This window comes from Ambystoma mexicanum, chromosome 10 (assembly GCF_040938575.1).
Source record: "Ambystoma mexicanum isolate Mex_15411 chromosome 10, UKY_AmexF1_1, whole genome shotgun sequence".
Taxonomy (NCBI): Eukaryota; Metazoa; Chordata; class Amphibia; order Caudata; family Ambystomatidae; genus Ambystoma; species Ambystoma mexicanum.
Genome location: NC_090932.1, coordinates 1030089727 through 1030161815, shown reverse-complemented (window position 1 = coordinate 1030161815; position 72089 = coordinate 1030089727).

Here is a 72089-nt window from a genome sequence, read left to right as displayed (position 1 = left end):
AATAAGCCTTCCTCTGAAGGGAGCAAGTTAAAGCAACACACAAATATACTTCAAAATACACACTCTTAGTTTTCTAAATCAGCAAATACCCATTTGGGATGGCCCACAGACACTACATACACCCTCAGGTGACTTCAATAGTTAGGGTGCTGGGTACATTCATGTATCACTGTTGCATTTAGAACATTATTGAGAGGAGTATCAAAGAAAAGAGGTTTCAGATTAAGACAAGTGTCCACACAATTATTCTTAATCAGGTAAGTACTTAAAAAAAAAGCAAAGTCAATTAACTCTTTCCTTGAAGGAAGGCAAAACACATAAGCAGAGGAGAGAAGAGTCATTCAGGGAGCCAGGCCAGCCAATGTTAAGTTAGCAAAAGTCAAGGTGAACTGAAGCACTTCTTGCAGGTAAGTAAAAGTCTTGCACAATGTTTTAGAAATCTTTGTAGAAAAAGTAGAATCAAATGTAGGGTCACAAGCTGTTAGGCCTGTGGGTAGTAGAAGATGTAAGTAACTCTACAGGAGCAACCAAGACAAGTCTCAACTGAGAACAAGCAAGGTGGCACAACAAGAGGTAAGTTCTCTTAGACTGAACAGCGCCTTTAGGTTGAAGAAAAGTGCAGAAGATGGTTTCTGTTCCTGTGCAGCTCTGCAGATCCTGGTGTTCCTGTGCCTCAGTCGTGGGGACAAGAGGGAGGACTTCTGGGGACTCCTGCACTGCAATGGGACGGTCACCGACCGCAACCGGCAATCTTCAAACAAGTGGCACTTCGGTGTTTGAGCTCCTGGCGTCTTCTGCAAAGAGCAACACTGCGCTTCCTGGTTGTTGAGATGGGCTTTCCTTGCATCTGGGGTCCAGCACTCTGTTGAGGTGGCTCAGGCTCCATCAGTCCTGCTTCCTGGGAGTCCTGAGGATCTTCCTGGAGCTCTTGAATAGCTTAAAAGCAACACACACAATCTGGTGTTCCACTCCCTGGCTATTCGTTCCAGCAGCGACTGCAATGGAAATTCAACCAGCTTCGAGAGGATGTCCAGGTTGCTAACTTTGGAGTTGATTGGTCCCACCAACTCAAGGGGAGAAGTCGTCCTTTCAGGGGCTCTCTAGTCGTAATGAATTCTGAGCTTCAGCACAGCAGCAGGACTTCACCGGGCAAACCAACGGTCCAGGGGATGAAGCAGGCGTCTCTTCCAAGTTCTTCTTCGGATTTGTTTGTCCAGTGGTCGACTCTGCCTTCCAATCCAAAAAGTCTCGCCTTTTATGCAAGTTTCTCCCATTCATTCCAGCCTAGCTGTCAGTCACCCAGCAGGGTGGCTGTCCTTGTTGGACAGCTAGCCGGCCAATCACCTAAGAGTGCATTCCTGTTTCCTAGGAGACTAAACACAGGGAGTTTCAGGCACCTCCCTCGCTTCCTGCCCGAGCCAGATACCCTGGAGCCAGAGGCGGGCTTCACACGTGAATCCTGCCAAGGGCAAAATGAACAAAGGGACCAAACCTGGTTTGGCACTCAGAGTAAATCTCAAGAAAGACCTTTCCACAAAGAAATGGCAAAAAAAGAAGACTGGGGCCATTTTGACAGAAATGGCACCCTGGGGTGCTTTACTGCAGCTGCAAATGCAGCGCGTGGTAAAAGCACACCACGGTAGTTAAAAGTAAACCACTGTCACCAACCATTCATCGAGGGAAGGGTAACAAACATTTTACATTAGAAGCTAGGCAAAGGGGATACTAAGTAACCAGTCCAGTACCCTACTGTAAGATAGTTCGTGCTGGGTCTAGAAAGTTAAAAGTGTAAGTAAAGTCAATTTCACTTCACTGCTTTTGGAAACAGTAGTTTATCCAAGAGAAGGTATTTAAAACTTTGGGAAATCTGAAAGACTTCCCTGTGCCACTGCACTGAAGGTGCTGTGTGACACAATGTAAAAGATGATGCCTATGGAATTTGTCACACTCCACAACAAAAAGAAGAACAAGTTACTTCTTACCTTGTAATGTTCTTTCGACGGGATGTTCCTCCGACGTATTCCTCATCTTAGATATCTCCTTCCAGCTCTGCTGGCCTCGGAAAATTTTTCTCTAGAGGGCGCTGCGCGTCGACGTCCTCCGAGTCGATGTCCCTCGACAGCCGCCGTATCGACGTCAACGTCATCCTGCCTATAAAGGCCGCGCGCAGCGTCAGTTGCTCAGTTCCGTTTTGTAGCCCACAATAATTCTTTCTGGACTAGACTAATCACCCTGAAGGAGCGTAAGCTGCAACAACAAGGGAAGTAGAACTGCGGGGATGGGTGGGAGGGTCGATGAGGAATACGTCGGAGGAACATCCCGTCGAAAGAACGTTACAACGTAAGAAGTAACTTATTCTTCGAAGGGATTGTGTCCTCCGACGTATTCCTCATCTTAGATAGGCTCCCATAGCAGTATTCTATTATCGGAGGAGGGAGTACTGACTCTGACTTCATGCTGTCTTCTATTGATGAATAGAATGCAGTACAGCCCTTCCAAACCTAGTCTCTTGACTGGAGGAGGAATCCAAGTTGTAAAATCGTGTAAAGGTATGGACAGACGACCATGTAGCGGCCGCACAGATGTCTTTAACCGGCACACCTCTTTTGAGGGCCGATGAAGCTGCAATACCTCTGGTCGAATGAGCCCTAAGGTTTTGAGGGGGCTCTTTCCCTGCCAGTTTATAACACTCCAGAATGGCTAGAATGATCCATCTGGAAATGGTCTGCTTAGTTATTGGTAACCCCAGCTTGTGACCTGTGTAACCTACAAACAGCTGGTCTGCCTGTCTTATCCTGGCTAGTCTATTGATGTAAAAACTTAAAGCCCTTCTAGGGTCTAGCCTGTGTAACCTCTCTTCCTCTTTCCCCGGATGAGGAGGAGGATAGAAAGATGGTAGGGTAATCTTCTGAGTGATATGGAATTCCGAAACCACCTTTGGGAGGAAATTACTTGCAGGACAACTTTGTCTTTGTGAAATATTGTGTGAGGGGGTTTACAAGAAAGAGCTTGTAATTCGCTCACCCTTCTAGCAGATGTAAGTGCTATTAATAAAACAGTTTTAAGGGTAAGGAATCTTAACGAGCAAGAATGGAGTGGTTCGAAAGGTGTGCCCATCAGGAAAGTTAGTACTAAGTTTAAATCCCATAGGGGAACTTGGAATGGTCTTGGGGGATAAACATTGTTTAACCCCTTTAGAAACTGTATTACCAAGGGTAATTTGAAATAGGATGGTTCCTCCGCAGTGCGCTTAAAGATGGATAGCGCTGCGAGATAGCCCTTAATGGTGCCAACTTGAAGGCCTGAATTCGCCAAATATAGAAGGAAGGACAAAACCATTGGTGTACCACATGAAAAAGGGTCGATATTCTGTTCTCTACACCAGCTGCAAAATCTGTTCCAACGGCAGCGGTATAAAGACTTTGTTGCTGGCCTCCTTGCCGAAAGCAACACCTCCATAACATCATCAGGGAGGTCACAATCCTTGTACCTCAACCTTTCAGAAGCCAAGCGTGAAGGTTGAGGGTTTTGATGTCTGGATGGAGAACCTGACCTCCCTTCTGTGAGAGTAGGTTCTCTCTGAGTGGAAGTCGAATTGGAGGGCAGATGGACAAGTCTAGAAGGTCCGGGTACCACGTTCTCCTGGCCCAATCCGGGGCAATTAGGATCATGGTTCTCCGGAATCTTCTCAACCTCCTGATCATTTGAGGAATGACAGGGACCGGTGGGAACGCGTACAGAAGCTGAAACTCCCAGTCCACTATGAACGCGTCTCCCAGAGCTCCTCTCGGGGGAAATTCCCTTGAGCAGAACAGATCGCATTTCCTGTTGGCGCTGGTGGCGAACAGATCCACCTGAGGGGTTCCCCAAAGGGCGAAGATCTCTTGAAGGACTTCCTGAGCTAGTTCCCACTCGTGGGAGACTGTGCTCTGCCTGCTCAGAGCGTCCGCTGTCAAGTTCTTCTCTCCGTCTAGGTGAACTGCCGATAGAGAGATTCCTTCTTGGATTGCCCAAAACCAGAGCTGCATTGCCTCTCTGCACAGGGGTAGTGATCCTACGCCTCCTCTTTTGTTGAGGTAATGCATGGCCACTGTGTTGTCCGTCATTATCAGGACGTTTTTCCCTTGTACAGCTGGCAGGAAAGCCTTCAGCGCAAGTCTGATGGCTCTCAGCTCTAACAGGTTGATATGTAGTCTGGACTCCGATGGAGACCAACGACCGCTGATGGTGAAGTCGTTGGCGTGGGCTCCCCACCCCGTGAGTGAGGCATCCGTGACTACTGTTATCTCCGGCCAGGGTTGCCAAAAATGTTCTCCTTTCAGAATGTTCTCCTGACAGGCCCACCACTGAAGGTCTCGAGCTACTCTGTCGGGAACCTGAAGAAGATCTGTCATTCTCCCTGAGAATTGTGACCACTGAGTCCTCAGTGCCCACTGGAGGGATCACATTCTCAGGCGAGCCTCTGGCACTAGGAAAATGCAGGATGCCATGAGGCCTAGCAACCTCAAAAAGTCGAAGGCTGGGAGACGTTGGGCATGTTGAAACTTGGTAACCATCTGTAGAATATCTTGAGCCCTCACCTCTGGTGGCGAGGCTTTTCCCAGGGAAGTGTCCAGGATCGCTCCTATGAACTGGAGTCTCTGCGATGGTATCATTTGTGACTTCTTTAAATTGAGGGAGAAGCCCAGTCTGTGAAGGGAGTGGCACACATGATTTAGTTGGATCTGAGGTTGTTCCGAAGAAACAGCCCTGATCAACCAATCGTCCAGGTAGGGGTAGACGTGAATCCCTTCCCTCCTTAGACTTGCTGGCACTACCGACATTAACTTGGTGAAGACCCTCGGGGCGGAGGTCAGCCCAAATGGCAGCACTCGAAATTGATAGTGAGAGTTGCCAATTGCGAACCTCAGGTATTTCCTGTGTTTGAGATGGATAGGCACATAGAAATAAGCATCCTGAAGGTCCAGAGATACCAACCAGTCCTGGAACTGAAGGGCCTGGAGGATCTGAGAAAGAGTGACCATCTTGAATTTGTCTTATCCAAGGAATTTGTTCAATTCTCGCATGTCCAAGATGGGTCTCAGTCCTCCGTCTTTCTTTGGAATGAGAAAGTAAGGGGAGTACCAGCCCTTGTTCCTCTCCGCTACAGGTACCGGTTCTATGGCACCTTTCTCTAGCAGGTCCAAAATGTCCTGCAAGAGGAGCGGATCTGGAGCTTTCTGAGAGCTGATCCCCGGTGGATGACTCTGAGGTATACTTAGGAAAGGCAGGCAGTAACCTTGGGCAACTGTTTCCAATGCCCAAGCATCTTACGTGATAGCCTGCCATACCGTCAGATGTTGAGTCAACCTGCCTCCTACAGGTGTCCTGTGAGGGAAGTCCTCAGAGTGGTTTTGGGGCGGCTGATGCAGATGCCGATGGTAAAGAGGCACCTGTGTTGCTGCGGCTTTTGAATATCTACCCTGTCCACCTCGGGTAGTTCTTCTTTGTCCCCTTTGAGCCGGTCGTCCTCTACCTCTTCCGAATGCGGACTAGAAGCGAATGGATTTGCCCCTCGCAGAGGTTCCTGTGAGACGAAAAGGAGTTTGACGGATTGCAGCTTCTAGGGATTTTGCTGCTGCTTTTGAGGTTTGCAGTTTTTCTAAACTGTCATCCGCCTTTTTCCCGAACAAAGAAGTCAACCAAGCGAATCTCCTGGTTGATGTACTTGCCGCCATTGCTCTGCTGATACTGTCAGCCGAATCAATGCCCGTCTGGAGGGATTCACACATAGCGTCTTTACCGTCCTGTATAATATTCAGGAACGCATCCCTTTCTTCTCCCTCCGGGATGCAGTCAGCCGCTGTAGAAGCACACTCCCAAAGTGTATGGCTGAACCTAGCAAGGGTGCAAGTAGCATTAACAGATTTTAACGCCATGCTACATGCTGAAAAGACTTTCTTTGCCATAGCATCATATTTTTTATCGTCCCTGTCCTGTGGGACGGTAGGATAAGCCGTCTTGACATCGGTAGAGGATGCTGCCTGTACCACCAGACTTTCTGGGGATGGGTGTTTAGACAAAAACTCCGGGTCTGTAGAGGATACTCTGTACTTAGTAGACAGTTTTTTATTTACTGCTGGTACGACATCTGGGGTTTCCCAGTTTGTCATGACCTTCCTCTGAAGAGCTTTATGAAAAGGCACCACAGGATCCTCCTGTGGGGCTTTGTCAAGAATATCCGTGAGGTCATCTTGTTGGAAAGATTGTGAAGGTGCAGAACACCCCATGAACTCTGTGATCCTGGCCATTAAGGCTCTATAGGGGGTTTCAGCATGCTCCCCCGGGTCTGGCCTAGCAAACTCCACCTCAGGGGAAGTGTCTAACCCACTTGCCTCATGTAAGGAATCATGAAGATCCTTTAACCTGCGTTCTTCAGAGGAAAATTCCTCTCTAATTGGGGTTACAGGTCCCTGCAACTCAAATGTGTCTTCCTGTTCAGACAATTCACCCTCTTCCAAAATTGAGTACATAGTTCTCAATTGTTCTGAACTCATAAAGGGAGTAAATCCCATTTCCAGGGCAGAGGGTGCCGAGCTTGTCATTATTGGCCTCGAAAACGTCGATGTCGTCGACGCCGACGTCGAAGGCTTCGAGCGTGGCGTCGAAAACAAAAGCGGAGGCTTCGATGACCTCGACAGAATTGGGATTCTACTCGACAATCTCGAAGCCATCGCCATCGAGGACCTGGGGATAGTCACTGGGTGTGTCGTGACCGTGACTTTTCTTGGCGTCGACGCCGGTGTCGAAGCTGGCGTTGAGTCGACAGACCCGTGTGTCGAAGGTTCCTTCGACAACGGCGTCGAAGACACTGACCTCGGCGTCGACGGAACCCTCGTCGACGGTGTCGACGGAACCTTCGAGGAAGGTTTGGAGGTCATTGTCCTACTCGAGGGTTCGAGACGCGCTCGAGAGGTTTCCTTTGCCGAGTACTGTGACTCGCAGCGTTTTTGACCTTTGGGTCTTACGACCAGAGCATCGCTCTCGGCAGTCTTCGAGGGGGTCGAGGCCGCTTTCTCGAAGACGCTCATCATATTTTTGCGGAATTCCTCCCATTCAGCCCGGGAACTATGTTTCGTGGGGCAAGGGATTCTTTTTGGCGAAACAGAGGAAGAGGAAGACGGAGAAGGGGATCTCCGACATCTCCTCTTCGAGTGTTTCGATCTCGAGGAGTGATGGGACCCACTCCGAGACCTGGAGCGCGAATGGTGACGAGGAGACGAATGTCTCGACTTCGTCGACGAAGAAGAAGCTTTAAAAGTGTTACCTTTCTCCAGCTTCCCCCTACGCTCCTTCAGGGCTTTAGCTGTCATGGACATACAGTCCTCGCACTCCGAACAATGATGTTCAGCTCCCAAACACCACAGACAAACTCTGTGAGGGTCAGTCAGCGACATCTTTTTCCCACAATCTCTGCATTTTTTGAAGCCGGATCGAGGAGTTGTCGGTTCCGACGAGGAAGCCATCGAGTACGGATCGAATAACTTGAGGAAAATAGGATTAATCTGACAAGAACTGAGCAACGGTATTCCGAGGCACTGAGTAAGCGCGGAAAAACGGAACTGAGCAACGGACGCTGCGCGCAGCCTTTATAGGCAGGATGACGTCGACATCGATACGGCGGCTGTCGAGTGACATCGACTCGGAGGACGTCGACGCGCAGCGTCCTCTAGAGAAAAATTTTCCGAGGCCAGCAGAGCTGGAAGGAGATATCTAAGATGAGGAATACATCGGAGGACACAATCCCTTCGAAACACAGCGTTCAAAATCTCATTAAAATCCATGGGAGAATGGGAAAAAGGGTCTCACTCTCTCCAGTTTAAAAATTCAAGTCCTCAAAATCCAGCAAAGTTGCTGGGGGTCTCTAAAGTAGAGAGGAATTAGCACATTTCTGATAATTCTCCCTAACACTTGTCCCCCCGAGACTAAGGGACAAGAGGATTTAATCCACCCTTGGATGAATCTCCTTACTCCAGTCGGTCATACTTTCTGGAGAGACCATCAGCATTTTGGTGATTACACCCTGACCTGTGTTCTATGGTAAAATCAAACCCCTGTATGCTGACTGACCATCTTAACAATTTAGGATTCTCCCCCTTCATCTGCATTAACCATCTCAAGGGTTGGTGGTCTGTTTGAATTACAAAAGTACATCCATACAAGTATGGTCTAAACTTCTTCAAAGACCACACAATGGCGAAACATCCACGTTCTATGGTTGCCCACCTTGTTTCAGGGTCCTTCAGTTTTCTACTGATGAAGCAGATTGGGTGTTCCCTGCCTTTCTCATCCAGCTGACTCAGAACTGCAGCTATACCTATATGGGAAGCATCAGTTTGTATGTGATATTTGATATGATACAATATTTAATTTATATCGCGCTTATACACAGGTGTTTCAGAGCGCGACCAAGCAAAGGGAGAGGAACAAGAGTAAACAAAAATACAATCTTACTAGGCCCAGTGACATTAAGAACGGGCAAGTGCATGGAAAAGGGGGGAAGTGCGTGGAAGCAGAGACATGGAAAGTGCGGAACAGAGGAGAGAATAGAATAAATAATATGTGAGTGCGGGGCTGTATGGGTACAGCTACAGATCCCAGTGCTGGAGGTAGCCCGGAGGCAGTGCAGGAGGGAAGCAGGGTGAGCAGGCACCTGGGCCCGAAGGACAGAGGGTGGCCAGGTGCACGGTGCCGAGAGAGAGAAACAGATCAGCAGGGGAGAGGAGGGGCAAAGGCAGATTCAAAGAGGAAGGTCTTGAGGTGCTTCCGGAACCAGAGATGGTTCTCCTCAAGTTTTAGGGTGGACGGGAGGCCGTTCCAAAGGGAGGCCCCAGCTGTAGACAGAGATCTGCCTCCGGCTCGTTTGTTTGAAAAACGACTGACCCTGAGGGAATTAGAAGTAGAGGAGTGAAGGGCTCGAGAAGGGAGGTATTTACAGAGAGATAGTTGAAGGTATTTCAGACCCAGGCCCCAGAAAGCCTTGTGGAAAATGCAGAGGGTTTTGAATTTAATCCTTGCATCCACTGGGAGCCAATTAAGGGATTTCAGAGCTGGAGAGATAGAATCCCAGGGCTTGAGGCTGAGGACAAGTCTTGCAATCCTGTTCTGGATTATTTGTAAAGGGCGAAGAGTGGAGGCAGGTAGATTTAGAAAGAGGCTGTTACAATAGTCCGACCTAGAGATAACCAGAGCTTGGGAGACAGTGAGCTTCTGGGAGAAGGAGAGGAAAGGCAGTATACCTCTAAGGAGGTGCAGTAAGGATTTAGACTTTTTGGAGACGTCAGAGATGTGTGCAGCGAGGGAAAGTGTGGAGTCAAAGATGACCCCAAGGTTCTTAGCCTCGCAGATAGGGGTAGGGGGAGGGCCAAGGCAGGCCAGCCAGAGAGTGAGGGGAAAGGATGGTGAAGGTGTCCCAATGAGGAGGATCTCAGTTTTGTTGGCATTTAAACAAAGATTGTTTGCAGCACAACAGTTATGAATGGCAGATAGGCAATCAGAGATGAGTAAAGGCGAGGAGGTGGCTGAAGGAAGCCTGAAAATGGGTTGGGCGTTGTCAGCATAGCACTGGAAGTTTGAGCAGAAAATGGAAATGCAGTAGGGGAGAGTTGCCAGGTATTGGTTGAAAAGCCAGGGCGAGAGGTTTGACCCCGGGGGAAAATCACAGGTAGAGAGGGAGATAGCAGATAAGAAGGACCCAAGTGTTACCTGGGAGGGTCGATCAGAAAGGAAAGAGGTGAGCCAGGCTGGAGCCTGATCGGTGATACCCAGGTTATCACAGAGACGATTGAACAGGATAGTATGGTTGACCGTGTTGAAAGCAGAAGAGAGATCGAGAAGGAGGAGGACGGAAGAAATGTTAGAGTCCAGGTTAGAGAGCAGGTCTTCACTGATGTTCAGGAGAGCAGTTTCAGTGCTTCTGGCAGCTCTGAAGTCAGACTGATGATCATGGAGAGAGCCAACAGAGCCAGAAAGAAGGTTAAGCTGGGAGATGGCCAGTATTTATAGGAGCTTCCCCAGAAAGGGAGTAATGGAAATCGGGCGGTAGTTAGCTGGACAAGAGGGATCAGCTGTGGGTTTCTTGAGGAGAGGATGCACAAGGAAGTGCTTCAGGGGGGAAGGGACAGATCCAGAGGCAAAAGAATGGTTGCAGAAATCAACAAGGGCCGGAGCAAGGGTATCGATGTGGTCCTTAATGGTTTTAGAGGAACAGGGGTGGACCTGTTTTGATGAGAGGTTTTTATAGATCGGGCTTGTCTAGCAACCTCATCCGGGGAGAAAAGAGGAAAGGAGGAGAAAAGGGCAGGGGGGGTGGCTTAAGGAGGGTCAGCAAGCCGTGAGGGAGAGAGGAGAGGATGGGGGGCAGAGGAGAGGGTGGACACGATGTCCTGGATTTTGGAATTGAAGTGAGAGGCAAGGGCATTGCAAAGAGCCTGGGAGGCGAGAGAGGCGGTGGAGACTGCAGCAGGGTTGGCCAGCTACTTGCAAATTTTATAGAGTTTGGCCGAGTTGTTAGATGCCACAGAGACGCGGGCTTGATTGTGGGCTGTCTTCTTGGAGCGGACAGCAAGACAGTATTGACTTTGGAGAAGGCGGCAGGCCAGTTTGTCAGAGGATGAGTAAGAAGCCCTTCATTTCCTCTCAGTCACTCTACAATTGCATTTAAGTGTAGCTAGGCCACAGTCGTACCAGAAATTACACTTGGCTTTGGACTTCAAATGGATCCTCATGACAGGGGCAAGAACATCAAGAGTAGAAGAGACAGAGAAGTACAGCAGGGACAGGTCTGTGCCAGGGTGTGACTCAGCCTAGCGTGGGGGAGGAGGGAAGAAGGTGGCAGCGAAAGCCTCGGATGACACAAGCTTCATGGGTCGGATGTTTGAGAAGGTGGGTGGTAATCTTGGCGAAGGCTTGGCTTGGGGGGAGGAGATGGACGGATGGGAGGAGAGGAGGCAGTGTTCACTCCAGGATAGAGGAGTGGTGAGGGGAGTAGAGAGGGGGAGGCCAGAGGAGATCAGGAGATCCAGTGTGTGACCAGCGGAGTGAGTCGGGCCAAAGGGGAGGATAGAGAGGGAGAGCAAGTTGCAGAGGTCGCGAAAGAGCGCAGATGAGGAACAGGGAGAATCCAGATGGATGTTGAGATCTCCAAGAAGGAGGAGTTGAGTGGGTGAGGCCAGGAGGGAGAAGAGGTCTGCCCACTCGGAAAGAAAAGAAGTAATTTTGCCAGGGGGCCGGTAGAGAGTTGCAATGGTGAGAGAGTGTCCAGGAGAGATAGAGAGCCTGCAGACAAGGCATTCAAAAGAGGAGTTAGTCTGAGTGGGGATGATAGAGGCAGGAATCCACTCGGGGAAGATCAGGGCTACTCCCCCTCCCGGCCGGTTGGATCTGGGGGCGGAGAGGATCTTGTAGCCATCGGGGAGGAGTGTGTCAAAGCTTGTGACAGAGCTGGCTGTAAACCAAGTCTCAGTAAAACAGAGGAAATCAAGGTCAAGTTCTTTTAGAAGGTGACAGATGTCAGAGGAGTGTTTGACAGCAGAGCGAGAGTTCAGAGTGGCAAGATGTAGCAGGTTGCCAGCCTTAAAAACCTTCCGGGGAGGGGTACAAATTAGGGGCACGCCCTGCGGAGGTGAGGAGGGAGTTTGAGATGAGGCAGAGGGAGAGGAGGGCAAGGTAGCCAAGGGAGAAGTGTAGGGGACAGCTGGAAATGAAAGGAAGTTGATGAGGCGGGGGAACCGTCTGTCAAAAAGGAGGAGATTAGCCTGAGGGCCTTGCACCATGACAGTCCCATTCAGATAGACATTAATGATGACTCTGGAAGAGACAAAGAAAGCCATGAGGACTTCCCAGCGGGTGGCACCATCAATGGGAGAGAAGGAGACAGGGCAAAGCACAGAGATCATATGAGAAAACCATAGATCAGGTGAAGGAACGAAACAGAGAATGCCAGTGAGGGTTTGTCTGGCAGAGGCACTAGAATAGGTATCAGCGATGGGGAGACGTGTGTTGGAAGCCAAGATCTGGCTTCCAACCCTTAATAGAGAAACAGTTGGAGTAGATAGGAGACACAGATCACGCCATGAGTAAGTAAAGAGAGGGTGGCAGTAATAGGAATATGCAAGAAAAGCGTTAAAGAAAAGTCACTGGTCTAGCAGGTTACAATTGAGTAAACAAAAGGTAATGTGCAAAACACCCCAAATTTGACTTTCAATAACACACCCAAATTTGACTATCGATAACACACCCGGATTTCAGTTATAAAATACACCCGATTTTGACTTTCAATAACACACCCGAATTTGACTATCAATAACACACCCAAATTTGGCTTTCAATAAAACAAGCAAATTTGACTTTCAATGGCTATGCTAAAGCTACATAGGTGAAAGAAAAGAGGTATGGGGTAGAGGTAGGTGCTAGGATGTGGGCATAAGAGAGAAAACAGGGAGGCCAGTTAGAGCAAGCAGAGGGAGGAGTGAAGATCAATGAGGGAAGAAAGGGTAGACAGAAGGAAGGAAACTATCCCATGGAAAGGGGCGTGGCTGAGGGGCCATGCAGTAGGACACATCTTCCTGGAGCTCCTGCCGATCTGAAATGATCCTGGACAGATACTGATGTTGCAAAGTGCCTTTAGGCACATAAACTTGGTGGCAGATTGCATAATGTGACTGTGAAGATCAACAAGCTGGCAGAGATTTGGAGATAGCGTAAGGAAGCACAAAGGCTGCTGACAGTTGGAGGTCTGGCGTTCGACCAACAAAGGATGATGGTGGACTCTGCCAGACAAAGGGCTGAACAGTGACTGGGTAGGCAACTTGTCATGGAGGGTCGGCTGCGACTAGTCACTGGCAAGACATACGATCCGACCGTAACCCTGTGAAAAGTGCTACTTTTGCTGCAGCGGTGCAGACACTGCTGTAGAAAGGGAGCAGCGAGGGCTGAAGCCCCACTGAGAAGAGAGGCGCCGGAGGGTGGATGGCAGTGCAGGCACCACAGAGACACGTCCCTCAGCACCCACCACAAACAGAAGATACAGTGCTGCTGGTGCAGTGATTATGAAGTCGCATAGAAGTGGGTCGAGGAAGTAGTGGCCATAAATACACCAGGCCATCATAAGCCGACACAGATCCATAAAGCGCGGTCTCAGCAGGCGAGGACAGAAGCCTGCGAACACTGCGGAACGCAGACAGCATTAATGCCTGATACGGTATATGAGCCTGCGGGAGACAAGTGAACAAAGTGCATGCCCTAGCCGATGTGTATCCCCAACACCAGGTGCGCCGTGGGATTAGGCAATGCAAGAACCTGGTGCAGCTTTCATGGACCGGTTATCAGACATTATAACAAAGAATCGCCAACCATAACATACAGTATAGAGAGGCAGGCGAGCCCGTATCTTAGAATAATCTCTCTGCCGTGAGGATGCAGCTCACTCTGGAGAGGATGCTATATGCCAACGGGCGGATGGATGTACACCCATAACCCATGGCCTGATCACATCTAGCCCTCAGGTATACCAACGCTGGGTAACAGAGGAGTAGAAACACTACGCACACACCAGAGCGTGCCTAATAGTCTGCAAGGCACTCAAGGGATTTCGACAGGCGCAGGAGCCAACGTGCACACTTCTGGCACGCTGGGGGAAGGTCTCACCCTGGCGTATGACAAATGGTGCTACTGGTATTCTGAGAGGCAGTCACTAGCCTGCAGGTGCCAAGGTAGCCTCGCAAGAGAGAAGTGAAGTAAGGAAGGACGAGGGTCGGCTGTGTATCGGAAAACCGCAACAGGACAAAGTCGCGAAATAGGACAACTTAGGAGGAAGTAGCCCAGCGTGAATCACACAGTAATGGCAGCAGAAGCTGGGCTGCTCCGACCAGCCGGATCACGGGGTACCTGGGCATGGTGGAACCCATCTCATGCTGCTGAGGCGGCTCCGACATTTGAGCGTGTGTGGTCCCTAAAAGTGCTGCATGGGGAAGCTAGCATATGATACAGGAGTGCGGCTCTCATCAACAGAGCAGCACGCAGGACTACATTGTACATTGCTCCATAATAGGGGGCTTAGAAACCTCTAAAACTCGAACTGTATCTGGGTGCCTGTGACTGCAACCTCACGTGAGCGAAAGTAGGTTGGTACGCCTAGACGCTTGAGGCAGACCGCGAGAGGCGCTGCCTCAGCAGACACATGCACGGAAGCCAGCGACTGTAGGCACATAAAGTCAGCAAAGCCAAGGGACGCACAGTTAATGAAGTGGTGAGACACCGGAACATAAGCCGGCAGCCTCGGAGTGATCAGATACAGCAATGAGCTGGGACGAGCACGACAACGACACGGAGGAGGAGGAAGCTGCGCGTTATAGAACTTATGTGGTGCCCGGGATACAATAGCTTGCCTGAAGTGCAGGACGCTTCCAAAGGTATCTGGAGCTGACGACGGAAAAATCAGCTCAAAATGGAGGAGGCAGCAGGTTAACCCCTGCGGGGTCATGCCGCTAGGACCTGGGACCATCCTCTGGGGGTCAAAAGGCGAGGGGCGGAAAGGCGCCAAAGGCCTAATGGCCCAAAAGCCCGCGAAGGGCGGAACAAAAGAAAAGGGCGGGGCCATCAGGATTTAAGCAGGCGGGACCGGGGTGCCAGGCATCTCGCTCCTGCACTGGGACCCGGTCGCCGCCTCGCTCGCAGATGGAAGGAATTTCGTTCGTGTTGCCGTGGTTGGTGAGGAAGTGTTGCTGCGGTCGGTTGCAGAGGGAGAAAGGTTCCAGTGATGTCGGTTTCCAGCGAAGGAGGATCGCCGTGGCAGTGAGGAAGGAGCTTCAGGACCGCCGTGGCATTAATGAAGGAGTGTGGGGTAAGGAGCAGGGCAAATAGAGAGCAGGGTGGCACTCCGCCGAAAGTGGGATGCTGCTGCGGGTATGGCAGGATCAGGATGAAGTGAGGGCGGGTGCAGGAGCTAATAACGTTAACGTTATTAAAGTTAAAAGTCGGGGCTGGAGCACAGGAGTGCGCCTTGTGTTACACTAAGGAGCTCGTGGCGCAAATGGTAGCACGTCCGACTCCAGTGCAGAGGGTTGCGTGTTCAAATCACGTCGGGCTCATATTTGCTTCAGGGCCGAGTGCGTGATGAAAACAGGGGAATGTGCAAGGACGTGGCAATAGCAGAGTCTAAGGACAGAGTCAGGTACGCGCCTCACCGAGCAAAGTAGAGGGTGGAGGGTACATTGGGGTAGAACCCATGGCCCACGCTGAATACGGTAATGTAAGGAAAGGAGGCAGACCGTACGCGGCTACGAGTTAAGTCTTGTGTTGAGTCTTGAAATGACTCTGCTTACTGGGGAGTGTGCGCGAGTAAGCGAGTAAGACAATGACAAACGTGGTTCATTTGGCATTTGACGGCTGGCCCGGGGGGCGGCCGGGTTTCCGAAGTGGTGAGTGAGGACCATGAGTCAGGCATTACCATTACCATCAGGCATAACGTGGGGTACAGCATTAAACATTGGGAGTGGGGTTTTAGTTGACCTGAGCAGTAAGACCAGCGCAGCCTTCACCCCTCTGGGACCGGAAAACAAGTAGCAATGTTCGTGGTTCATAGGGTAGATAGCAGAGCGGTTGGTAATAAGAAGCTACCTAGATGCCAGAAGGTGGGTCAAGGATGGCTGACGGGAAGCGAGGACAATTCAGATGGGGGGGTCGGGAACAGCACCCCATCAGCTTGGTATCAGCTGCCGGGAGGCAGGCTGCTGGGTCTATGGCGGGAGAGCTTTGGCCGGCTGAAGGAATGGAACGGTCCCATCCGCAGATGAGGAAGAAGGGGGAAGCGGGCCGGACTTGACAAGGGAATGGGGAACCTCCCATTTAAAGTATCGGGGGACTATATCGTGAGCCAAGCGCAAGCAACCCGTTAAGGAGTAAGGCTCTGGGGAATTGGGCCAACATAAGGAATATGGAAGGGTAGATCCTCCTTTAAAGTAAAGAAAGGGATAAGAGTGAGAGAAGGGGCAATGGAGGCAAAGTGGTTTTGGGAAAGCAAGCAGAAAGAATTCAGCTCAAGCTCACCCGCCAGGAATGGCGCTCTCCCAACAGGGTGACTCTTGCAAGGGCAGGCGGAGCAAGGTTAAATTGGTGAGGGAGCCTTTTGCTGAACAAAAATAGTCAGGAACCTACTACGGGTGCAGTATGAGGAGCAAGTTGGAAAGGTGGCAGGGGCAGGAGGGTCCCGGAGCAGGCTCACCATGGTTAAGGCAGAGCAGGACGGAAAGGTGGCAGGGGCAGGGAAGTGTCCCTAAGCAGGCCAGCCCAGGCTATGGTGAAGAAAGGTGACAGGGGCAGAAGTGTCCCAGAGCAGGCTCATCCTGGGTAAGGCGGAGCGGAATGGAAGGGGGCAGGGGCAGGAGTGTCCCAGAGCAGGCCCACCCTGGGTAAGGTGGAGCAAGATGGAAAGGTGGTAGGGGCAGAAGTGTCCCAGAGCTGGCCCACCCTGGTTAAGGTGGAGCAAGATGGAAAGGTGGAGGGGCAGAAGTGTCCCAGAGCAGGCCCGCCCTGGGTAAGGCGGTACAAGGTGGAAAGGTGGCAGGGGCAGGAGTGTCCCAGAGCAGGCCCACCCTGGGTAAGGTGGAGCAAGATGGAAAGGTGGTAGGGGCAGAAGTGTCCCAGAGCTGGCCTACCCTGGTTAAGGTGGAGCAAGATGGAAAGGTGGTAGGGGCAGAAGTATCCCAGAGCAGGCCCGCCCGGGGTAAGGCGGTACAAGGTGGAAAGGTGGCAGGGGCAGAGGTGTCCCAGAACTGGCCCACCCCGGTTAAGGGGGAGCAAGATGGAAAGGTGGTAGGCGCAGAGGTGTCCCCGACCAGGCATGGCCGGAAGGCATCAAAAAGTTGGGGAGATGGTCTTCAGGATGTTACAAACGATATATCAGGCCCGCAAAATATAGTTAACCATGCCGTTCCCTCCTTTTTGTCAGTTCACAGCAGCACGAAGAAGGAGGGAACGTACCGTGTAGGTAGTAGGGGCGCTCATGCATCTCAAAGGCTAATGCGAGCTGGACTCAACGGCAGGAGGCGCTGACGGCCGGCAAGTTCAAGAGTGAGTGGCACGGGGTGCCAGGGATGAAGTTGGCTCAGCTAGAGGGGCAGCTAGGAAGATTGCTGAGTAGGCGGCAGAAGCCTGAGGGTTGGTAATACACTTGGGAGGGAACGACCTGACCAGCCTGGGGAGGGGTGTCCGGCCAAGGGACATTGCAAGCTCATTGCAGGAAATAGCAGCACAGTGGGGCGAGACTGAAATCGGGTGATCGGAAGATATTCCCCCGGCGCAAGGGGAGGGGGCAGAGAGCCATACAGCAGTTGAGAAGGCAAGGAGGAAGCTGAACAGGGCCGTTGCAAAATTCTGCAAGGGCAGGGGTTTCTGTCAGAATAGGCATGGCTTGATTAATGGGGAAACACCCGAGTACTTCCTATCGGACGGAGGAAAAACTTGTCCACGAACGAAACGGAGCTCTTTTTCGGGGACATCTCTACCGAACTACTGGAAGGGGAGAAGGAGACAGGAGGAAGGGGAGCCACAGTGGGCGAGAACCCACTCAGTGGCGTGGCGGTGTTTGGGCAACCAAGCACAAAGGATAGACTCCGGACGAGCCAGAAGGAAACGGAATGGGTCTTCGCTCTTCCGGACCAGCGCCTCTTGGGCCTAAACGGCGGGGGCGTCTGGTAGGGACAAATAAGGCTCAGCTTCCCCCAAAAAACAAACGGCGCTCTCCCCGCCCACGGACACCTGCATGGGCAGGATTGGAACAGGTACAATGGGTCGGGGGAGTTGGGGGCCTACTATACCAAGGATAGGGGGAAGCAAAGGAAATCCGGCAAGCAAGCGCCACACGGACAGAATGAAGTTCACAAATGTGTACAAATAATTCTGTTGTCATGGAAATAAAACTGCGGCCAAGTTTGCCATTTGAAATTCTGTGTCATGCCAATTTGTGGGGATAAGGAGTAATGCATTGGGGTGCATGCGCAAAGAATAATTGGCAGTAAAGGCAAATGGACGGCTGCAGGGGTTATGGAGCTGACGACGGAAAAATCAGCTCAAAATGGAGGAGGCAGCAGGTTAACCCTTGCGGGGTCATGCCGCTAGGACCTGGGACCATCCTCTGGGGGTCAAAAGGCGAGGGGCGGAAAGGCGCCAAAGGCCTAATGGCCCAAAAGCCCGCGAAGGGCGGAACAAAAGAAAAGGGCGGGGCCATCAGGATTTAAGCAGGCGGGACCGGGGTGCCAGGCATCTCGCTCCTGCACTGGGACCCGGACGCCGCCTCGCTCGCAGATGGAAGGAATTTCGTTCACCACCCACCCACCCACGAAATACAAGCAAAGAGCAGGAGACCTGGGGGTTGCTGTCGCAGGACACCCAGGCCAGGATATGACAAGTTGGCGGTGTTTGGGCAACCAAGCACAAAGGATAGACTCCGGACGAGCCAGAAGGAAACGGAATGGGTCTTCGCTCTTCCGGACCAGCGCCTCTTGGGCCTAAACGGCGGGGGCGTCTGGTAGGGACAAATAAGGCTCAGCTTCCCCCAAAAAACAAACGGCGCTCTCCCCGCCCACGGACACCTGCATGGGCAGGATTGGAACAGGTACAATGGGTCGGGGGAGTTGGGGGCCTACTATACCAAGGATAGGGGGAAGCAAAGGAAATCCGGCAAGCAAGCGCCACACGGACAGAATGAAGTTCACAAATGTGTACAAATAATTCTGTTGTCATGGAAATAAAACTGCGGCCAAGTTTGCCATTTGAAATTCTGTGTCATGCCAATTTGTGGGGATAAGGAGTAATGCATTGGGGTGCATGCGCAAAGAATAATTGGCAGTAAAGGCAAATGGACGGCTGCAGGGGTTAATGGTGCGGGCGTGGCCACGGAGTAGGACGTGGTTCCAATGAGCTCCTGGTGATCCTCCTATGATCCTGCGAAATAAAGATGCTCCGAGTCAGCTGTGAAATATATAGCTGCAATCACAGAAGCATGAAGGTATGAAGCACATCACGGACAGAACTTCGGTGTGAATAGCAATACAGGATGTGAATCGTGAGCTGGAGAAGATTGCGGAATCTAAGCTGCAGGGACAAACAAGATGGCGGCTGGTGTGAGACAAAGGAATTAGCCGCGAGGCAGATATTCCGAAAGAAGACTGAATTGTGAAAACATAAACACAATTGGTGGCCGCAGCGCCCCCATCAGACTCAGCGAATAGCATCAACTGCGCTTAGCGGGGAGATCCCCATTGGACACCCCCACCTCCTTAGGTCAGAATAATAGCACATTGAAATGAATACACAGACAACTCTTTTAAAGTTCTTTGGAAAACACAAGGTCACAGTTTATTTGGAGCAAGACAACTTGGGACGGTCCCAGCCACATCACAAAAAACAGTCAGATACGGGTGAACCATGTCACCTCTTTAGCCACTGGCCAAACAGTCAGATACGGGTGAACCATGTCACCTTTTTAGCCACTGGCCAAACTGACAAAAAACTGCTGGTTATTCCAGCTACACTGGTACTACCAGCAGGACACTCAGGGGCACTGACCAGGAGATTGTTGGCCTAAAGGCCTAAGTAAGGGAGTCAGTGCCCGTCGAGGGATCGGCTCGAGCCCGGCCAATCCCGAGCCGCTGCAGCTGCAGCGTGAAGTCCCTCATTGGCTAGGACCGCCCCGATACTCCGCCTGTAACAAGAGAAGAGAATTAGGAACAACTCAAACAACACACTAAACTTATCATATCACTAATTAACTCTGTTCACCTTATCACTCCTATGGATGATGCGAAAGCCTCACCCTGATCCTACTCTACTACCGGTCTGCACGTATTAACTCCCAGTTACTACCAGTAGGACACTGTCCCATATATACCACTGGCACAAGCTGACAATGCTTCTGGTTACCACCAGGAGAACACTGATTACTACCAGTAGGACACTGTCCCATATATGCCCTGGCACAAGCTGACAGCGCTTTTGGTTACACTCCATCTTACCGACCTTCAACTTGTTTGCCCCAACACTTTACTATCAGGCGTGGGTGGGTGGGGATTAACACCAGGCGGGAGCTGCAGGCCAAAGACTGATGGCCTGCCGCTCCCGCCCTTATAAGTGTCCTCGGGGAGATCTGACCGGAAGCCAGGTCCCCGGGGACACCTCTTCCGCCTCGCTGAGGTGGGAGGAAGAGGAGAGGCATGCCCAGCAACCGGAAGGGGGTGGCCAGAGGGGACAGCCCGCTATGTAGGCTGTCCCTCTAGCGCCCCCTGCGGGGGCCGGTCAGCCTCTTAGCGGGGAGATCCCCATTGGACACCCCCACCTCCTTAGGTCAGAAAAATAGCACATTGAAATGAATACACAGACAACTCTTTTAAAGTTCTTTGGAAAACACAAGGTCACAGTTTATTTGGAGCAAGACAACTTGGGACGGTCCCAGCCACATCACAAAAAACAGTCAGATACGGGTGAACCATGTCACCTCTTTAGCCACTGGCCAAACAGTCAGATACGGGTGAACCATGTCACCTTTTTAGCCACTGGCCAAACTGACAAAAAACTGCTGGTTATTCCAGCTACACTGGTACTACCAGCAGGACACCCAGGGGCACTGACCAGGAGATTGTTGGCCTAAAGGCCTAAGTAAGGGAGTCAGTGCCCGTCGAGGGATCGGCTCGAGCCCGGCCAATCCCGAGCCGCTGCAGCTGCAGCGTGAAGTCCCTCATTGGCTAGGACCGCCCCGATACTCTGCCACGCTTTGATGGTGGCTCCCGCTGCCATCAATGCCCCCAAACCTTAGGACCTTACTTCTCCTTAAAACTTTCCTAAACATCCACATTGTTACCATACTCACCATTGGTTTACTGCAACCAGCCCTCCTTAGCTCACCCAGGCGGCTACTACCAGGAGAACACTGGTTACTACCAGTAGGACACTGTCCCATGTATGCCACTGGCACAAGCTGACAACACTTCTGGGTACTACCCGGGAACACTGGTTACTACTAGCAGGACACTGTCCCATATATACCACTGGCATAAGCTGACAACGCTTTTCATTACACTCCAAACTCTTACCGACCTTTGACTTGTCTGCCCCAAGACTTACTTATCAGGCGTGGGTGGGTGGGGATTCACACCAGGTAACTCGTGCGCCACTATGCGCAATGTCACCTGTATTTGTGTGGGCAAACGTCCGCGACCTAACTTGGCCGGATTGTTGCCCCCTTCCCCTGGAGTCACCAGTAAATAGCAGGCAGCAAGGAATGCCCCCTCATTCCAGGAGTGCCGGCCACACACACTTTTTCCCACCTGTCACAAATGAGTGGCCGATCAACCACCCCGCGTCATCTGCGGGGGAAAAACATACCACACCATACGTTTTTTGATCCCCCAGGATCCAACCGCCCAACTACCCAGCCCCGGCCCTTGAGTGCTCACGGTATCTAGTATTCTTATGAGAATGCACTGTGCTGGGGGCGGACATACAGTTGATAACTGCCCGACTCCCCCCTCCCCACTTTCATGACCGCCACGGGAGACGTGCCCTGCTGAAAGGCTGTGATAGCTGCCTTATCCTAAAACTATGCGTGGACCATCCTTCACCCTGGATGCCTGAGGCCCTCAAAGCCATAGTCAGCACTTTGCGGAACTGAAATACAGAAACGGGGGAAGTGTCGGCTTCAGTTAGCAGGGGGCCAGCACTCGTAGCTCTCAACTATATAAAGATCTAAAAAAGGTGTACCGGGCAACATTCCGCAAGGGGGGCCTCATGTAAGCTATGTTATAACCTTTTCCTTGCTGGTCCGCTTTGTTTTTCCTTAACCATCTACTGACCCCTTCACCTGAGTTTTGTGGAACAGGGATACATCACCCAAAGCAATGGCCCTCCCAGATGTGTCTTTCTTGGGTGCAGAAACTAGCTCACTAATCCTAAAGGCCCCAAACAAGGCCCATGCGAACGCCAACCTGAATAGAGCCGTTTCGTATTCGCCGAAGCATATGCTAGGTGATATGGCCAACAACCTCGCCAATAACCCAAAGTCAATTGGTTTGCACACGTCCTCACCTTGGCTCCGACCTTGGCTCCGAACGGGCCCAGCCTTAATGCCGAGCGCACCAAAAACCCCTTCGTGGGATCACCCCTCACCTCCCGCTTGGAGTGGAAGGCAACCGCCGCCAGGTGCGACGCAGCCCAACTCTTTGACAATCCTTCTGAGTGCGCCCAAACCACAAAAGTGCGTACCTGTTCCTCCGCGGTCTGTTTTTCGCACTGTAGATAAGAAATCACGCTCTTGAACTTACCATAACCCTGCTGGTAACTGCATCTTAATCCGGGCGTGAGTGAGCGCTCACTCAACTCTGCGAGTGCCCTGTCCACACCACCAACTGCCACCATTCCTTTTTGAACTGTGCTCCCTTGAGCTTGCCCTCCGGGTGGGCATTCCGGAACTTGTACCACTGAAAGCGAGAAAGAGCGTCAGCAGCAACATTTGCAGTGCCCGGCACATGTCGAGCCCTAAATTCAATGTTATGATATAAACATACTTCCACTATTTTTCTGAGCAAGCTCAACATTGCCGGGCAAGAAGCAGACTGTCAGTTCATGGCTTGGACTACCGCATTGTTGTCGGACCAAAAACGAACCCTCTTGTTGGCCAGAATCCTAGGCCACAACAACAATGCGACTACAATGGGGAACATCTCTAGGACCATTATGTTTTTTGTTCTGCCCTTCTTGTGCCATTGCTGCGGCCACTTCTGAGCACACCTCTCAGGCCCTAAGATCACCCCTAAACCTTCGCTTCCTGCAGCATCTGAAAAACATCTGTAGCTCAACGCTGGTTTCCCACGGGGTTCGCCATAACTGAACCCCATTGAAGCTATCTAAGAATCTGCACCACATCTTCAAGTCCTCTTTGAGGGCAGCGCTTAATCTAATGTGGTGCTGCTTCTGAGCCACACCGGCTGTTGCCCTGGCTGGCCTTCGTGCAAAGACCCTTCCTGCCGGGCTGACTTTGGATGGTTTTGGTGAGCCATAAAGTGGTGTGCCCAATGTGGAGTGGGCCCTCGTAGCGGATGGCCGTCACATCCTTTCGTATCCCTCCTTCAAGATCAACCGTTGCGCAGAAAAGTGGTGCAAATTGTTGATGATTACACCTAACCGCATTCTTACCGCACCTCATAAAAACCTTGAGCTACAACTTTGGCAGAAAAAGAAAGTTAGCTGAATGCGCCTGAAGCTAGGGCCATATGGGCCACTTGCGGCACCGCCAGCGGGACATACCACTTCCCCAAGGTTGCTGTGCACCTGTGGTGCAGGAACTATGCGAACCTCCACAGCTAACCCGCATAGCACATTCACCTACTGACCACCTGGCATGTTGTGGCCACTGGGTCCCTGTCAGGAGATAAAGCCTGCCAGCGCACCGGGCTGTATGATTCAAAGCCATGTAGGAATTACCACTGCTTCGCAGTGACCAAAAAACCCTTTTCCAATCCCAATTTGTTCGGCAAAGTAGTGTCAAATACAGTATGCAACTCCCTTTATGAGCCCCTAACACCATCTTTGTTTAATCCCACCAGCCGACCAGTAAGGCGACCAGCCTGCCTGAACTACATTGTTCAGCCATAATACCTGGCAGCGGCCCGCCAGCCAAAGTGAAATCGTAAACCCGTTGAATTTACCAAGACCAAAGGGACGCGAACCTAAATGGTGTCCTAGGCGACAGGCTGCTGACTGGTCCCTTTTCTCCTAACAAAACAATCGCTTCATGAACATACCTTAAAACAAATCAACAGTGACTGCCGCGAAAGGTTGTGAACCTCGGTGCTGCACCAAATGGTCCCGAAAATCTGTGCCGCACCATTAACCACTGTGGCTGCAACCCTCAAAATAGATTAATTTTAGCATTTATACAGCGCTACAAACCCTCCGGTATCCGAGCGCTGCTTATTATTGTCGTGTGTGGTGCTCCTTTATCAACCTCGGAAGGATAAAAAGGATGATTTAGTCCCTGCCGGGATCCCTTGTCTTTTAGCCTTGAAGCCTGAAACCGTATTATCCGACAAAAGGTTCATAATCTTTGACCTTAAACTTATGCTTTATGGCGGCAGCTCTGAGATCAATCCGTTCGACCTTACATTAAAACTCCCCTTCCACTCTTGTGAAAGCTGAGGCTACGGCCGAAAGTAAAACGAAGGAAAGTAAAAACTAGGGACGGAAATATAAGCTAACTTGCCCCACCTATGCCCATGCGGCAAACCTTTCCAGTATCCACCCCACATTAATGGCAGTTAGAGCCCCACCGATCGATGCGGCCTTACCCGGAGAGCAGGGAACCACGGGGCAACATGGTAAACTTGTGCCTGACAGAAGGCATTCCATTACATTGTCTGGGTGGCATAGTTAGCAATACAGCGTACTCAAGACCCGACAAGGAAATTGCGCTGAAATAAACCCAGTGTCTCTGACCGATGCAGCATGAGGGCATAAAAACCAACCATTCACCCTTACGGCGTGGTTGAAATATACCGATGCATGGTGCTTGTCCCATTGTTGAAAGAGGGTAGTGGGCATACATAGCAATGCAGCGCCACACACTAGTTCACCTTCCGCAATCGCGGCCAGACAAGGAAAGTGGCTGAAATATAAGGCACACTGATATGAAGCCATACATAAACAAACATGTGCAAAACGCGAGGCGTGAGGCCTCGTTTATACATCCCCCAACCGAAGGTGGTCCTTATTCATCCACCTCGTAAGGGTGAAAGGCAGCCTCGGACTTGCTCGGGTTTCAAATCTGCGACCTGTAGAGAACCTACAGGTCGCCTCAGCAAGCGCTGCACCCCCTGAGCTTCCCTTCTGGCTTGCATCATCGTGTAATCCCCGTTTACGCACCCACCCTGTATTCATCACTCGAAACAGATGGACCCGTATTAACACCGTATTAACACCAGGCGGGAGCTGCAGGCCAAAGACTGATGGCCTGCCGCTCCCGCCCTTATAAGTGTCCTCGGGGAGATCTGACCGGAAGCCAGGTCCCCGGGGACACCTCTTCCGCCTCGCTGAGGTGGGAGGAAGAGGAGAGGCATGCCCAGCAACCGGAAGGGGGTGGCCAGAGGGGACAGCCCGCTATGTAGGCTGTCCCTCTAGCGCCCCCTGCGGGGGCCGGTCAGCCTCTTACCGGGGACAGCTGCCTTACTCGTGGAAAGATGGCATCCAAGGTGCCCAAAGCCAAAGGGAAACAACCCACCCTAGAGGAATTCACAAAATCACCACCAGCAGTAGAAGGGGCCAGACCCAAAGGACAGCACACTCAAAAAAAAGAAATCACTGGCCGCAACCACAAACAAATACTAGATGCCATAGCGGAATTGAACGTATCGTGGGAGAGTAAGATGGGCGCTGCTATCCAGGAATTGAAGACCTTGCTCAAATGCAAAATTGACACAGTAAGTGTGGACTTCAGTCTACTGCGACAAGATGTCCGGGCGCTAGCTGAGCGCACATGGATCTTAGAAAAGGAGGTCAAAACCAACACAGTAACGTGCATGACCAATGCCAAAGAGATCCACACGTTGCAACAACAAGTGCATAACCTTGAAAGCAGAGCGGAGGAAGCGGAAGGGCGCGTGCACCGAAATAATGTACGCATTGTGGGACTTCCGGAAGGCGAGGAGGGATCGGACCCAACAAATTATGTCAAAAATATGCTGCTGCAAGAAATAACCGATGGTGCACTTAGCCATGGGTTCGCAGTGGAACAGGCGCACAGAGCCTTGGTCAGGAAGCCGACACCGGGAGCCCCCCGTGGGCGATCATCGCTAAAATACTAAACTATAAAGACAGAGAGAAGATCTTGGAACATTTCCGTAAATGAGGGACCATAAGCATAGCATCAGTAACCATCACGGCGTACCCGGATTACACCCTACAGGTGCAGAGACAGCGTATGAACTACGTGGCGGTCAAAAGGAGGCTGCGAGAGGCGGGCTACAGATACATGTTGCTTTATCGGGCCAAGATGAAACTGCTCCACAAAAACAAGGCCCTTTTCTTCGACTCACCAGAGGATGTGACGGCATGGCTGGACACAGGGAACTGCCCGTCAGGACCGGGAGACCAGGCGGAGAGGGAGATGGAGAAGTGAATCAACACCCTTGTAAACCACACAGGCGGACATAAAGATCCAATGTAGATAAGTACAGCACGCATATTGACTTTGGGACTAGATTATAATCACGCACCAGATCCGTACCCCAGATTTATAATGTATACAGAAAATAGTGGATCCGAGTGGTGGAATGCATGCAATACCTGGCACATAGAAATGTATTATAAACTGTAGCTCTAATGCAGGAGTGGAGGAGACATATCTATACCCCCAGTAATCAAATTAGGTAGGATATCAGTAGTAAAGTATCCCCCTGCTGGGTTCTGAGTATCGGCTAGGCCGTAGAAAGGGACTAGATGCGGGGTAACCTGAGATCCAGGGATGGAGCTGGGCAATTACTTGGGAAAATTGGGCAGTTAGGGATGGGAGGGACGGGGGAGGGAAGGGAGTTGGGGTCATTCGTAGTGTTATTTGTTGGGAGGTTTGAAGTGGGGATGGGAGGGGTGGAAGGAGGGAAGGGAGTTGTGGGATTTGTAGCGTTATTAGTTGGGAAAACGAGCTTAGACATGTGTGCACCTTCATCAGTGCCTCCTACAGAGGATAAGAGAGGACAGAGGCGGGAAGGAAGAGAAGGGACGGGATAGGGATGACAATGGGAGACCTTAGAATAGTAACCTGGAATGTCAGGGGACTCAACAGCTACCTGAAGAGAAATAAGGTAATGATGTATCTGAGAAGGCAAAAAGTGTACATAGCCTTATTACAAGAAACCCACCTCACCAAAGAGAAACAAGTGGTGGTAAAGAAAAAGTGGAGAGGGACCACCATAGGGGCATACGCTAGAGGAGTAACCATATGGGTGGCACCACATGTGCCCTTCCAGATGCTGCAGGCCATGCTGGAGCCGGATGGGAGGATGGTAGTGATTTGGGGGCTGCTAGAGAATAGAGAACTGTTCATCATAAATACATATGCGCCTAACCAAGATACAGTGGCCTATTTCAAGACACTATATAGTAAAATCAGTCCTCACATAGGAGGCACGGTTATATGGGGAGGGGACTTCAATTGCACACTGAACCCCAAAATTGACAGATCAGACACAAAACTAGATAAGCCCACCCCCGCAGCAAAAACGCTACAAGCCCTGCTGAGAGACTTTAGTCTGGAAGACATATGGAGACAGCAACACCCAAACGATAGGCACTACTCACACTATGCCGCCCCACAAAACCTGTACATGAGACTGGATTACATGTTTGCCACTCCGGAACTTGTTGGGGAAATGACAGGTTCAGAATATAAGGTGAGAATACTATCGGACCACTCCCCTGTGGTCCTGGCGTGGCGACTTCGGCCCCCAAGAGCCAGGATCCCAACGTGGGGGCTCAGAGCTGAGGCATTGAAGGACACCGCATTCCAAGCGGATCGCAGGGAGGAGATAATTGGGTATTTTGAAAATAATACTGGAAGCGTGGAGTCAGAGGGAACCCTATGGGAGGCCTTTAAGGTGGTAGTGAGGGGAGCGACCATATCAAAATCTAAAGGGCTCCAAGGGGGTATAGTGCAAGAGTTACAGGAGACAGAAAAGAAACTAGAAGTAATTATGAAAAGAGGGGGCACCTCACAGGAGGACGCCGAACATGTGAGCCAGTTACAACAGGCATGTGGCAGGCTCTGGGAGAGGTTATGCAACCTGAATTACACAAAATACATTGAAAGACAACACTCAGGGCGAGACAAACCTGGGAGGCTGCTCGCATGGCTATACAAGAACGAGACACCAAGAACAGTGATTAGAGAGATAACGGGAGAAGCGGGACAAGCCTGGAACACCCAGGAGAGTGTGAACGCGGGATTCCTTAGATTCTACAAACACCTTTATGAAGATGCAGGAGAGACGACAGAGCAAGAGACTCAGGAGACGCTAGAAGACATAGGATTACCTAAATTGAGTGAGGAAGACAGGGAGAACCTAGATTCCCCAATCACAATAGAGGTATTAGAGACAGTGGTAATACATCTGCCCACGAGCAAAGCCCATGGGGCAGACAGGCTCCCTAGCGAATTCTATAAAACGTATAAAAAAGAAATGCTCCCCCGGCTATTGGCAATGCTAAACGAGGCCTTTGAGAAAGGGAGAATGCCGGAATCTCTGAGAGAGGCGGTAATCATTCCACTCCTCAAACCTGACAAGCCAAGCACAGACTGTGGGTCGTACAGACCACTAGCCATGCTAACCAAGGATGGTAAAATTCTCAAGGCTGTGCTGGCGAACAGACTTAATCGGGTAATAAATAAACTCATACACCCCAATCAAACCGGATATGTCCCAGGTAGAAGCATATCCGATAACCACAGGAGGATCCACCATATCATAGAACAGGCGGAGGGCGACCCAAGTGAAATAGCAGTAGGCTCGCTAGACGCAGTGAAAGCTTTCGACTCCGTAAGGTGGCCTTGGATGATGGCAGCCTTGAAAGAATACGGGATGGGACCAGGGTACCTGCGGTGGGTGAAAATGGTGTATGGCGCCCCAACAGCCAGGGTCAAAACGGGAGCAATAATTTCAGATAAATGGCAATTTAGCAGAGGCACGAGACAGGGCTGCCAGTGGTCCCCGATGCTGAACATTCTTGCACTAGAACCGCTAGTGATCTAACTGAGACAGAAATATGAAGAAATAGGGGTTTACACTAAGGGGAGACCACACTTGATATAATTTTATGTGGATGATATGCTGCTATACCTGCGGTACCCAGAGGAAAACTTGCAATACATCTTGGAGGTGATGGAGCGCTACGCGACTCTCTCGGGTATAGTGGTGAACCCCACAAAATCGTGCATGTTCCCCTTGGGAAGGTACAGAGGAGTCCCACAGGAGAACTTACCTATCTTGCAGATAGCCTGGCAGACCAGAACATTCAAATACCTGGGGATTAACATATATCATACGGTTGCAGACAAGCACAAATATAACACAGAGAGGGCAGTAGAAGGTATAAAGAACAGCATGGGGTTCTGGGCAAAGCTCCCCCTAGCCATGGTGGGGAGGGCGGTCTTGCTCAAGATGGTGGTCCTGCCCAGGCTATTACATTTTTTATGTTTTTTTATGTTTATCCCACACATGTTGCCCAAATGCTTTTTTATTAAACTCCAGAGTTTATGCAGAGGTTTCCTGTGGCACAACTCCAGAAACAGAGTGACCCTATGAAATTACAGAATACGTATGACAGAGGGGGTATAAACCTGCCGAACTTTGAGATATACCACTTGGCAGCGCAGTTACAATATGTTGCTAGGTGGCTGTCGGAAGACGAGACAGCAGAATCTAGATTGCTGAGGGGGGAATGCAACCCCTTTTTCCTAAAAGAACTGATATGGCTACCCAAACCAGAGTTGCATGGGCAATCGAGATTGATGGAACTGGGCTGGAAGACATGGCACAAAGCATGTGGAGCTATGGGAAACCCGACCCCATGCTCCCCGCAGGCACCACTCGTGGTCCTACGCGGGGTGGATGAGCAACTGAGGAAAGGGATCCGCAAACACTGGGAGCCAGTAGGCCTAGCGAGCTTGGGAGATATATGGCAAGATGGGAAGGCGCGAGACTTCCAAACGATAGTGAATGAAACTGGGGTACATGCGGGGCAATATATCACATATACTAGAATAGTTAAATGGGTGAAGGAAAAGTGGTCCGAAATAGCACTAGCAGAACAACCTGAAACTGCCATAGAAACGATGTATGACATCTCGGAGGGAGGGGAGTTGCTCCAATTGAGACGGGACTGGGAGGAGGAAGCAGGAGTACCTATGCAAGACGGGCAATGGGAAAGAGCTCAGAGATATCATAAAACGGTGTCTAGGAATGCGAGGCTGCAGCAGATTCAGTTATATGTCACCCATAAGGTGTATATGACCCCCCGAAAGATCGCCAGATTTGGGAGTACAAATCAGCCAGGCCCGAGGGCAACCGTGCCAGGCCCGGTTGCCCTCGGGCCTGGCTGTGCTATATATATTTATATATATTTATATATAAATATATATATATATAAATAAATTAAAAAATAGAAATAGAAATACAAAAATGCCCCAAGTGTGGGGAGGTGGATGCCGGGATGATCCATATGTTCTGGGAGTGCCGCGAGGTGGGAACATTCTGGGAGGAAATTAAGCTAAGAATATCTGAAAAGGGAATCAAGCTAGATGTGGAATCCGTGTGGGCATGCATGATGGGGGGATTCACCAGACCACGCAACCTGAAACACGTGTTCAAACTCAAGGACCTGGCCTACATTCTGGCCAAAAGGAGAATAGCCATGAGCTGGAAAGCAGGCCATAGACCCAGATTAGAAGTATGGTGAAACAATTTCCTGAAATGGGCAGATGCTGAGACAGCAGTATGGTATGAGGCAGCCAGCAGAGGGGAGGATAATGAAGTGGGACTTTTCATAGCATGGAGACAAATGGTAGCCACATTGTCGGGATCCTCCCATGCCAATTCCAGTGAATATGACACGTCCGAGAACGGCAAAGGGGATGAACCCTAAGAGAAGGGAAGTCCGAAGAACTGAGGTGGAAGCTCGAGTTAAAGCAGGGGGAGGGGGGAAGACAGCAATAAATAATCCACAAATGTATGCTAAGAAGCTTGTTACCGAAAATGTCCGGTGTGATGGTTATGTTTTGTTTGTTGTAAAAATCAATAAAATTTGTTTTGAAAAAAAGACAAAACTATCCCATGGAGAGGGAAGAGGGAGAGTCTTGGTAGTCCAGAATCATGACTGAGTAACCTGACAGCACCCCGGGAGGGTCAGGTTGTGGTAGTAGCTTCATGTTGATGTAGCGTCCCGGTAGCAGACAGGGAGCAGACAGAGGCCTTAGAAATGGGCCTTTGAAAACAGTCTGGCTCCCGCCTCTCGGTCCACCCTGATTGGAGGATGAAAGTACAGGCATCCAATAGGCAGGAGCGAGAGAAGGCAACACAGCCTGAGGTGCGATCAGGCAGCCATCTTGGAAGTGGTTTTCACACAATGCAATGCCAAACAAAGATTCTTCAAGAGTGCAAAAAATGGAACGTGATTTCACTGCTGTGTTTCTAGAAACATGCGCTGTAGTTGGTAAGCGCAATAAAAAGAAGTATGCACAAATTGAAGTTATTAACTTATCTCATTCAATTTTTCTTTTAAATAAAAGTAACACACCTTCAAATACTCAAAAGGTCCCCAAAAGCGCCTGTGCCAGGAAATAAGATCAGCAATGCTTACCTAGGACGCAACGAAGGCTCCGATGCAGGAAGTAGGAGACTTCCGAGAAACAGCTGATCAGAAGTTGATTTCACCCAGACGGAGATCGCAGGGTCTTGTCATGATCACTGCTTCCAAGGAGCCAGGACCAGCCCAACGTCCTTGGAAGCAGGCCCCTAACCCTAATCCTAGGCACCAGCCGGTCCCCACTGGGACCTTTTGGACCTTGTCCTGGCGCCGGTGGCACCAGGCTCATCAAAACCATTGGTCCCGGCACTGGAAGCGCCGGGCTCATAATAGGTGTGAGGATGCTTGGGTGGACTTACCTGCAGCAGACCATGCTGCTTACTTACCAGCCACTTAGAAGCTATCTAAGAACAGGAACTACTTTCTTACCTGGGTGGGGCAGCTCCACTCCCTGGATACAGCACTGGAACTCTTCTGGAAACTGGAACTCTTTTCTTACCTAGGCGGGGCCGTGGAAGAAGACGCCTCATCACTCCAAGGCTATTTAAACCACACCCGATAGATGAAGCGTGCTTCGCGTTATTCTGCATCTGCAGCAGAACGCTCACCGAGTCTGCTCCGGCTTTTCTTCTTCTGATCCTGGACCTGCAAGAATCCTATTTACCATTTCAGTATCCAGACATCATCAGCTCCTGCAAAGAACAGAAACAACAGGTTAGCAAGGCGAACTTTACACGCAGTACTTACTCACCTGATCCATCGGCTGCGGCCGCTTCGTCACGCCGCATCTCCACCTGCAAAGGCAAAAGCATTGCCATACTTACCGGCACGCTGTCGATTCCGGATTTCTTCGTTCTGCATCGCCGCCTGTAAAGACAAAGCATCGTTAACAACTTACTGGTATTCCGCGGACTCCGGCGCTGCAAACCAACATCTGAAAGGCAAAAGAAAAGACATTAAGCAGGTATTTACTTACGTCCATCCCGCTCGTCGCAATAAAACGCCTGCAAATACTCCGGCGTCTCTTTAACACGAACTAAGCTGCAAGGAAAGAGACAATTAGAGCGCTTGCCATACTTACAAACTTCCAGGCGCTTTACTTCATCTTCCATCTCAAGAGCCCTGCAATACATAAGGGAAAAGCATTATATAGAGTCTGCATATAAACGTGCCACGCATTTAAAGACTATAAAGACAAAAGGTGTCCAGAAACTCACCGCTCGTGCAGACAACGACGGTAACCATCCTCTGAATTCAAGAGGCCTATGTTTCACCAGTGAAGGAACTGGCAACGGCACCCTGCACCAGACGCAGATGGAGAGCCCAGCATTCACCTATATAAGGTGAGCATGTTGACCTGGGGGCTCTACGAAAAAGCTGGGAAGAGAGAGGGAGAGAGGGACATTCAACTACCCAGACCATTAACCCCCATATTCTTTCACCTACAGAAACCTCACTCTTTGAGTCCGACACACAGTGCGAAGAGGTTCGACCCCAGAAGCCAATCGAGTCCTGCACATCACTTTTGGAGTCACAGACAGCTTCCTGCCAAGACCCGCGCCTCCGTGGGAATCAGGTGAGCGTTACATAACGCGAAGCCCACCACAAAACTCCTACCCAGGCGCAATGGAAACCTCAGACACTGATCGACTAGCCCAGTTGCTCGGGGAATTAAGAGCAGAAGTACATGCAGCTCGTCAGGAAACAAACTCTCTAAGAAGAGAACTGATAATTTCCAAGGAGCGAACAGAGGACCTTGCTAGGCAGTTGTTACAAACGCAGGCAGGACAGACACCTTTGCCCTTTCCAGGAGGGAGTTATCCTTCTGCATCAGCTTCAAATCCAGTGCAAATCAATCTGCCCGGTAATGTGCCCTTGGCTCCGCCCGAACGCTTTTCTGGTGATCCAAAGAAATTTGCAGTGTTCATCAACCAGTGCCACCTACACTTCTTATGTCGACCAGCTGCATTCCCAACAGACCAGACCAAGGTGGCTTTTGTGCTTTCTTATCTCAGTGGCAGCGCTGCAGATTGGTCGATCCCGTTAGTCACCGAGGATGATCCGGTTTTACATGATTTTCAGGCCTTCCAGTCCAGCATGGAGAAACTGTTCGCAAGACATGCACAAGGGCAGGCCTTGGACAATGAACTTCTCTCATTACGACAGGGTAATCAAGACCTCTTGACTTATATAGCCTCCTTCAATAGACTCATAGTGGAAACACAATGGCCCGAGGACAAGAGAATAACGCTTTTCTACAGAGGCCTGCGTGGAGAGCTCAAGGATGTGTTAGCGCAAGTTGTGAATCCTCCACAAGAATGTTCTGATTATATTGACTTAGTTGTCCAATTGGACCATAGACTACAGAACAGGAAGGCAGATCGTTCCAGATTTGATACCCAAGTGTTTTCTAAACCACAGACCTCGAATAAGGGAGCTGACACTGTGGAACCCATGTAAATAGGGGGCATGAAAGGACCTTTAACCCAGAAAGAGCGGGAAAGAAGAAGGCAGCTGCAATTATGCCTCTATTGCGGAAACTCAGGACACTTTCTTCGGGACTGTCCAGTGAAACCAGCTAAGAAGACTGTAGGAGCCGCGGATACCTGTACCACAAAGTCAGAGCAGGGAAACGACCCCGCCCGACAAGAGTAGAGGTCCTCTTGCCGAGCGTTAAGATCTGTCCCGTGACCTCGCATTTCGTGATACCCATGGTCCTCATTAGTCCTGAACGTCCGGATCGTTTGCATGCAATTGAAGCTTACATTGACAGCGGAGCAATCGGTAACTATGTGGACCGTGAAATGGTATCAAGGATGAATCTACCCCTTGTCCCTAAGGCAGTAAAAGACGTCATCACTACTGTGGATGGCACGGAGATAGCCTCCGGACCAGTAACGCATGCCACCCAAGAAGTGACGCTAGTGAGTCAAGATGGACACCGGGAGAGAATCGTGTTCGATGTAATCAAGGCCCCTCAGTTCCAGATCATTCTGGGAATCCCTTGGTTAGAGAAGCACAATCCTCAGATCGATTGGCGAGCAAAGACGGTTCAGTTTCCAGAGTGTTTTACCACTTGTTATCCTCGGTCTGATGTTTCACTGGCGGCAATCTCTTCTGAGGAGGTTCCCAAATTACCTCCCGAATACCAGGAATTCCAAGACGTCTTCCGGAAGGATCAAGCTAACACCCTGCCTCCTCATAGGTCTTACGACTGTCAAATAGATCTGATACCTGGAACAACTCCTCCTTGCAGCAGGATTTATGCCCTCACCGAGCCAGAGAACCTTCACCTCAGACAGTACCTGGACCAATACCTAGCTAACGGGTTTATCCATCCTTCAAAATCTCCAGCTTCATCGGCTTTGTTCTTCGTTCGAAAAAGGAAGGAGACCTTAGGACTTGCATAGATTACCGCGCCCTGAATCAGATCACCGTTAAAAACAGATACCCGTTACCTTTGATCCCTGAACTCCTGGACCAAGTCAAAGATGCATGTATATACCAAAGCTGGATCTCAGAGGAGCCTACCACTTGGTACGGATAAAAGAGGGCGATGAATGGAAAACGGCCTTCCGCACCAAGTACGGGCTATTCGAATATCAAGTGATGCCCTTTGGACTGTGTAATGCTCCTGCTGCTTTCCAATATTTTATGAACGATGTCCTTAGAGAACTCATAGACGTGTGTGTTGTTGTGTACATTGACGACATCCTCGTCTATTCATCATCTGAAGAAGAACATCAGAGACACGTTAAAAAGGTTCTCGAGAGATTGCGTCAACATAATCTTTTTGCTAAGCTTGAGAAATGCGTTTTCAATGTAACGGAAGTCGAGTTCCTGGGATTCATATTGTCGCCTAACGGAGTCCATATGGATTCAAAGAAAGTTGATGCAATTATCAAGTGGCCATCACCAACCTCTGTAAAAGGAGTTCAAAGCATGTTAGGATTCGCTAACTTTTACCGCAGATTCATTCCTGAATTTTCTCGGATAGTCCAGCCCATCACCGCTCTGTTGAAAAAGAACGTTTTGAGTGGTCTTCTGAAGCAGAACAAGCTTTTCAGGACTTAAAAGCTAAATTCATTTCTGCACCTGTTTTAAAACATCCTCGCCCAGAACTTCCTTACATCGTGGAAACGGATGCTTCTAGTCTTGCTATGGGGGCAGTGTTATCACAAAGAGATCCGGTCACACATCAACTACATCCTGTTGCCTTTTGGTCCTGCAAGTTTTCGCCTCCCGAGATCAACTATTCAATTACAGACAAGGAACTTTTGGCCATCAGATCGGCCTTTAAAGCCTGGCGGCATTATCTTCTAGGAGCCAGACACACAGTCACCGTAATGACTGACCACCGCAATTTCCAACATCTAAAGACAGCCAAAGCTCAATCTTCCAGACAGCTTCGCTGGGCTCTGTTTCTAGCCGAATTTGACTTTATAATTACTTATCGACCAGGCAGTAAGAACGGAAAAGCAGATGCCCTCTCCCGGTTGGGGGTAGATGAACATTTGACCAATCCAGAACCTCAAGTGCCTGCAATACATATCCTAAGTGGTCAACATGTTCCTTCCAAGTAGGGCTGAACACTGCAATGTCATCCAAGTATGCCATGCAGAAGTCCTTCATCCCATTCAGAACATGATTCACCACCCTTTGGAATGTAGCAGGTGCATTCTTTAGGCCAAAAGGCATTACCTTAAAGTGGTAGAGGCCTCCTGGGGTTGAAAATGCAGTTTTCTCCTTGGCATGGTCAGTCAGAGCTATTTGCGAATGGCCTGACGTTAGGTCAAATGTACTGAGGTACTTGGATGAACCAAGTTTGTCCACCAGCTCATCTGTCCTCAGTAAAGAATGGGCATCAGTCGTGGTGACTGCATTAAGAGCTCTATAGTCCACATAGACTCTGAACTGCTTGGATCCTGCCTTAGGCACTAGTAAAACAGGACTAGCCCATAGACTTGTAAATGGCTCTATTACCCCAAGATCAAACATCTTCTTGACCTCTTCCTTTATGTGGGTTCTTATATGGTCTGACATTCTGTAACCCCTGCTTTTGACAGGTAGACAATCACCAGTGAGAATCTCATGCTGGCCCCAAAGGGTCAAACCTGGTGATAGTGAAAACAGAGGGGCAAACTGATTTAACAGAATGTTGCACTCCTCCTGTTGTTCCAGTGTCAGATCAGAAGATAAATGAACTCCTTCTATCTTTCCATCTAAAGGTTGTCCCCTGAGGAGGTCAGGTAGAGGCTCACTCTCCTCCTCATCCTGAGCAGAGGCTAGAAGAAAAGCTCCCAGTTCTGGTCTAGAGACATAAGCCTTTGCGCGGTTGGTGTAAAAGACCCTGGGGCCCTCCTTACGATTGCCTAAGTCCACCAAATAATTGACCTCTCCAAGTATTCCCACAACCTTGAAGAGTCCAATCCATTTGTCCTGTAAGGCCCTCTGCCTTGTAGGTACCATAGCTAGAACTAGCTGGTCTTGAGTAAACTCAACCATGTTGGCCTTCTGGTCATGCCAATGCTTCACCAGAGCCTGACCTGCTTTCACATTATCAGAAGCTTCTGTCAACATGTGCGTCATTCTCCTACGGAGACCTAACACATCATCAGTGACTCTCACTGGCTTGTGGGAAGGAGCACTCTCCAACCATTCCTTAATTAGGGCCAATGGACCTCTAACTGGATGACCATAGGGGAGCTCCAAGGGGCTGAAGCTGACCCCTTCTTGAGGGACTTCTCTATAAGCAAAGAGAAGGCATGGTAGTAGAAGGTCCCACTTTCTTCTAAGGGGTTCTTCTAAAGCCCCTATCATGCTCTTCATAGTTCTATTAAACCTCTCCATCAACCGATTGGTAGGGGATTGTAGACTGTTGAGAACGTGTAGGTCACTCCACAGTTTTTCCACATGGCTTGCATGTAGTGGGACATAAAATTGGTCCACCTTTCTGAGATAAGCTTGTTAGGAAAACCTACCCTGGTAAAAATACCAAGGAGGGCCTTAGCCACTGCCTGAGAAGTAACAGTCCTCATAGGTATAGCTTCAGGGTACCTGGTAGCATGGTCTACCACAACCAATATAAATCGGCTACTTGAAGATGTGGGAGGGTCGATTTCTACCCTCTCAAAAGGGACTCCCACCACTGGGAGAGGCACCAAAGGTGCCACAAGTCTGACAAGTGTGACAGCTTCTACAGAATTTATCTACATCAGACCCCATCTTGGGCCAGTAGAAATATAGAGAAATCATTTCCTTGGTCTTCTTAAAATGTAAGTGACCAGCTAAAGGAATTTCATGGGATAGATGTAGAAACTGAGGTCTCACCTCCTGAGGCACTACAAGTCTTCTGTAGTCCCCTTGAGTAGACTTAATAGGTTCACTGTAGAGGCCATCCTCCCAGTATAACCTCTGCTTCCCTGGCTCTTGCCCTTCCAGCTGGGAAGTTGCCTGTTGGCGAAGTCCTTCAAGAGTAGGACACTCTCTTTGACCTCTGCTGTAGTCTGCCACACAGGGGCCGACTTCTGTAAGCAAAGCCTGCAGCTCAGGATCCAGATCTCCAACAGGGGGAAGGCCTTCTTCCAGCTCTCTGTTATTAGTATCTGATTCACCACCCTCCGGTTGTTTCTCCAACTCACCTCAGCTGGTGGAGGGGTAACTGGTGTGACCTGGGACTGTCCTCTCGGGCATATCCTGGTTTTGTGCACAGGAGTGCTACTCTTCTTGTTTCCAGAGACCTCGGGTTTCCCCTTTGTCTCTTTCCTTCTGGGAGTAGAAGTGTGTCCTTCCTGTGAACTGGGTGTTATAGGTTCCTCTGTAACAACCCACTGAGAGTCATCTAAAGTGAGCTCTGTGGCCTTCCTAGTCTGCTCCTCCTTCCTTTTACTGGGAGGCCTGGGGGTGCTTGATACAACTCCAAGAGTGTTTAAGTCATTCTCCCAACAGGACTCTCCCAGGCACCTCACTTTGTACACTGACAGGTATTCTTACAGTCATATTGTTGCACTGGATGAGAGCTGGCAGTATTCAACCACCTGGAGAGGGCCTCCAACAAGCTTAGTGGGGCCTTTGGGTGCCTTAGCTCCTGACCATTCACAAGTACACTGTCCTTGTAATATGCTTTTGTGTTATCTGGTATAGAGTTATACACATCTAAATTCTGCTGTCCCACAGACCCAGGGACACTAAAGAAACACTGGCTGAGACTCCAATGGGGTCTTCAGCCAATAGGTGAAAGTTTCCACTTGCCATATGTACCACTCCCTCAGGGTTGAAGGCTAAGGAGGCAGTGTGGACCCCTGAAGGTTTACCCTTACATTTGGGATCCCCTTTCACATGATCAGTAGACCCACAAGCATAACATTTACCAAAAGTTTTGACAAATGGGGGCTTCTGCTGACCTCCCTCTGGTTTGGCACCAGAGGTTTCACTAGACTGACCTGGTTTCCCATATGGTTTACCTTTTCTTATGTCTGTGGGCCTCTTTTGGATGACATTTGCGATGTCATCTTTGATGTCCTGGGTGTTAGTCTTAGCAGTGCATGGTGGTGGCGCGAGTTATGGTTGCTTAGCTTACCATAACTGCCGAATTTCAAGGGTTTTTCGGTTTTACTTGGAACCATAACGTCCCTTTGACAAAGTTTTTTCACTGAATTTCACAGGTTTTTAGTAGCGCAACTTAACCATAACGTCCCTTTAACAAAGTTTTTTCATTGAATTTCATAGGTTTTTATTAGTGCAACTTAACCATAACGTCCCTGTAACAAAGTTTTTTTACTGAATTTCATAGTTTTTTAGTAGCACAACTTAACAATAATAACTTTGACTTTATGTACACATAATATGGAACATACTGAACCCTTTCTACTGAATTTGATGGTCCTCAGACATGTTCGGACAACAGTACCACCACCTAAAAACTCTGGGGGGGTATGTGTAATAGTTATATCATAACATAGGAACATTTAACAAATTCACAAAACAGCACACATACAAAGTATATGTAGTAATACTTAAAAAATGTAACCCATATATGTAACACACTAACCATTTATTTAAATACAATATGTTTTAAAATGGAATATACCAAAAGAAGATAAAGTGGCTTCCACCATAATTACCTCACAGACGCTCCACAACCAACAGCAAGACCAGACGTATAGACTACTGATTACATATCTCACCAGACATAGTAAGTGCACTTCTTTTTACTCATATATTTATAAACTTTCTATATTAGAAAAAAAAAACATATTACTTTTTTGTTTTCTCACAGAAATGTGTAGTACTCTCGACTGGCTAGAGGAGCATTTCCCACGAGAGGAAATGTTAGAAGATAGTCCACCTAATGGTACACACTTTACTATATAAATCAATTAATAAATATTATTTTGTATACATTTAACATATACATTTTTTTTATTACAGACCATACAAAAATTCCAAGCATCTCACAACAACAATAAGAGGATATCACTCTACAACAGATTAATCAAAAAATGGACGACCATATGCAAAATTTTATGGATTTGAAAAACTTTGTAGAAAATCATGTGAAACCACCAACAGCACACCATTGTCCAACCTGCACGTTTCCCCCCTCACCCTATCCCACTCAGTTAACCCCAAACCCTGTCTATGGACCAAAGCGTTTCGATGAGCTTGCCTTCCCTTCTTCACCTGATCCCAGTTATCTAGAAATACCTAATTCTCCTGTTTTTGTTTCCGTTTCTGCCCCGCCTTCCCAGTCATAATTGTATATATATATGAAATAAAGTAACATTTCTTATATTCTGTTGTAATTACTTTCAGTTCTTTGTGATGAAACCAATGTAGGTGTCCACGGACAGCGCGGTTGTTCGGAAATGTTCGTAAAGAAACGAAAATGTAACTGTCCTGAGGACACTACATCTGTCCGTAATGTTCTCATGCAAGTTGAAAAGGTTCTAAGAACACTCGGAGTGTCCTGAAATGTTCGTAAATAAACTAAAATGGAGGTGTCCTTAAGAACACTATGCCTGTTCGTAGTGTTCGCTAGCAAGCAGAAACTGTTCTAAGAACACTCGTGGTGTCCTGAATTGTTCGTAAATAAACAAAAATGGAGGTGTGCTTGAAACGCTATGTCTGTCCGTATTGTTTGCAAATAAATGAAACTGTGCTAAGAACAAACGGCTGTCCGTAACTGTTCATTTTACATGTGACGCACTTTTAATTAGTTCAGGACCCGAACACTGTCCGTAGAACATCAACACGCATGCGCAAAACAATGTCCGTACATTGGGTGTCCTGCGGATGGCCGCTACCTTAACGAACATGCTCACAAAACAATCATGTGACCTCGCCCACGCTCATCTCGTGCTCTAAATGCGGACACTGTTCGTGTCCCCGGACAGTTTAAAAGTACATTTCCAAGTAATCCACAATATTTCTCATTAAAAAATCACCATACCACAAATCCCACATACTAATCCTAACTTTCCACATAGTTTTTGTGACTTTTTGAACCTTTTTTGATGTTCGATCTGTCTTGCGGACGGTGCGCATGTCCGCGACCCGCGCACAAGCAACCCTATATAAGACCACGCCCTAGAGCACATTCTCATTGTGTTTCCGACTATTCCACAGAGCACACTGCATTTTACTGCATACTTTGCAGATTTTGAGATTTCCATCTCCAAGCCTATGACATCCATGGCTCGACTATTACCACATGGTGCTACATCTGCCTCAGCACCGCCCCCACCCCTTCCACCACCACCATTTCCACAAGGGCCTGAAGAGGGGAACAGGAGTGAGGATACAGAGGAGGAAGAAGAGGATGACGAAAATGAGGTAGAGGAAATCCCTAGTAGCCGCCCGCGGCGTGATTCTTGGGTGTGGCGGTTGTTTACCATTCATGGGAATGGTCCAAAAGCTTGTGCGAACCGTGTCCCCTGCAACAAGTGCAAAATGGTACTCAGTCGCGGGAGGCATGGTTCGTATAGCTTTGGGACTACGACCATGAAGCGACACCTGAACTCATTCCACACATGGGCCATTCGCAAGGTTGTACCTTGCGAAGAGCATAGTAGGTTGATTGCCTCTACTTCATCCTCCGTTTCTGATCCTGTCACCACAAGGAACACCTCTGTGGGACAACGTCTTCCTCAAGCTGCCTCACAGGCCATTCAGAATTCTGATGACCCTTACCTTTCGAGGGTCACAGTTGTATGTATGTACTGTGACACAGTACTCTGTAGGGGGGAGCGACTTCGGAGTGCTTTTGAGACTATCGTCTCAGAGCACGAGAAGACCTGCTCACTACCCAAATAAAACCCACTCTACATCTTCCTCTCTCAGCTCGCCCTTTCTTATCCCTGTGGTTGGTGTCCCCCCCTTTACCCTCCTTTCCCCTCCTCTCCTAGTGTGTTGTGTGTAAAAAAACAAAAAAATACAAAATAATAAAAAAAAAAAAATAAGCCTCTTTTCAGAGCCGCCTTTCACAGTTAAAAAATAGAAGTAACGATAAAGAATGCAGGGCCCTTTCTATTTCTTGAAAGTCCGTGGACAGTTTGCGAAAATAAAAAAAATTGGGGTGCTGCCCTATTGTAACCATTGCTTTTTTCTATGGGAGGAAGTGGTGGCTATGAAAAGAGCCTTTGGGAGGTGTTTGTATGTCAAAAATTATAAATACTTAACACCTACTTCAAAATAGATGCTGCATTTCTAAAAAAGGTTGCAATGCATTTTGTACATTTCTCAGAAAAATCTGTTTGCCAGCATAAGTAAGATGGACTCCATCTCTGTGAAAAATGTATGTACTACGAAACATAATATTTTCATTGTGAAAAGAGAACATGCCAAAATCTCTTAGGAAAGCACAAACAGCCTTATTGACATTACGCCTTGCTTTCTCCATTTGTGGACCACAAAGAACGAAGCCACATTTTGCGCAATCCGTGAAAAAATTACTTTGGAGTTCGGAAACATATCCATGATCTTCTGAAGTCCTTCTTCCATTGCAAATTGCAAAGAAATTCCAGACACATGTCCTAAACTGTTCCCTCCACAATGAATTACAATTATGTCTGGATGTTCCTCTATCTTCAAAGTTGCACAGAGAGGTAGGAAGCAAGTCCAACCACTTCATTCCACGCACTCCATGCCAGTGCACTTCCACATGTGGGAATCCAAGATCTATAGATACTCCACAGCTTTCTGCATGCACCTTCAACCAATGTATCCACGAGTCTCCCAAAATCCACACAATCTGTTTTTTGAAACACTCAGCCATAGCTATCTGTTCTTCTCTCACCAAAAAGAATATCAGAGAAAACCTCTCCTAGCACAACACACTCACTAAACTTTACTGACCAATCCCTTGCTACATTCAATCTCATTTGCATGCCTCCCCACCCCAAATTCCCCGGATGTAATACGCGGTGTCCTGGAACTACCGCCATGTCCGCGAACGTATCGTAACATGGACAGCCCTTCTACCATTTCCACCTCACTCTCTGTGCCATTCCCTCATTGGATGTAGCTAAGAAATCACATGACCATCCACCAATCAAATCCACGACCTCTACATGTAACTGCATCATCATAGATCAGCACTGCAAATGTACGATGAATCTCTCGGACTACAAGTCTTATACCATTAGCAACCACGATCTACGAGAAATACTAGACAAATCTCCAAGATTTCTAATTGCAGCTTCGTCCATATCCAGATGCATGAACACAAACTACAGGTATGCATATTTTCTATACAGTACATGAACACATTTTCTAACCGACTTTTACCTTGTATAATCTGTAAAATGAATCTACGATCATTTTTTCATTATCATAAAATGAACTGTGACTTACAAACCTTTATACCGTTTAATTTCTTCGTACACACACACACACGCAAATAATGTTAAACTAATCTTTTTCAAATAAAATATATAGACTACATATAATCAAACAAAATTACATGCACACTCTATGACAAAATCTCAAAGAATAATATTTGTACAAACACATATTTGTTTTTACTTTTTTTAGTTTATATAATTACTTACATTTATATAGAACAAGCAGGCTATGACATTCACTCACTATTAAGTGGAAAAGCAGGCTGTGACATGGACTCACTATTACGTGGAAAAGCTTAGTTGCAGGAATAGTGGTATACAGTGGTACATTATGAATTTAACAAGCCATAGTGAAGATATTTTCTTTCCTACAGTTAGTCATAAAATAGTTTTAATGGTTTTAAGTAAGGCGCTGAGCATTTCAATTTAAAAAAATCTATGTCTAAATTAAAAAGAGTGCTATATACAAACCAAATTACTCATTTCTTTCTTTTACAATTGCAGTAAAGACCATTCTCTTGAAAAGAAGCAGCCGAATTGGAACAACAAAGAACAACTAAGAAGCAAACTGCTCATTTTAGAAAAAAAGTAAGTAGAATGTTACCATAATATTTGAATTATTACTCACACTGTAAACTTAATTCATGCTATCTCTGTACCTAAAAATAGAGATTCTGCACCATTCTGACCAGAAATCCCCCCGTCTTAAACAGTGATTTACTGGCAGAATGGCCCACAAATCCCTATTTTTCGACACACAAATTACCCAACTCAGCCGCTAGAATTTAGATGTTGTAGAAAAAACAACTGTTTTAATTGTATAGCTTTAGATATACTATTTATACTTCTTCGCACCACTAGCTTACTTTTTTCTGTCATCTGAGCCCCAGTTTAGTAACACATTAATTCAAGAATAGCCATCCCTACTAGTTGTACTTCCCAATGCACAATCACACACCATTACATACGTCTTTATCACCTTACTCAAACACTCATGCGCATACCACACATGCATTGCAGAACACCCCAACCCATACTTTCTGTATTTTTTTCAACAGACCCTAAAGAATGCCTACCAAAAAGCAACTCCGTAGAAAGGGACGCAGAAGTAGAGCAAATGAAAAGAAAAGTCTCCAACGTAAACATCCATCTATAGCAGAATTTGTAAAAAAAAGTTGAAACACAACAGCTAATACAGTCATGTAGTGAAACGGAAGAAGTTTCTAGTACAAAAATGTTCCCTCCTCTATCAAAAAGTAAAACAACCCAAAAAACAATTAACAGAAAATCGACTATCACTACAAATAAAACTTCTTCTATAAATCTTGATATAGTACAAAGTAAGCATACCAAGAAAAGTATTTTAGCCAAAATGTTCCGTTCCAAAGTCCTTCAAAATCTTATGAAAACAGGAGAGAAACCAGGTTCAAGACTTCAAACCTATCGTAGGAAAGTAATCTTAGAAGCGTTGATAGACAGTGCACTTCTTTTCAAAACAAAGTTATTTATTTTAGTGTTAAACAGAATGAAACCACTAACAAAACTAATAATTAAATTACAAAAAAGACTTCTCAATAAACGTAATGTCAACAGAAATAACTTCCTAAATATCTGTGGAGGTGAATGGAGTCACACTACAACCACAGAACCATACTTTAATGAAGAAGCCTACAAACAAAAGCAAAAAAATACAATTGCCATACATAGCAGTGGTTGAGGTTATGAAAAAGTTAATAATACCATAATGGAACAAGAAGAACTCCTTACAAAAATATGCCCTGAAAACGTAGATTTATCCCTCCATTCAACTGAATCAGAACATCTAGTGTACAAATGGCCATGCACGTCAATGTGTAACATTCCCAAAAAAATGTTCAAGTCTTTACGCCAATTCCTCAATCAATATGTGAAAAGCAAAGAGAAAATCAAAATTAAACTACTGCAAAATATGGATGCTTGTCCAATACGCAAGTACACAGGACTTCAAGGACATTCCTCGGCCTACATTACAGGACCTACTTGCAAAACACCCTTCCATGATATCAAAAGGATATCAACACATCATGCAAGTATATGAAATCTAGTTTATAAACTGTACTATGCTAAAAGTCCTGCTTTAGTACTAGCCAATTTAAATAACATTCTTCTACATGGTACAGCAAAAGACCCCCTAGAAGAAATCGACTATATCCAGACAAAATAATTAGCTGTCAACCAACTTCGTAACAATTTTGCACATGACAACCTTTCACTACAGACATACAAAAAAGAAATACTAAAATTTGAAAGTACTTCAGCTGAAGTACCAAACCACGTGTGTGTATGTTGCCGCAGAACTTTATATAAAAATAGCACAAAACTGTAGACCTATCATACAAAATAGAAGACAATGAAGATTCTAAATGGTTTGAATTAGCTCTCTACCTTACAGCAGAAACCAAATACAAAATAACTGACCCCATAATACTTTGCACTTACTGCACTACAAAACTTGACAACAACCAAACTCCTTCACGTGCTATCACAAATAACTTGGAATTGTATCCACTACCAAAACCCCTTCAACAACTTAATTTATATGAGAGCATCATAATTCAAACAGTGCACCCATTTCAAGCAATAATACGCCTTCAACCAAAAACTGCAAAATGACCTCCCTCTGAATTAGTGAAAGGTATTCGTGGAAAAGTAGTGTATTTACCATTAGATCTAAAAGAAAATGTGCACACTCTCGGAGTGCAACGTCCAATGCAGCAATCTTTAATTATCTTGGTAAATGGAGTACCTACAAAAGACAAAATAATTTGGCAACAACTGGTAGATTTACATAAAGTTAGAGAAGCCCTACAATATCTTAAAGAGAACAATGAATATTACAAAGAAGTTAATATTGAAGAAAACTTGCAAGATACAAATGAAATAATTGAACAGACACAAGAAGCTGGTCAATTTGAGCTCCTAGATCCTGCTACAATATCAAACACTTTAGACCATTATACAATTCATCCATTGCACTCTAATCACACCATAGAAGATGCACTCGAAATGTATCAAATGCGTCAAACAAAAGGATCACCAATCAGCATATAGGAAAAAAGTATAGAAGCACATGCTTTTCCTCTACTCTTTCCTACTGGCAAAGGAGGAAGATGCGATGATAGACCTATTCAAATATCAGCATCAGAATATCGCTCACTACGAATGTATTCTGAAGATCCCAGATTTCGACAAAATGTGGAATACATATTCCACCTACTCTTTGAAAGTGAACTAGCAACTTTATGTTACGGAGTTGCACACATATCAAAATCAGGATCACACTTTCAAAATATGACAGCTACACAATTATTACAAAAAGTTCAACAAAAAGATGAGGTTTTACAAGCAAATCTTACAAATCTATTAGCAAATATGCGTGGTACTAAAGAGTACTGGTTTCGACGTCATGGAGATGTACGTTGTATGATCAGAAACCTTGGCCCACCCACTTGGTTTCTTACATTAAGTTGCGCAGAATATGCATGGGAAGATTTACATGCTTTCCTACGCATATCAAACGAAAACAAAACAAACATAGATACTAACACCTGGAGAACTTTGTTCACAGGATCCTGTTAATGTTTCACGATATTTTTACCATCGCTTCATTGCTATGCTACATTTTATTTGTAACAAAACTGTTCCTCCCCTTGGAGAAGTGCAACACTTCTTTTGGAGAAAAGAATACCAAGCCAGAGGAGCACCACATATCCACATGCTTTTATGGATTAAAGATGCTCCTAAATTTGGTCAAGACAGTGATGCCACTGTTTTACAGTTTATTGAAAAATATGTCACTTGTGAAATTCCATCAGAATCCACAAATAGTGATGTTCATGCAAATATTTTACAATTCCAAAGACACAAATGTGGCAAATATTGTCGTCGCAAATACAAAAACAAAGGGAAATACTACACCAAATGCCGATTTGGTTTCCCTAGACCAGTCACAAATACAGGTCAAGTGAACAACCTCATGTCTTCAGTTAGACATAGTGTTAAAGGTAAGTCCCCTAAAAATACATATTGCATAAAAAGAAAAGAAGAAGAAAAATATATCAATGATTACAATGCAATCATTGCCTACTTATGGAATGCAAACATAGACGTGCAGTACATTGCAGACAATTCTACTGCAGTTGCACGATATGTCACAGCATACTTAACCAAATCAGAAAAGACAGAGCTCCAAGACCTCTGGAATGACCTGTCATCAGATAAAACAGTGTCTCAGAAATTATACAGCTTGGGCATAAAAATGCTGTCCCATAGAGAATGTGGATCCTATTAAGCAGCTGATCGATTAACTGGTACTGCATTGTATGGTAAATCTGCAAATATAGTATGGCTAAGTCTTGGTCCAGCTAAATCTAGAAAAAGAGTTCTAAAATCATACGAAGATATAGAAACAATAGCCAAACATGATCCCAACAGCCAAGACATTTTAAAAAACAATTTATTAGACACATACTACCCAAACAGGATTACCACTTTGGAAACCATGAGTCTATACCACATAGCCCAAAACTACACATACAAAAATAATATAAAACCTGATGCACAAAACCGTAAATACAAAGTGACAAACTGTGAAGGCAGCTTAGTAAAACTCACCAAACCAAATTTAATTAATCATATCAAATTGTCATTAAAGACTCTTCAACATAAAGAAGTATATTACATGTCCCTGCTACAAGTCTTTAAACCATGGAGAAAATAAGAAGAAATACTAGTAAAATGACTCATATAAAGACGCTTTCAAAGCAAACGAAAGCAGTATAACTGATGTAAACTTTGCACAGTACAAATCAATGCTGCACTGTCAACAGCAACACGAAGAACTCCAGGCCCAACTAGATAAGGACACTCCTGACAGTAGTCAACCATCGTCACATGAAGTCAAGAACCACTGGGAGACCCACTAATAACAAATGAGGCCGAATTAGCTATGATAGAAGTACAAAACACCATGTGTCAGTATGAAGATAAAGAAGGCTTAACTATACTAGAATCAAAGCTAAACAATGAGCAACGTAGCATTTTTCAAGAAGTAACAAAAGAAATTGCACATGGTGTACAACATGAAAACAAAGAATGCACCTGTCAAAATTACAAACCTATACTATTGTATGTCAGTGGTGAAGCTGGTTCTGGCAAAACATTCCTAATCAAAATCATCAGTAAGTTCCTTCAACAATTCACAAACAACAAACTGTCAGCTATTGTCACTGCCCCCACAGGTTTAGCTGCCTACAACATAGGTGGTGTCACTTTACACCGATTACTACTCCTGCCAGTAGAACACCAAAACAAATTAGATTATTACAAACTTTCTGCAGAATCTGCAATGGAACTACGCATAGTATTAAAACAAATGAAAATGCTACTAATAGATGAAGTGAGCATGGTGTCCAACCTAATGTTGGCTTTGATTCACCTCAGATTACAGGAAGTACTCAAAACAAACTATGAAGAGCTCTTTGCAGGAAAACACATTATTGTTTTCGGAGATCTTCTTCAATTGACACCTGTAAAAGGTGAGCCTATTTTTAAAACATTAGGACACAAACTCTGTCGTAAAACTGTTGGCAGCATTGGAAATGTCAACCTTTGGCAACATTTCCAATACAGAGAATTAACACAAAACATGCGCCAATCTGCAGATCTCACTTATGCCAACATCTTAAAAAGTATCAGAGTTGGTATACTTTCTAGAGAAGCAGAAGCAATATTGAAAACTCGGCACATTCATGCACACTATGGTGATAATACATGTGCTACAGATGTTATGGAACAATTAGCCCACAACAATGTCAATTGTATGGCCTTAATGCCAACTCTTGCAAGCTGTTTCAAATTCAATGAAATCATGTTAAGTAAAGAAATGCAACCAATAATGGAAATTAGCGCCACAGACAAACTAGATGTACATGGAATGACACTACCCATGTGTGACCAAGCCACAGCAAGACTAAACAGTTTAGAAAAATCAGTTTCAAACACAGCAGGCTTGGAAAATATATTAAAATTATCCTTAAACTGCAGAGCAATGCTGAAACGTAACCTTGACGTAGACCAAGGGCTAGTTAATGGAGCACTGGGTACAGTTGTTGGCTTTCAAACATACCCACGTGACAACAAAATTCAGTTTGTCAATATTCTCTTTGACAAACCTTCAGAAGTTAAAAGAATAGGACGCTCAAACGCTTGATTCCTTCTCTTCAAAGACCTGTATGTACGCAGAGAACAATTTTCTCTAACTCTTGCATACGCAGTCACCATTCATAAATCACAAGGTCTTATCTTAGACAAAGCAATGATAGACATTGGTAACACAGTCTTTAAAGAAGGCATGAGCTACGTAGCACTATCACGCGTACGTACACTTGACGGTCTATTTCTAATAAACTTTGATGCAAGTAAAATAAACGCTGATATTCCTTGCCTTTTAGAATACAATAGACTTCGTTCACTATGCACCCCCATCTACAAACATATCCTGTTCCACAAAAAGGAAAATGTTTTAAAATAAAACTAAATCAAACAGAAATGCAACAGGATGTCACTGCAAATCCTCCAAAAAGAGTAAAAGAAACTAAAACTTCATCAAGTACCACAATCAAAAAAGAATCAATTAGGGAAAGTAAACCAGGTACTTCTTCAAAGAAGGAAGAAAAACTCCAAAAAAGCAGTCAGATACAGAACTACATGGTCCATTTAAACTCTCAAATATAGTTGGTGTAAGTTGCTACGCAAATGTTGCAATGAATATTCTATTTCAATTACCACCAATTGTTGAGAAGATTTACTTACACAGTGCAGACCCATTGTGTTTGCAAATGTTAGTACTTCACAGAAATGCAGCAAACAATCCTGACAACACGTAGAGTGTTTATGGAATAAGACAACAATTGGACTACTGTGCTGGAATGGTGAAATTCACTATAAACTCACAGGAAGATCCACAAGAATTTCTAATGCACTTACTACAAGTACTGGAAAACAAAAACATACCTATAAATGAAATCTTCCATATTTCATACATGTGGAAACATACATGCACTCTCTGCAACAATGTGACACAAGAACAAATCCCCAATGAGCGCTTTGTGTATATATCAATACCTAATTGTGAATCCGTTCCATTTCAGCAACTTGTACAAAATGCAAACCACGGTAGATTATGTTCCACCTGCAATTCAGATAATCGCTCCACGTTAGTAATACAAACACATAGTAAATATGTAATACTAATGCTTCTACGTTACAATGCACATGGTACCAAAAACAACTGCAAGCTGACTGGATTCACACATGGTCAAATATCACTTGGTAGGAAAACCTTCACAACAATAGGTATCATCTACCACGCAGGAGCCAACCAACTCAGGACACTACACTGCATATATAAAAAAGAAATGTGGATGGTTTGAATGTAATGATAGTACCATTACTCTAAAGCAGAGATTACCAGCAAATCTTACAAACGCTTATTTAATGTTCTTAAAACCAAAATTTGATAACTAAACCTTAAGTACACTTGTAATAAAAAAATAAAAACTGTCACAATATTCCAAAAGCTATCTAACTGCCCAAAGATGCTACAACAACTAAACAGATACATTAGGACTACTCAAATAAATCAAAAAATAGACAGTTAGAATACACCAATTGGTATCTAACTGCCCCAAAATTTAGAAATATTCAAACAGATAAATCAATACCACGAAATTGTATAAAATAATTAACAGTTAGAATACGCCTACTGGTATCTAACTGTTCCAAAACTGTACAATATCCAAACAAATATCTAATATCTTACTGCTCCCAAAAACTGGAACAATCCAATGTATAAAGCATTAGCCAGAAACAACAAGTAAACACTGAAAACAAACAAACAAATAAACTGTAGCATAACAGAAAAAGTTTTTTTTTAAATCCAACATGGATTTTTTTTCTCCCACAGACCCAATGATTTTAGCAACAAACACAGAAACTGAGCAAATTGCACAGTACTCTCGTTTGTCATCGACTAAATATGAGGGTCAAAAAGAAAGAAAAAATGTTGATTGTACAATGTAATAACTCTTTATAAAATACTAATACTAACATGTTATTTTCTTTTATCACAGAAATGAACAAGAAAAACATGGACTCCCGTTACTAAACCAAATAGTAAGTATAACATCATAAATACAACCATCGCAGCATATCATACCCATACTGGCTTATAACATTGTTCCTTATAAATTTGTTTTTGACCCAAAGTTATAAGCCACTCTGAGTGTGATATGCTGCGGTGCTTCTGGCCAGGGCATACACTCTTGGGTGCATGGCATATGACTGTGATATGCTGCAGAGCTTCGGGCCAGGGCATAGACTCTTGGGTGGATGGCATATGACTATGTCACACCCATAGATTCAAGCATTGCAACCATTTGAATGTCCGCGGACACAAGGAAGGTCCTAGAACACATTCAACTTGCCAGAGGACAATACGGAGAGCGTCCTCAGGACACCCCCATTTTCTTTGTGTACGAACATTTCAGGACACAGCGACTGTTCTTAGAACACTTGCAGCTTGCCAACGAACAATACAGACGTCTCCAGGACACCCACTGCGAACATTCCAACACCCCACGAGTGTTCTTAGCCACTATGAGTGTGATATGCTGCTATACTTGTGGCCAGGGCATAAACTCTTGGGTGCATGACATATGACTGTGATATGCTACGATACTTCTAGCCAGGGCATAGACTCTTGGGTGCATGGCATATGACTGTGATATGCAGCGGTGGTTGTGGCCAGGCCATAGAGTGTTGGGTACATGGCCAAATGGCCATGCACCCAACATTCTATACCCTGGCCACAACCACCGCAGCATATCACACCCATAGATTCAAGCATTGCAACCATTTTAATGTCCTCGGAGACAAGGAAGGTCCTAGAACACATTCAACTTGCCAGAGGACAATACGGACAGCGTCCTCAAGACACCCTCATTTTCTTTGTGTACGTAAACACCGCGTGTGTTCTTAGAACACTTTCAGCTTGCCAACGAACAATACACACAACGTCTCCAGAACACCCCCTGCTAACATTCCAAGACCCCACAAGTGTTCTTAGAACACTTTCAACTTGACACCAAATCCATTCTGTTTATTTACGAACATTCCAGAACAGCCGTGTTGTCTGCAGACAAATCGAACACAACAAAAGCGTCTAGCACATAAAAAAAAATACAACATTGAACCTATCTCATACTCCCCCACCGTCCCCAAACACTCTTACACACCAACACACGGCACTAAATACAATTTTTTATTCAAGTTTCACCGCGCTGTCCGAGGTCGGCGGCAAATGCAAGATGGCGGGCGCGACAGAAAATCTGAAGCGCATCACGCACCACACCGCCCAATCAGCGAACACGTCGCATGTCCGCGGAGATGACGCAAGCCCATGGGCCAATCGGGGTGCTGTCCGAGGAGCGAACAGGGAAGTTCGTCCGCGAAGCGAACACAGATATCACTATTTTTTTTGCCTTACATTTTGGTCTTTTAAAAAAACTACTGGACGGATTTACACCAACTTTGCAAAAGCACGCTTTCTGGACCAAGCCACCGCTCCTGCCACAAATTTTGTGTAAATCCATCCAGCGGTTCGGGCTGTAGCCGTGCGCAAAGTTTTTTCCCATTATGTCTATAGGAAAAAACAAAAGTTTTGGGACCCCCCTATAACTTTGCCCCCCCTGGACCAAACCTCTCCAAACTTTGCAAATAAATTCAGAGTGGGCCATATACTTTTTTTGCAAAGTTTGGTGAGGATTCGTCCAGAGGGAGCGAAGTTATAAGCCACCCAAAAAGTGCTCTTCCTATGGAAACACCAACTTAACCATAACTACATGGACGCTACCGCGTACATGTAATATATATATATATATATATGTATATATATATATATATATATATATATATATATATGGAACGCAACAGGATTTATTAGGGAAAAGGATACACCTGGATACCTGTGTTCAAGGAGGGTGAAGGGGGCCGCATCAAACTAGGTAACAGAGTAATTGTTTTAGGGATTCCTGCGGCTACAAACAAAGAAGGGTGAGTGCCATACTCCAAAAATTGAGTAAAATATAGATGAGATACGTCTATAAGGAGAATAAGACAAAATTGTTGTAGAAAAAGTGTGCACACGTGTTATGGGGTTTTGAAAAAATATCAGTGTGAAAAATATATTGAGGTGTTTTGTATTAGTGGTGATAAAATAAGTTGAAAGCTTAAAAACTATAAAAACAATAGCAATACAAACTGACAAAGTTATTAGACCCTAGAAATTCACGCGATCAACGCCAATAAAACCTAGGTGGTAAGTAGTTGAGGAAAAATAGAATAAAATAAGAATCTTAAATTATCAAAAATAATAACAGGATAGTGCAAATTGATAAAAATTATGCATGAAGAGATTAAATGGATATTGTTTTATGGGCTTGGATATTGTTTGGAGAAATTGTTTTTTGAAAATGGGTGGCGATTGATGGTATTGGCCTAAAGTGATTGTTGAAGTGTGATTAAATAAATAATAAATGGAAAAAAGGTAAGTATTGACAGTTAAAAACGACTTGTCATTATGGGGGACACTCCCCTTTTACATCTATGCATGACATTAGCAAGATGCACACCTAATATAAGAAAGTAGCACGCTGAGTGGGTAAAAAGCATGACTAATAAAACTCATGCCATGGCCTCAAGAAGGCTCATTACCAAAAACAGTACTGCGACACATGACAACATACTTGCATGCTACATATACAGGGAAGAAGCTACAGAAAAGGTTTTTATTTTATTTTATTTTTTTTAGATTTTTTAATTGAATTACAACTTTGAGGACGTTCATAATCAATGACAAACCAACACATTAAACATTTCCCGTCCTCCCCCCTCCCTCCCCACAAACTCGAACCATTACATCAGTGTCATCTTCCTGAGCATTTTCGAGAATCTCAGTGCTTATTGACTCATCTGAGTCTTCTGTTTCATGACTGACCTGTTGAAGGGTATCCATTGAGGTCACCAATTGGCTCCAGGCCATCAGGGGGCTCACTTCCCCTTCTCCCCCCCTGGTGGCAGCTTCGAACCAAACCGCAGTTTCCGCTTCTGCCCATCTTAAGAGGTCCGCCCACCATGTCTCCACTCTAGGCCTATGGGCCACCTTCCAACACATTGCAATCCTGCGCCTGGCAAGGACATATGCCAGGTCCTTCATTTTATTGATATGCTTTAAATTACTTGGCCTGGGGAAATTCCCAAGCATGCATGCCCCAGCAGACCCCACATCCCGACCACACCCCCGCCGGCCATTTTTGTCTTTATTTCTTCCCAGAATCTATGCACCTCTGGGCAAGCCCAGAACATGTGCAGCAACCCTGCCTCCTCCTCTCCACACCTGGGGCATTTCTGTATAGCTGAGCCTCCAAACCTGGCTATTCTTCCAGGGGTCAAATAGGCTCTGTGGGTGACATACAGCTGGATCTGCTGGAGTCTCACATTCCGAGACACCTTTTTGTGGTACCTCTGAGCTCTGTCCCATTGTCCATCGGTCATGGATTCTCCAATCTCCTCCTCCCAATCATGCCTCAGCTGGAGTAGCTCCCTCTCTGCCTTCGCTCTTAAGAACTCATATATCCTAGATATTTCATGTCCACCCTCTGAGACATCATACATCATTTCCAGGGTGGCATCAGGTTCTTCCACCAGCGCCGTCTCAGGCCAACTCCCCTTACCCGTTTCAAGAGCCTGATGTATGTAATATATTGGCCGCTGTGCACCCGTCTCCTCATGCAACCTCTGAAATTCCAATACCTCCCCTTCCTGCACTATATCTCCGAGGGTGGCTAGACCCACCGGTTCCCAGTATCTGCGGACTGCTTCAAACAATTGGGAAACATCACCGCATAGCGCCACCAGCGGGACCTGCAGAGAAAGCGGGTCTAGGTCGCCCACCGTTTTCCATGCTCTGTGCCAAACTTCCCAGCCCAACTCCAATAGTCTCCCCCTCATCTTTGTTTTATGCATCCACGCTGTCTCTCTTAGAAAGTATGGGACTGAGTCGCCCCGCAACAGCCTGGCTTCCGCCGAGTCCTCTGCAGACAGCCACCTGGCCACATACAACAGCTGTCCCGCCAAATAATACAATTCAAAGTTTGGCAGGTTTATGCCCCCCTTATCACAAGTGTTCTGTAGCTTCCACGGGGCCACCCTATTCCTGGAGTTGCCCCATATAAAGCCCCTTTCACATGCCATGAAGTCTCACGAAGAAGTGTCTGGGGATCAAGTATAGGACATTCACAAAAAAGTGCAAGAGTCTGGGCAGAACAACCATTTTGAGCAGAGCTGCTCTCCCCATCATGGCCAGGGGTAACCTAGACCAGAACGCCATGCTATTCTTAATACCCTCAATCGCTTTCACTGTATTATGTCTGTGCTCCATCTCTATCTTATGATAAATATTCACACCCAGATACTTGAATGTCACAGTCTGCCAGGGTATCCACAGGACAGGTAGCCCCGCCGATGGGGTGCTCCTATACCTTCCCAAGGGGAGCAAGCTAGACTTCCCAGGGTTCACCGATATGCCCGAGAGGGTGGTATAACGATCCATCACCTCCAGCACATACTGCAGGTTTTCTTCCGGGTAACGCAGGTAGAGAAGTATATCATCTGCTACAATGATATCAGGTGTGTGCCCCCCATGGTGCGAATCCCCACCTCCCCGTAGTGTTGCTGCAGGCATATTGCTAGCGGCTCTAATGCCAAGATGTATAACAGAGGTTACCAGGGGCAACCCTGTCTGGTCCCCCTGCTGAGTTGCAATTTGTCTGAAATTGTGGGTCCTGTTTTGACTCTCAGAAGGCCAGATGAAAGGCGGACACCACTTTATCAACGTGTCTTTTCTTTTGGTGCAAGTAACTAAATTACGTGCGGGGCACCCAGTCTGGTAGCTCCTAACAACACCAGGACCGTATGAGACTAAACAAAAAAGAAGAGGCTGGATGGACCATCCACCCAAGACTGGTGCTCACGTTTGTGTTCCAAGAACTGCGTGGTGTGATTATTTTCTAAATAAAGTTAATTCGAGTTCCATTTGTACCGTATTTCTTCACAATTTAATGAATATTCAAAATATGTCTGATAATTGTGTTGATCAATATGCATAGTAAGCTCAACATCATCCAAGTTGATTGCCAAAAACATATGGTTAACAGTGCCTATGCATTTCGGAGTCTAGCTCCTTCCTCAGGGCAAAAACCATAACGTAATATGCTTTATCTAATGAACCACAAAAAATTAACAATTTAAACAAATTAAGTCCATCATATCATATACATGGAATGTTCACAATATATCACAAAGGGTGTAATCAAAGAAAGTATACATTACAGATACATACCGTATCCCGCGTGCACACAGGACGTAGTAAAACAGGAGTGCAAATCATGAAAATAAAAAAAGAGAAAAATGCAAATGAGGGAAAAGAATTTGTGTATAAAACTTCTTAAATAATCTTACAATGATGCCCCAACGGGATTGAAAAGAGCAAGTGTACCTGAAGTTCAACTTGGATATACCATGTATTTCTCATCCCAATCGAGTGTGTGGAGTAAAAACTGTCTCCCTCGAATGCTGCGCAGAAAAGTAAATAAAAATGGGATATGTGTGTAACTAAATATAAGTGATCCATAATTAAAGTGAATCTTTTCGAATAACGTTACATATAACCACACGTACTGTAGTAGTTACCTGATTACTCGAATGTGTGTCGGAGCATAAGAAGTACGTGTGTCCAAGGAGGTGAATGGCGTTCACTTGCTTGTTTTATTAGTTGCCATGGTTTCCTCGGCAGGGCGCTGCACAACGTCAATCAGCGTGTTGACGTGGCAGTGCCTCGCGTCCCGTATCTCCAAGGGAAGCGGAGTACGGGAATGAGGAATAACTATTCAAATGAGCATTTAGTAATAGCAGTGTTGAAAACACCCGCTCGTATAGATCAAATGCGCATAGTTATGCGAGCTGGAACCACCATTATGATGATTAAGTATGTTAGATGGTATCTCTACATACAAGGCAGGGATATCAATGACTGGTATGGCAATTTTCTTGATATAAAGTATTCGTGCCTGTTCACTAAATAATGGGCAGTAGACCTTTCTCTGGTATTTGCAATTGTAGCTCTAATCGGCTAACTTAAGCAGGTTTTAAATCCCTTCGCTGAGTCCCAAACTAAGAATTGAAGGGATTAGTGTTTCCAAAGTTGAACAAAACATTCGGTTTGATCGTGGTTAAATCAATACATCATGCTTAAATAAATGGAACGTCATTTTTCAAAACTAATATACACTAAGAGATAAACTGGGACCAAAAGGACAAAATTAAACAACAAAAACTCCAATACATTAAAGTAAATAACATGTCCACAATGTGCATCTGTATGTAGGTGATCATGTATTATCTGTACCCTACAGATAACAGGACCAATTGATCTCTTCATTAAGCCCTCTGGGGGCAAGTGTCCCTGTTTTGACTCTCGCAATCGGAGAACTGTATAGCAACTGGACCCATCTAGTATATCCGGATCCCATTCCGTAGCCTTTCAGGGTCGCCTTCAACCATGGCCACCGCACTGAACCAAAGGCTTTCACCGCATCCAGAGACACGATGGCCATCTCTCCCGAGTCTTCCTTAGTTTGATCAATAATATGGTGCAGCCTCCTGTGGTGATCTGTGATGTTTCTACCGGGGATATAAACCGTTTGGTCTGGGTGTATCAGCTTGCCGATTACCCTCTTTAGTCTGTTGGCTAGCACCGCCGTGAGTATTTTGCTATCCTGATTAAGCATGGACAAGGGCCTATAGGACCCGCATTCCATGTCCGGCTTACCTGGTTTCAGGAGCGGGACAATCACTGCCTCGCGGAGGGACACCGGCAGTTCCCCCAGCTCAAAGGCTTCATTAAACATAGCCAGCAGCGGCTGGAGTAGCTCCTGCTTGTATGTTTTATAAAATTCGCTGGGTAACCCATCCGACCCGGGCCCTTTACATGTGGGGAGGTGTTGGATTACCACCTCCAGTTCGTCTGCGGTGATGAAGGCGTCCAGATCTGCGCGTTCTAGGTCATCCAAGGTGGGCAGCCCCACATCCTCTATTGTTTCCAGTATTTCCTGGCTCATATCCTCTCCTGTATCCTCATATAATCGTCTGTAGTACTTGAGGAACTCCCATTTACCCCCTCTTGGGTGTTATAAGTTCGACCTTCCGCATCCCTAACCTCTCTGATCACTGAACGGGGAGTCTCATTTTTATATAGCCAGGCCAGTAGTCTACCTGGCTTATCTCCCCCTGCATGTAACCTCTCCGTATATTTCCTATAATTTAATTTGCATAATCTATCCCAGAGTTCCATACAAGCTGACTGTAAGTCTTTTATCTTAGTGCTGTTCTCACGGGCGGTCCCCTCACTGCGAGTAAGGCCCTCCAGCTCTCTTTCTGTTTCCTGCAGTTCCCGTTCAATACCCCCTTGGAGCCCTTTAGATTTTGATATGGTTACCCCACGCACCACCACCTTGAATGCCTCCCATACTGTTCCCAGAGAACGTACACTGCCCGTGTTCATTTCAAAGTATTCCTCGATAGCCACCTTCAGATCCTCTCGAAATTCCGCATCCTGTAGAGCCTCAGTTTTGAGCCTCCATGTCGGGATACACGCTCTGGGGGGTTGATGCTGCCACTCTACGACTAAAAGCGAATGGTCGGATAGTACCCTGGACTTGTATTCGGCCCCCACCATTTCTCCTGCTATCTCCGCCGCAGCAAACATGTAATCCAACCTTGTGCGCAGGTCATGTGGCGCTGCGTAATGCGAATACTGCCTATCCGTTGGGTGTAACCTTCTCCACACATCCTCCAGACCGAGGTCTATCAATAGAGTCCTCAATGCTTTAGCTGCTGGTGCTGGCTTCCCTGATTTATCATCTGACCTATCAATCCTGGGGTTCAGGGTGCAATTGAAATCCCCTCCCCACACCATCGCGCCACCCACCAGGGGGCTAATTTTACTGTATAGGGACCTAAAATATGCCGCTGTATCATGGTTAGGGGCATATAGATTTACAATGTTCACCTCCCTATTTTCCAGGATCCCCGCCACCACCACCATCCTGGCCTCTGGGTCTATTGTCAAGCTGAGCAACTGAAACGGCACATGCGGTGCCACCCAGGTGATCACCCCCCTTACAAATGCAGAGTCTGTGGCACCTATGACATTACCTTTCCATTTCCTTCTAACCACCTCCAGCTTCTCCTTGGTGAGGTGCGTCTCCTGTAGCAAGGCTATGACAATGTGCATTCTCTTTAAATACATCATCACTTCGTTGCGTTTAAAATAGCTATTGAGGCCCCGCACATTCTAGGTCGCCACTCTGAGATTACCCGACGCCATCTACTCGATGTACCCCCCCCTCCACCTTCTCCTCCCTCCGATATCTTCCCTGATGACCCGTTGTCTGACTCTTAGCCCTCCCGCCCTCAACAACTCCCCCCCACTTCCCAAAACTCCACCCCACTGCACACAACCCTTCTCCTCCCCCCACCCTGCCCAGTCCCAACAAATGCCCAGCTCCATTCCTGGATCTCAGGCCCACCCGCGTCTGGTCCTATCTCGAAACCGAGAACAAGAACCCCGCGGGGCGTCACCGGTCTAACAGTGACCTAACTAAGTGTACTACTAAGGGGTTCGAGGATTGTCTCCCAGGAGCTACCACTTGTCTAAATTGGAAAGTTACATCCAGCGGATCCTGCCAGCGCATAGTTACTGCAACATATTCCCACATGCTTTATTTAACCCTATATTCAAGTAGCTCTGCCAGCATGTATTTACTACAACACACTCCCCGCAAGCTTTATTTAATACTAAATTCTAGTCCCAGTGTCTTATGTCAAGTCCCCAGGGATGACCCCGCTGCGTGCTACTTATCTACTACGGTTCCTGTCTGGATGTCTGGTTCTTGAGGGCGACCCTGCGTGTCCAGCCAGTCCATAGCATCCTCCAGCGTCTCGAAGAACAGAGTTTTGTTCTTGTGGAACAGTTTCAATTTGGCCGGGTAGAGCAACATATGTCGATGACCAGTCATTCTCAGCCTCCTTTTCACCGCCCCGAAGTTCATCCTGCTGCACTGTATGTTCAAAGTCTAGTCCGGGTACGCCGCGATTTTCGCTGGCCCCCTTTCTATCGTACCCCCCTTCCGGAAGAATTCCAGTATCTTTTCCCGATCCCGATAGTTCAAGATCTTTGCGATCAGCAGCCGCGGGGGGGCCCCGGGGGCGGTCTCCTTGTCAAGGCCCTATGCGCCCTCTCAACCGCAAACCTCTGGGTCAGTGCTCCGCCAGTTATTTCTTGCAAAAGCATGGATTCTACATATTCTGTTGGGTTAGGCCCCTCCATTCCTTCCGGCAGGTCAACAATACGAATGTTATTGTGTCTGGCGCGTCCTTCTGCCTCCTCCGCCCTGTTCTCCAGGTTGCCCACACGCTGCACGAGGGCATGAAGTTCCGATCCGTGGGCAGCACATGCCGCCGTATTCGGGGCCATCTCCTTTTCCAGGTTTCCGGTGCGCTCCGCAAGCGTGCGCACATCCTGTCTCAACAGATTGACTTCCTCCTGGACCGCTCCAATTTTGAGGTCCAGACCCACTTGCAGTTCGTTCATCGCCAGACCCAGTTTGGTCTCCGAGGCAATTTTCAAGTCTGCAATCGCTGCAAGCACTTCCTTGGATCGTGCCCGGTGTCTCCGCCACTGCAGCAGTGGTGTCCTTGCTTTTACCACCTTCAGCATTGTAGGCGTCTTAGCATAAGCCTCCAGCATGGGTTGTTTGCTTTTGGGTCTGACAGTTTGTTTAGACATCATGCAATGCTATACAGGCGTGGGCCAGCAGCGCCTCCCCTCGTGCAAACGTCTGCATGGCGCCAGGCCACTCTTAGCGTGCCCGGGGCCGTCCTTATCGCTCGCCCCACACCCAGAATGGGCTGTGTCCTCCAACGTACCTGCGCTCACGCAGTGTCGCTCCTCCGGCCCCAACTATGTTCCGTTCAATAGCCGGTGATGTCCAGGTGGGGGCCATCCTATACGCGACCGTCAATATAACACCGGGCCACTCGCAGCACTTGGGAGTCGCTTCAACCATGTCTGGGATTGGGCCGTGTCTCCTCTCGGGCCTGTGGCCACTCAATATTGTTCCGCTGTCTCCCGCTGTGTCCTCTGCAATGGCCAAGGCCGCCCAGCCCGCAGGCCCACCCTAGGCGCTCTTCTTGGTTACTCAGCTACAGGGGCTGCTTTATGCTCTCCCAGGGCCCATCAAGTGCTCTGGGGTGAGTCTCCTCCTCAATCCTTCCCCCTCAGCCTGTGGTGGATTCTGTTGGCGCCACTGTGTTCGGGGTGCAAATCTGATACCCCCCAGCTATCTGTTGTGCTGTAAGGGTAGGCAATGTCCTCTCACGTTTTTGCATCTGCCTGGCTTGCTCCACAGACCCCCCCCAGTGGTCCGGCCATTCCTCAGACTCCACTTCTTTTTTGCGCCGAGACCAGTCCAGGTTCTACCTCCCCGAGGCCCGCAAACATGTCCTTGGCATCACTGGCCTGCTTAGTGCTGACCTTGGCTCTGTTTTGCCCCACTTCTTAATAGTGAGTGCCCCCAGAGCTCAGTTATTTCCAGGCAGTATGTTCTTTTAAGCCTGTAGGCATGACTCTCAGACTCCAGCACTTCAATGCGCCCAGAACGTTCAACATACTTTTCGTAAATAGGGTCTATATTCTTCCCTGCGCTTCCCAATGCCTCGCGCAGGGGAGCCGCATTCTGAAGCGTTTCACAGGTCTTCCTCCGCCCCTCTTTGCCTGTATTGCGTGTGCCCTCCACATCCAGGGGGACTCCCACGGTGTTCCCCGGGTCACCGAGGCCCCTCCAGTCCTCTGCCGGGGGATTGGCTTGCCCTGAGGGGCTGACGCCCTGCTGTATGCACAGTCCTCCTTGTGCACGGCCTGGATGGGTTTAGTATATGTTCAGGGCAGGGCGATGTCCGCTGCCGCCTCGAGGAGCGCTCGGCTCCTGTCGTGCCTCTCGGCGCCAGCCCCAGTCGCCCTCTGTCCAGCTCAGGCGTGCCGGGCTCTGGCCGGGGACCGTCCTCTGCCCCTTCAATGGCCCGGTCGGCCCCCCTCGGCTGGAGCCCCAGTGCCTCCGGCGAGCCCAGCGCGAGCTGCCTTTCAGCACTGTGTACGCTGGAGGAGATGCCACCACGGCCACCCGCCCCCGCCGTCCGTCCCACTCTGACGGTGGTGCAGTTTGCAGCCAACCGTCGCCAAAGTAGACACCGGAGCTCCTCGTTCGGCCAGACAGGCCACTCCGTGCAGCTCTCCAGCACTGAGCATGCACCGCAGGGCCCCGCACAGATCGCAAAGTCACAGCGGGTCCCTTCCCGACACCATCCGCCGCTGCTCGCCGTCGCACTGTGATGGTCAATTTATGACCCTTTGTTGGCGGTCTGCCATTTTGGTCGTCCCCACTCGGGTGCCCGGCTTTCTTTTCTTGGCCACGGCTCCTCTCGCATTCGTCCGTTCGACCTCACACATCAACTGGCAGAGACACTGAAACTTCATACTTCACAGAGCGTGTTGCCAGTCCATTTTGTCGTCTGCTTTCCGCCCTTATTAACAGGATCAATGCTGAATCTGCGGGAGCTCCGGAGAAGAGCAACCCTTCACGTAGCCATCTAGCCATGCCAGCTACAGAAAAGGTTAGCTGTTTTAGAACTATGGAAGATGTATCAAAGTGAGAGACAAGACCCGCCTGTGAAGGAGTGGATGCTCATAAAGAGGAGGACGTAAAGCCCTCAGCTTCTCTTTCTCCACATAAAAATCATAGCACAACAGAAGACAAACAGGCAATCTATCCCCTGAAGGTATTAAAAGCAGTGGTGGGCTATGTTAATCCAACATACGCACCTCCCGCTTATAATAGTGAAGACAGCATGGAAGAAAGTAAGAATAAAGAACATAAATATATGTCCACATGCAAAGAACATAAAGAGCTTGATGAGAGAAGGGGCAGGCAGATAGAAATAGAATAGGAAGTCAGGAGATAAGAAAGAAAAAAAGACAAAGGAAGTGGAATGACAATAGTACAAAACGAATGGATGGGAGGACAGATACTACTTAAATGTATTTATTTATTTATTGATTGTTTGCTTGTTAGACGCATATGCAGAAAATAAATTCAGTTTCAAAGCGCCCACAGGGCAACAGGAAGGGGACATGGGAATGAGAAACATTAAATACATCAAAATATTAAATACAGTGGAGGGAAAAGGTACGAACCGTCTACGCCTTGTGAGTATTCAGAATATGCAAGTGCAGAAGGGAGGAGACAGTGGGGGTTGGTGCTAGGTGCCCGTGCTTGTGGGTGAGCAATAGATGAGTAAGCTAAGTGCTAGCATCCAGGACGGAGGGTGTGCTGAGCAAGTGCTCAGGATAGACAGTAGCTAGGGGCGATTTGGTGTGGGAGGTCAGGGCCCTGAGAACGCATAAGGCCCTGGACGCCAATCAAGCAACTGTGAAATTAGCACAGAAGAGAAGGGGGCAGGAGGAAGTAAAGAGGAAAGTCTTGAGGAGCTTCTGGAATTTAAGAAAATCCTGCTCAAGACTCAGAGGGAGGGGGAGGCTGTTCCATTGAAGGGAGCCATCTGAGGAAAGCTATCGACCTTCTGCCCTCCGTTAAGTGAAACGCTTTACACACAAAGAGTTTGTGCCAGAGGAACGTAGAGGTCTAGAGGGAGAATATTTAGAAAGAGAGAGTTGCAGATAGAGTGGTCCCTGGCCACAGACAGCCTTGTAGATGATGCAGTGGTATTTGAATTTAATCTGTGAAGCAACCAGGAGCCAGTGAAGACTTTTTAAGGCAGGAGAGATGCAGTCCCTTCGAATGAGAATAACGATAAGTCTTGCTGTCCAATTCTGGACTAGCTGGAGAGGTCGCAGAGTGGAAGAAGGTAGATTCAGGAGGAGTCTGTTGCAATAGTCAGTTTGCAGATTCTTTTCTTAAAGGATATGTGAGGGAGATGACCTCATACATACAGGACTCAATGAGTGTCATCAACCTTATTGAACATTTTCCATTTGATGACGGACAGGACATACTGGTCACTTTAGACATTGTATCTCTGTACACGAAGATTCCTCAGACGGCAACACTGGATGTGATTGAGGAAGTACTTCTTGCCAAAAGAACACCAGGTATGACACCGAATGCTGTCCTTAACAGAAAATTACTTCAAATGTAATAATGATTTTTATCAACAAATCCATGGCATAGCCATGGGGTCAGCTGTGGTTCCTAGCCTGGCCAATCATTATGTGGATTACTTTGAACAAATGAGCATTTTCAGGGACACAAATACATTCCGGCACCATCAAACTCTGTGGAAAAGGTATATCGACGATGTACTTATGATCTGGCACGGAGACGAAGTACAATTTGTTGCTTTCTTCGGCTGGCTTAATGGGATTCATCCTTTCCTGAAGTTCACCATCAATCACAGTCAACAAAAGATTGATTTTCTAGACTATTTTTGCGAATCCGAATACTCATGTATTGGAAGTAAAACCTTTCCATAAATCTACGGATCGCAATTCATTGTTGAGATATGACAGCTTCCAACCAAAAACGCTCAGAGATAACTTTCCCTTGGGGCAGTTTTTCAGGTTGAAGCAGAATAGCGTGAATAGAATCGTGTTTCAAGAAGGAGCTGACATATTGAACAATAGTTTATTACTCAGAGGATATCCCAGGAAAATAGTGAAGAGATCTTTGAAAAGAGCTAACAACAATCATTGCGATGCCTTGTTGGAGTATAAAAACAAATCTCCTCCACATGATCCAGAGACGGATCAGTTTTCGTGAGTACATGCAATCCGCTGTCAAATAAAATTGTGAGCATTATTAAGAAAAACGGACACATATTGATTAAAGGAAAAACTCCTATCCCGACCCCAAGCTCCGCCTTCAGGTGGGGGCGCAACTTGAAGGAAATTGTGACTTTGAATGACATCAGTGAAGTGCCTAATCGACAACAAACCATCACTGAACAATGGGGCATGGCTAGGCCAGGCGGGCATGCCCCTTGTGGGATGTGTAAATGCTGCGCACTTACCAGGAGAAGCACAAGTGTAGACCTGGGCCTAGAGAGACCCTGGCAGCAGAAGGTGTTCACCAACTGCAACAACAGTGGCGTGGTGTATGCAATCTGGTGTCCGTGCCCTAGACTGTATATTAGCAAAACAGAACGCAAAGTGAAGATTTGTATTAGTGACCACAAAAGCTGTATTAGGAACAAGGTCTTAACAGCTCCGTTGGTGGGACACTTCACAGCCAGTAACCATGGATGTGATGAACTCAAGTGGTCAATTCTGTTGAAAGTGCGCACGTCTGGTAATGCTAACAAGAAGGCTTTATCTAAAGCAGAGATGAGGTTCATTTATTTCACTAATAGCCACCAAACAGGCTTAAACGAGCAGTTATAGTGGTCTTTATAGGTTCTAGTGATTAGGCCATGAGCAACCTGTCTGATTATGGCTGCATGTATTTCCACGTGTATTTTTCGCGAGAATTGTGCGAAACTAACTGTGCTGGCATTTAATAGACTAATGAAAGGTGTTACTTGTTGGATTGTGGTATTATGACAGGGTTGCAACTGGTAATCTGTGCCTTCTGAAAGCAGGTAGCATTAACCATTTCAAAATGGCTGGTTTTGAATTGATGCAAAACAGCGCGGATGTTTGACCACGAAGGGGATCACATGATTTATAAATGGTGCCATTAGTCATTCTTTTTATCATCTCTCACGGAACGGGAATTACAGAGGTGTCGGCGTTTGTACTGGTTCCTGGTAAGTCTTTTGAACTGTTACGGACCAGATGATAGAACCGCAGTTTGACATGAATGCGGTGTTGTATTACAAGTACTTCCCCGTTTTGTTTGGGAAGTGAAATGGTCGAGTCGGCAGAGACCGTGCTCCAGTCATCAGCTTTACTGTTGTTGTTAGGAAATGGCGGTGAGCGGTACCGCACAGTGAGATGGCTTTTAATAGTTGAGCACAGATGCTCTCAGCAGTAATTTGTGTGGTTGGAAGACATGCGGCCGTATTAGCATCTTTGGTATTCACAACTTGTTACAAACGGGTATTAGGACCGTTTCGCAGTGAAATAGTTTTAAAGATGTTTTCTTGTGTGCTTTGTCGTAGTAATGATGGGAAGACGCTAGCAAATTTATGAGTCACTACAATTGAAGAGACCTATTGAGCTCTACAAGATGACGAACCCTGTGCACCATACTACAAGTGAATGTTTTGAATCAGTCCTTCCTGAATAAATGTTAGTGTTTTACCTAGCATGGGTACATTGTGAAGGTGTTGACGTATGATAGCCTTGTATGTTGTTGCAGCTGGACGTGACATGCAGGAGTTGTTGAAGTTGACAACTTAACCGTAATCCACACCTGAACTATTCCTAATGAAATTAGTGTTTAGCAATTACTGGGAGGCTGATAATTAAATCTATTGCTGATGAAGTGTAAGTATCCACTCTTGTTAGATCTGTGCAGTGGTTTTAACATGGAGCGATTAAAATCTAGTGGAGATAACCTGATGTATAGAGTTTGCCATTGACCTCATTAGGCTGGTTTAATTCTAATAATTCTTTTGATTCAAATTCTAAGAAACTTTCACTGTGGTGTAGACAGCGTGTTCATCTGAATGACAACGTGTTTGTAACGTGCTTATGTTGTAATGTGAGAACACTTGCCATTCTTACCCAGTATTTAACATCAATTTGTTTGGCTGCTACACCGGTATTTTTACCTTTATCTTCCGGATGCGTTCATACCCATTGACACAGGGTCTGAGTAGGAATTAAACTCAAATGTTTTCCTCCTCACAGAGTTTGATTAGTTAATTGTCTACCGGGCCAGGCGATCAGTTCAGTTCAGGCAATTTGACCTGTTGCTCTCGAGTCGTTTTTTGCATTATGAGCTTAGCAATAGCTCATGTGTTTAAAGCTCATTATAATATGTATGCATCTGTTTCACTTACAGGTGAAACTTCAAGGCACAAGAAACCAGTTCACCAGCAATGATCAGGAACTGTTTTCTTCTTGAAGACTCCATGCCATCCAACCCCTGATGAATTTCTGCTTATTGATTTACTTCAGAGTTGGAAAGAAACATGTTGGATCTATCTATCTTATCTAAATAATACTGATGAAATATTGATATTAGGCAGTGACCAATTGATTTAGTCACTATAATTGAAGAATTCAACTGTTGCATATTTTCGGATTATTATGTTTAATTGTTGATTATTCTTTATAAATTATTTGCTTGTTGATTTCAGTGGTGATATATTTTGTTTTCTCACTGTTACAGTCAATGTTTGTACCAATTCATATTATTTGAGTGAGTATGGTGATGTTGTATGAGTGAAGAATGGATGGAGTTTTTGGGAGTTGATTACAATTCTTTTCCAGTTTGATGCACTATTTTAGTGATTTGATTTATTTGATGTGGTTTTGTTCATGTTAGGTTCCTATTATCATTACTTTCTATAATCATAATTTTTTTTGTACTGACATACATGCGATTTGTTATATTCAATTTTAAATTCCAAGATTGGATATTTTATGAAATTTTATGAATGAATAAATCTATCATAATATTTGCGTATTGGATGTGAATTGAATTTTTCACCTCCCGTATTTGATGCAGTACATGGGCTTTCTGAACTTAATGGTGATTTTGTAGAATATATTTCTGTTGCCTTGCCTTTCACCAAACTGAAGCATACACCACTCTGGTCCCGTAGTTCTCTTATGTATAACAGTGCTGTCCAGGTATGACCGGAGTGTAGATATACCTGGTATCCCTGTTCTTTGGTTTTCTTGTTACAATAGTCAAGCCTAGTGGGACCAGGGCTCGGGTAACATTGAGCTTATGGGGGAAGGTGAGAAAAGATTCCTTTGAAAAGGAAGAGCTGAAAGTGGGACTTCTTGTATTTGTATTTTATTTATTTATATAGCGCACCTGGCCCGAGGGCATCCGGGCACATCTCTTCAGATACAAACGTAGTACAGTTTTACAAATAATGTGCAGCATAGTGAATCATTTACAGGGTCATATACATGTAAGATACAATTAAAAATTCTAGAGATAATAAGAATAATGTCCTGAGTGTGAGGGAGGAAGGAGAGAGAGGAGTCCAAGGTTTCTGGCTTCAGAAGAGGGTGCCGGGGGAGAGCCCATGGAGGAAGGCCGGAGTGAAGGGGAGAAGGCAGGAACAGGGGTCCCAATGGGTTGGAACTCAGTTTTGATGGCATTGAGGCAGAGATCATTGAAAGTACACCAGGCTTGGATGGCAGATAGACAGTCAGGGATGATATAAGGTGCAAGAGGGTCAGCAGGAAGTTTGAAGAACAGTTGTGTGTTGTCTGCATAACACTGGAAGTTGGGGCGAAGGAGGAAATGAGTGCCAACTGAGCATGGTAAGTGTTGAAGAGCCAGGGGGAGAGGTGTGAGCCCTGAGAGACCCCACAGGTGGAGTAGGAAGTGGGTGAGAAGATGCCCAGAATTACGGTCAGTTAGGAGGGAGGTCAGCCAATCCAGTGCCCTCTCTGAGATACAAATGGTGTTATGCAGCCGTTTTATAAGGAGAGAATGGTTGACCCTGTTGAAGGCAGAGGAGATATCTAGTAGGATGAGGAAAGCTGGAGAGTTAGAGTCCAGAGATGCAAGCAGTTCTTCATGGGTGTTCATAAGAGCAGTTTCCGTGCCTCTGGATGCTTTGAATCCAGATTGATGTTTGTGGAGACCACCAACAAGTTCAGTGTGAGAGTCGAGTTGGGGCAAGGCCAACTTCTCCAGCAGTTTCCCCAGGAATGGGGTGATGGAGATAGGGTGGTAGTTGGCTGGACAGGTAGGGTCTGCTGAAGTTTTTTTTTTTAAGGAGGGTGTGCACAAGGTAGTGATTGAGCGAGGGGAAAGAACCAGTGGTAAAAGAGTGGTTGCCGAGGTCAGTGAGTATGGGGGCAAGAGAGTCAATGTTGTCCTTGATGGTTCTGAATGAGCAAAGGAAGACCTGTTTGGTAGAGCCCTTCATGGAGCGGACAACTCTGGTGACTTCTTCAGGTGTGACAGGAGAAGGAGCAGAAGGAGGAGAGTGAGGGGCCAGAGAGTTCAAGGGGGTGTGGGATGGGTTGGGAGGGTGAGTAATAAGGCTATCCAGGATATCCTGAGTTTCTGTGGCAAAAAGAGTGGCCATTGTGTTGCAGAGGGCCTGGGAAGGAAGAGGGGAGGAGAAGACTGCGGAAGGGTTGGCTAGCTCCCTGCAGATTTTGTTAAGTTCAGCGGTGTTGTTGGATGCACCAGATACCCGTGCCTGAATGTGGGCCCTTTTCTTGGCATGGATGGAGAGTCTGTATTGCCTTTGGAGCTGGTGGCAGGCCAGTTTATCTGAGGGTGAGCCTGAAGTGTGCCACTTCCGTCCCCCCGCTCTGCACTTTGTTTCAGGGTGGCAAGATGGGAGTCGTACCAGGTATTACGCTTGGAGGCGGGTTTCAGGCGGATCCTCATGACTGGGGCAAGAATGTCTAAAGTATTGGTGATGGACAGGTGGAAGTTGCTGAGAGCAGTGCCAGTGGTAGAGTCTGAATTGGGGGGGAAGGATAACAGTGAAATTGAAGGCAGCAGCTGACACTCGTTTAATCTGGCGGATGTTAGTGAACAAGGTTGGCAGGGCTTTAGGGGGTGCGGTCAGCAGACAAAAAGGGACCAAGGTGGGAGGAGAGAAGTGAGTGGTCTGACCAAGAGAGAATGGTGACCGGCGGAGATGAGAGAGGGAGTGCAGAGTGGATGAGGGTGTCCAGCAGAGTGGTTTGGACCAGAAGGGAGAATGGAGAGGGATAGAGAGGTGCAGAGGTCAGTGAAAAGAGTGGATGCTGTGTCAGCAGAGCCCAATTGGATGTTGAAATCACCCAAGAGGAGTAGACTGGAGGAGGTTGAGAGTAAGGAGGGACAGAAATCAGCCCATTCAGAGAGGAACAGGGAGATAGTGCCTGGAGGCAAGTAAATGGTAGCAATGGTCAGGGTACAGGACGGAGAGATGACCAACCTGCATACCAGGCTCTGGAAGGAAGGCTAGAGCTGGTAAGATGGAAGATGGAGCCCACTCAGGAAAGATGAAGGCAACCCCACCGCCATCACAGTGAGGTCACGGCACAGAAATTATCTTGAAGCCGTCAGGGAAGGAGTCAAAAGCAGTGACTGAGCTGGTATTTAACCGTGTCTCGGTGAGAGCGAGAATGTCGAGGTCAGTGTCTTCCATAAGGAGGCAGATGTCAGCAGAGCGTTTGATGGCTGAGCGGGTGTTAAGAGTTGCCAGGTGGAGACGGTCTGTGCCTTTGAAGGTTTTCTGAGGTGGAGTACAGGGGCGTGGTAGTCCAGTCGGGGGTAGAGGGGACAGAGAGAGTGGTAGGGGGAGAAGCAGGAGAAGGAAGAAAGTTCATGAAGGACGGCAGGATCTGGTCAAGGAGAAGAGGTTGGCTTTAGGATCTCTGAACCAGGATAGCGCCAGTGTGGTAGACATTAATGATGCAGCACGATGAGAAGAAGCCCACCAAGAGGGCTTCCCACTTGGTTCCAACATTAGTGGGAGAGAATGGGAAAGGGGAGATGTTAAGATGGATTTCTGAACTCTGACCTGGTGGGCAGAGGTTCAGAAGGCCAGCTTAGTTTCTTGGAACAGGGTAACCTCTGGACAAGCCAGACCAATCAAGGTAGCTATGGCAGGCGGTCAAGACTAGGTGTCTGGAGGGGTGAGGCTGACTGAAGGACCTCAATGAGCACACAGAGCAAGGACACTTAGAAATGATTCCAAAACAGGTGTATTTATTAAAAATATAAACACATTTATTGTAAGGCCTTTGTAACTCAACACACAGTAAAAGAATCACAGCAATGCTACTAAACCAACACAACACTATCAATACAAGACATATACAAGACCACTGAGGTCTAAGGGGTCTACAACCTAGAAGGGAAGGAAACGGGCAGTGCAGGTAGTCTTTAGTCCCCTTCAACATCAAACACACACCTAACTAAGAGGCAGTCAAAGCCCTACGAAGAGAGGAGCCTTATGCTCCATAGTACATGCAGTGCAGGTGCACGCGGTTGTTCCAATGGGCAAAACAGGGTCACTCCAGGGGTCTCTAGCAGCTCAGGAAGGTGGGTGAAGCGATGAAGAATAGATTCCCACTATTCGAGGAGGGCCTCCACTTGAAGGCAGAGGTGATTCCAAGGTATGGGAATAGTTTGCTAGTTCGCACTTATCCAAAGTTCCCTTTGCGCCAAAACAGAGAGGACCCAATGGGAGATCTGCTCACAAACACACACTCCATACGTGGACCAATCACGGACCACAGTGGTCCCAGGCATTCACAGCACTCCAGACTCTCTGGCACCCAGGAAGTGTATTGGGGACAGACACCCCAGCCCACATCCTGGAGGCACACACACAAGGCTTGCAGAAGCCCGCGAAAGCTTGGCATTCTGCGGGAAACTGCATGACCAAATAAGGACTGACACAGCTTGGCCCGACCTGGAGAAGGAAAAGGGGCAAGATGGCCAAAGGACAGGACAAAGAACCTCGTGGCATGGCCATTTTGGAGCCAGGCCACCT